The sequence below is a fragment of the Diceros bicornis genome, chromosome 4 (assembly GCF_020826845.1).
Source record: "Diceros bicornis minor isolate mBicDic1 chromosome 4, mDicBic1.mat.cur, whole genome shotgun sequence".
Classification (NCBI taxonomy): domain Eukaryota; kingdom Metazoa; phylum Chordata; class Mammalia; order Perissodactyla; family Rhinocerotidae; genus Diceros; species Diceros bicornis.
The window spans coordinates 26,059,137-26,131,225 of record NC_080743.1 but is presented as its reverse complement, the minus strand read 5'-3'; the positions used below and the strand labels follow the sequence as shown (position 1 = coordinate 26,131,225).

Here is a 72,089-nt window from a genome sequence, read left to right as displayed (position 1 = left end):
TTAGTCTTTTAACATCTAAAAGAGGTCTCCTACTAGACTCTTTTTTTTGTCCCCCAACATCCTCTACTGACAAAACTTAACCTTCTGTCATTTTGCAAAGGAAAAATATTTAAAGGGTTCAGCTCTACTTTTTCAGAACAGGGAATGAAGGATAGATTTGGAGTTGGGAGGCGACAAATTGATAAATAGCACAGTCACACTGAGAATCACATGAGGTATTGTGGTGAACATGCTTAATATGTTAACATTGGACATTTTTAGCATAGTACCAAGAATACGGTAAGTGGTTAGTATATATTATAATATCATTATATTTTCTGTATGGTGCATTTTTGTTTTTTATTAAATGAGGCTGTTGTTCTAATTAATGACTCCAAGGGATGCAAGACAATGGATAATGTTCAGAAAGACAAGACAGTATTTATTCTCCGTAAAGCTAAAAAAACTAGGGCAATTACTAATTTGTCTCATATCATTTAGGGAGCATCTTGACCTATAATTGTTTTTTGAAATAGAAGTGTAAACCCCCAAAATAGCAGCAGACTACTTTGCTAAGGTTCTAGTATGGAGAATTCCAAGCTTAGAATTTTTAATGTTCAAACTAAACATATTTCCTCATTAATAAAGACACTTTTCCATTGAAGCTTCATTGCCTTTCTTTTGCATCAAATGGAACGGTGTTTTAATCTCATTAATCCTCAATGCTTTTGGGAGGCAAGAGTGTAGAATTATCCATCCCCTTTTTTATTGACTTTACTTCTCAGAATTGGTTTAATATCATGTTATTAAAACCAAGTTCCCTACCTTTTATTTTTCTTATCGCTAGCAATAGATTAGCAATTTTTGATCCTGAATAATAACATTTTGTTAATTTAGTGTATGGCTTTTTATGCTATTTTTAAATTGAGATATAAATGACATATTACATTACATTTTCTCCAGTGTACAACATAACGTTTGATATGTGTATATATTGTGAACTGATCACCATGATAAGTCTATTTAACATCTATCACCACACATAGTAATAAATTTTTGTTTTTTGTGATGATAACTTTTAAGATCTACTTTCTTAGCAACTTTCAAATATACGATACATTATTATTAACTATAGTTACTACACTGTACTTACAACCCATACTTCAGGCAAGCTCTAGCTTTTGAACTCTGGCATCTTATCTCATAATGCTTTCAAAACTGATGGTACAGGGACTTATGATCAAGATGACAGAGTAGGAACATCCTGGGCTTGCCCACATCCACAGACACACCAAAACTCCAATTACATATAGAGCAACTATCTCTGAGAATGACCTGAATAGCAGAAAAGATTTTCCACAACTAGGAATATAAAGAAAAAGCCACGTTGAGATGTGTAGGAGGAGGTGAAATGCAGTCTGGTCAGGACCCACACCACTGGTGCAGCAACCCACAGGCAGGAGGGATATCACAGCCATGGAGGTCCTACCTGAGTAGCGAGGGGTCCAAACCCCACTTTGGGCTCCCCACCCTGAGAGACCTGCACTAAGATGATCCTCCATAATGTCTAGTGTTAAAAAACAGCAGGGCTTATGTCCAGTAGATCTGGAAGGCTATAGGAAACCAAGAATCTGCTTTTAAAGGGCACACACAAAAACTCACTCACTGTGAGTCCCAGTACAGAGGGAGCAGTTTGAAAAGCACCTCAGTCATATGTGAAGGAGATTCATTGACTAATTTTAGAGCACATACCAGAGGGGCAAGGATCTGTTGTAACTTTCTCCAGAAATGGAGGTGCTGGTAGGTGTCATTTTTTTGTTCACTTTCTACCTAGCTAGTCTGGCATTGGCTGGCACCATTTCTGACTCTCCCCACGCACCTTACTAATACCACTCACCTTACCCTGGTGTTCCCCTGTGGACCTGCCCCAGTGGTCCTCTTTCAAAGTGGCCTCTCACTATGTCACACTGCCAGGTGGCCTTGGCCAGCACTGGAGCCCCTCCAAAATCCCCCCACCTCACCACACCTGGTGGGAGATCTTGCTGGCACTGGAGTCCCTCCAAAGTGGTCCCCTGTCCTACCACACCCAGCAAGTGGCCTTGGCCAGGAACAGCATTCTCCCAAAGTAGCTCCCACCCCAGAGGTCTGGCACCACACACCAGAGCCCTTGGAACAGTTGTGGCTGGGCTTCACAGCCAGCTGCAGTGGAGGCCTGTCCCACTCACCAGCATGCTTGCAGCTGTCATGGCCAGGCCTTGCAGCCAGCAGAGCTGGGTGCTAGTCCCTACACCAGCACACCTGCAGCAATCACAGCCCGGCCACAACAAGTGGGCACACACAGCCTGCATAGAGGATACCTCTGGGGCATCTGGCTCTGGTGAATGGGGAGACCATACTACTGGGCCCCAGAGGACACCTTCTACATAAGGTCACTCCTTCAAGACTGGGAGACATAGCTGATCTATCTAATACATAGAAACAAACACAGAAAATTAGACAAAATGAGGAGACAAAGGAATATGTTCAAAATGAAAGAGCAAGACAAAACCTCAGAAAAGGAACTAAACAAAATGGAGATAAGCAATCTACCAGATAAAGAATTCAAAGTAATGGTCATAAAGATACTCATTGATCTCAGGAGGAGAATGGATGAACACAGTGAGAACTTCAACAAAGAGATAGAAAATATGAAAATAATTAATCAGAGCTTAAGAATACAATAATTGAAATGAAAAAAACACTGAGGGAATCAATAGCAGATTAGATGATGCAGAAGCACAGACCAGTGATCTTGAAGACAGGGTAATGGAAATCACCTATTTGGAACAGCAAAAAGAAAAAAAGAATAAAGAAAATGAGGATATTTTAAGTAATCTCTGGGACAACATCAAGCATACTCACATTCGCCTTATAGGGGTCCAAGAGGGAGAAGAGAGAAAGGGACAGAAAACCTATTTGCAGAAATAATGGCTGAGAACTTCCCTAACCTGACAAAGAAAACAGAATCCAAGTTCAGGAAACAGAAATCCAAGTTCGGAAATCAAAACAAGATGAGCCCAAAGAGACCCACACTGAGACACATTATAATTAAAATGTCAAAAGTTAAAGAGAGAATCTTAAAAGTAGTAAAAGAGAAACAACTAGTTATGGCAGCCCCCATAAGACTGTCAACTGACTTTTCAGCAGAAACTTTACATGCCAGAAGGGAGTGGCATGACATATTCAAAGTGCTGAAAGGCAAAAAAAAAAAACTTACAACCAATACTCTATCTGGCAAGTTTATCACTCAGCATTGAAGGAGAGATAAACAGTTTCCCGTACAAGCAAAAGCTAAAGGAGTTCATCAACACTAACTGACCTTACAAGAAATGTTAAAGGGGGCGGGCCCTGTGGCATAGCGGTTAAGTGTGCATGGTCCACTGCTGGCAGCCTGGGTTCAGATCCCGTGTGTGCACTGATGCACCGCTTGTCAGGCCATGCTGTGGCTGCATCCCGTATAATGTAGAGGAAGATGAGCACGGATGTTAGCCCAGGGCCAGTCTTCCTCATGGAAAAAAAGAGGAGGATTGGCGTGGATGTTAGCTCAGAGCTGATCTTCCTGACAAAAAAAAAAAAAAAAAGAAATGTTAAAGGGACTTCTTTAAACTGAAAAGGCCATAAATAGAAATTATTACAAAAACAACCAGAAAACAATTAACGAAATGGCAATAAGTACATGCTTATTGATAATTATATATAAATGGAATAAATGTTCCAATCAAAAGACATAGGGTGGCTGAATGGATAAAAACAAGAACCATACATCTGCTGCCTATAAGAGATTCAGTTCATATCTAAAGACACACACAGACTGAAAGTAAAGGGATGGAAAAAGATATTATTCCATGCAAATGGAAACAAAGAGAAAGCTGGGGAGGCAATACTTATATCAGACAAAATAAACTTTAAAACAAAGACTGTAACAAGAGGTAAAGAAGGGCATTACATATTGATAAAGGTATTGATCCAACTAGAGGATACAACACTTGTAAATATATATGCACCCAACATAGGAGCACCTAAATACATAAAGCAAATATTAACAGACATAGAGGGAGAAATTGACAGTAATAAAATTGTAGTAGGGAACTTGAACACTCCATTTACATCAATGGATAGAATACCCAGACAGAATATCAATAAGGAAACATTGGCCTTAAAAGATACTTTAGACCAGATGGACTTAATAGGTATATACAGGGCATCCCATACAAATACAGCAGAATGCACACTTTTTTTCAAGTGCATATGGAACATTCTCCAGGATAGATCACGTTAGGCCACAAAACATGTCTCAACAATTTAAGAAGATCGAAATCATATCAAGCATCTTTTCTGACCACAGTGGTATGAGACTAGAAATCAACTACAAGATAAAACGGGAAAACACAAACATGTAGAGTCTAAACAACATGCTACTAAACAACCAGTGGATCATTGAAAATATCAAAAAGGAAATTAAAAAAATGCCTTGAGACAAATGAAAATGAAAACACAACAAAAGTCTACGGGACATGGCAAAAGCAATTCTTAGAGGGAAGTTTATAGTGATACAGGCCTACCTCAGGAAACAAGAAAAATCTCAAACAATCTAAACTTATGCCAAAAGGAACTAGAAAAAGAAGAACAAAGAAAATGCAGACTTAGCAGAAGGAAGGAAATAAAAAGTCCAGAGAGGAAATAGATGAAACGGAGACTGAAAAAAAAAAAAAACACAATAGAAAAGATCAATGAAACTAGGTGTTGATTCTTTGAAAAGATAGACAAAATTGATAAACCTTTAGCCAGACTCATCAAGAAAAAAAGAGAGAAGGCACAAATAGATAAAATTGGAAACAAAAGAGAAGAAGTTACAATTGACACCACAGAAATGCGAAAGATCGTAAGAGATTACTATAAACAATTGTATGCTAACAAGTTGGACAATCCAGAAGAAATGGATAAATTCCTAGAAACATACAACTTCCAAGACTGGATCAGCAAGAAAGAAAATCTGAATAGATCAATTACTAGTATTGAAATTGAATCAGTAATCAAAAAACTCCCCAAAAATAAAAGTCCAGGACCAGACAGTTTCACAGGTAAATTCTACCAAATATTTAAAGAAAAGTTATTGCTTATCCTTCTCAAACTACTCCAAAAAATTGAAGAGGAAGGAACATTTCCAAACTCATTCTATGCAGCCAGTATTATCAAAACCAAACAACAAAAGAAAATTACAGGCCAATACCCCTGATGAACATGGATGCAAAAATCCTTAACAAAATATTAGCAAACTGAATTTAACAATACAATTCAAAGGATCATACACCATGATCAAGTGGGATTTATCCCAGAGATGCAAGGATGTTTCAATATCTGCAAATCAATCAACATGATACATCACATGAACAAAATAAAGGATAAAAATCATATGATCATCTCAATAGATGCAGAAAAAGCTTTTGACAAAATTCAACATCTATTTTTTGATAAGAACTCTCAACAAAGTGGGTAGAGAGGAAATATACCTCAACATAATAAAGGCCATATATGACAAACCCACAGCTAACATATTCAATGGTGAAAAGCTGAAAACATTTCCTCTAAGATCAGGGACAAGGCAAGGATGCCCTGTCCCCTCACTTTTAATGGGCATAGTATTGGAAGTCCTAGCCACAGCAATTAGACAAGAAAAAGAAATAAAAGGCATAGAAATTGGAAAGGAGGTAGTCAAACTGTCATTGTTTGCAGATGACATGATACTCTATATAGAAAACTCTCAAGACTCCACTAAAAAACCATTAGGCCTAATAAACAAATACAGTAAGGATTGCAGGATACAAAATTAATATACAAAAATCTGTTGCATTTCTCTGCACTAATAACAATCTATCAGAAAGACAAATTAAGAAAACAATCCCATTTACAATTACATCAGAAAGAATAAAATATCTAGGAATAAATTTAACCAAGGAGGTGAAAGACCTATACTTTGGAAACTGTAAGACGTTGATGAAAGAAATTGAAGATGACGCAAATAAATAGAAAGATAAACTGTGCTCATGGACGGGAAGAATTAATATTGTTAAAATGTCCATAGTACCCAAAGCAATCTACAGATTCAATGCCATCCCTATCAAAATATGAATGGCATTTTTCACAGAACTAGAACAAATAATCCTAAAATTTGTATGGAACCACAAAAAACCCTGAATAGAAAAAGCAATCTTGAGAAAAAAGAACAAAGCTGGAGGTATCATGCTCCCTGATTTCAAGCTATACTACAAAGCTATAGCAATCAAAATAGTGTAGTACTAGCACAAAAACAGACACACAGATCAATGCAATAGAATAGAGAGTCCAGAAATAAATTCAGGCTTATATGGTCAATTATTTTACAACAATGAAGACAAGAGTATACAATGGGTAAAAACAATGTCTTCAATAAATGGTGTTGGGAAAACTAGACAGTTACATGCAAAAGAATGAAACTGGACTACTTTCTTACACTATATACAAAAATAAACTCAAAATGGATTAAAGACTTAAATGTAAGGCCTGAAACTATAAACCTAGAAGAAAACACAGGCAGTAAACTCTTTGACATTGGTCTTAGCAATATGTTTTTTGGATCTGTTTCCTCAGGCAAGGGCAACAAAAGCAAAAATAAACAAGTGGGACTACATCAAATTAAAAAGCTTTTGCACAGGGAAGCAAACCATCAACAAAATGAAAAGGCAACTTACTGAAGGGGAGAAGATATTTGCAAATGATATATCTGATAAAGAGTTAATATCCAAAATATATAAAAAACTTATACAACTCAATAGCAAAAAACCAAACAACCCATTTAAAAAATGGGCAGAAGATCTGAATAGACATTTTCCCAAAGAAAAGAAACAGAGGGCCAACAGATACATGAAAAAATGCTCAGCATTACTAATCATCAGGAAATGCAAATGAGACCCACAATGAGATATCACCTCACATCCGTCAGAATGGCTAACATCAAAAAGACAACAAATAACAGGTGTTGGTGAGGATGTGGAGAAAAGGGAACCCTTATGCACTGTTTGTGGGAAAGGAAATTGGTGTAGCCACTATGGAGAATGATATGGAGGTTCCTCAGAAAATTAAAAATAGAACTACCATAAAAGCCAGCAATTCCACTTTTGAGTATTTACCTGAAGAAAAGAAAAATATTAATTTGAAAAGATACATGCACCCCATGTTCGTTGCAGTATTATTTGCAATAGCTAAAATATGAAAGCATTGTGTCCATTGATAGATGAATGGATAAAGAAGATGTGGTATGTATATATAATAGAATATTACTCAGCCATAAAAAAGAATCAAATCTTACTATTTGTGACAACATGGATAGACCTAGAGGGTATTAAGCTAAGTGAAATTAGACAGAGAAAGACAAATACCATATTATTTCACTTATACGTAGAATCTCAAAAACAAAACAAACAAAATAAAACAAAAACAGACTCATAGTTATAGAGAATAAGCTGCTGGTTGCCAGAGGGGATGAGGGTGAGAGGTTGGGTGAAATAGGTGAGAGGATTCAGAGCTACAAACTTCCAGTTAGAAGACAAATAAATTCTGGGGATTCACCATAGGGAATATACTCAATAATATTGTAATAACTTTGTATACTGACAGAGGATCACTAGACTTATCATGGTGGTCATTTCATAATGTATATAACATAATGTATATAACAAGGTAATGTATATAACCTGAAAATAACATAATATTGTATGTCAACTATACTTGAATTAAAAAAACTGATGTTATATTCCATCATTTGGCAAATGCTAACAGGAAAGAGAAGCTTCAATGCTCCAACTAACTCTTTAGCTTCCCCCTTTCCCTTGGAATTTGGCCTAGTAATATCACTCATTACTACTTTGCCAAATTTTTTTTATTTTTTTTATTGATGTTTTAATAGTTTTTAACATTGTGAAATTTTGGGTTGTACATATTTGTTTGTCTATCACCATATATATGTATCTCTTCACCCCTCGTGCCCACCCCCCACCCCCATTGCCCCTGGTAACCACAATACAGTTTTCTCTGTCCATGTGTTGGTTTATATTTCACATATGAGTGAGATCACACAGTGTTTGTCTTTCTCTTTCTGGCTTACTTCACCTAACATGATACCCTCCAGGCCCATCCATGTTGTTGCAAATGGGACGATTTTGTCTTTTTTTATGGCTGAGTAGTATTCCATTGTATATATATACACCACATTTTCTTGATCCAATCGTCAGTCGAGGGACACTTAGGTTGCTTCCACTTCTTGGCTATAGTGAATAATGCTGCAATGAACACAGGGGTGCATAAGCCTCTTTGGATTGTTGATTTCAGGTGCATTGGATAGATTCCCAGTAGTGGGATAGCTGGATCATAGGGCATCTCTATTTTTTTTTTTTTGTGAGGAAATCAGCCCTGAGCTAACATCCGCCAATCCTCCTCTTTTTTTGCTGAGGAAGACTGCCCTGGGCTAACATCTGTGCCCATCTTCCTCCACTTTATATGGGACGCCGCCACAGCATGGCTTACCAAGCAGTGCGTCGGTGCGCGCCCGGGATCCGAACCAGCGAACCCCGGGCCGCCGCAGCGGAGCGCATGCACTTAACCGCTTGCGCCACTGGGCCGGCCCCAGGGCATCTCTATTTTTAATTCTTTAGGGAATCTCCATACCGTTTCCTGTAGAGGCTGCACCAGTTTGCATTCCCACCAGCTGTGTATGAGGGTTCCTGTTTCTCCACATCCTCTCCAACATTTGTTGTTTTTTGTCTTGGTGATTATAGCCATTCTAACGGGCGTGAGGTGATATCCTAGTGTTGTTTTGATTTGCATTTCCCTGATGATTAGTGATGTTGAACATCTTTTCATGTGCCTATTGGCCATCTGTATATCTTCTTTGGAGAAGTGTCTGTTCATTTCCTCTGCCCATTTTTTGATCAGATTGTTTGTTTTTCTGTTGTTCAGTTGTGTGAGTTCTTTATATATTATGGAGATCAACCCCTTGTCAGATGTATGTTTTGCAAATATTCTCTCCCAGCTGGTGGGTTGTCTGTTCATATTGATTCTGGTTTCATTTATATTGTAGAAGCTCTTTAATCTGATAAAGTCCCACTTGTTTATTTTTTCTTTAGTTTCCCTAGTCTGGGTAGGCATGTCATCCGAAAAGATTCCTTTATGACCAATGTCAAATAGTATGTTGCCTATATTTTCTTCTATGAGTTTTATAGTTTCAGGTCTCACCTTCAGGTCTTTGATACATTTTGAGTTAATTTTTGTGAATGGTGATAGCAGCTAGTCCACTTTCATTCTCTTGCATGTGGCTGTCCAGTTTTCCCAGCACCATTTATTGAAGAGACTTTCCTTTCTCCATTGTATGTTCTTAGCTCCTTTGTCGAAAATTAGCTGTCCATATATGTGTGATTTTATTTCTGGGCTTTCAATTCTGTTCCATTGATCTGTGTGTCTGTTTTTGTACCAGTACCATGCTGTTTTGATTACTTTTGCTTTGTAGTATGTTTCTTTTTTTTGATTTTATTTGTTTATTTATTTTCCCCCCAAAGCCCCAGTAGATAGTTGTATATCATAGCTGCACATCCTTCTAGTTGCTGTATGTGGGACGCGGCCTCAGCATGGTCGGAGAAGTGGTGTGTCAGTGCGCACCCGGGATCCGAACCCGGGCCGCCAGCAGCGGAGCGCACGCACTTAACCGCTAAGCCACTGGGCCGGCCCTGTAGTATGTTTTGAAGTCAGGGATTGTGATGCCTCCTGCTTTGTTCTTTTTTCTTAGGATTGCTTTAGCTATTCGGGGTCTTTTGTTGCCCCATATGAGTTTTAGTATTCTTTTTTCTATTTCCGTGAAGAATGTCATTGGGATTCTGATTGGGATTGCATTGACTCTGTAGATTGCTTTAGGTAATATAGACGTTTTGACTATGTTTATTCTTCCAATCCATGTTCATGGGATATCTTTCCATTTCTTTATGTTGTCATAGATTTCTTTCAATAATGTCTCGTAGTTTTCATTATATAGGTCTTACACCTCCTTGCTAAGATTTATTCCTAGATATTTTATTCTTTTTGATTCAAGTGTAAATGGTATTATCTTTTTGAGCTCTCTTTCTGTTAGTTTGTTATTAGCATACAGAAATGCAACTGATTTTTGTAGATTGATTTTGTACCCTGAGACTTTGCTGTAGTTGTTGATTATTTCTAATAGTTTTCCAATGGATTCTTTAGGGTTTTCTATATATAAAATCATGTCATCTGCAAATAGTGAGAGTTTCACATCTTTGTTACCTATTTGGATTCCTTTTATTCCTTTTTCTTGCCTAATTGCTCTGGCCAAAACCTCCAGTACTGTGTTGAATAGGAGTGGTGAGAGTGGGCAGCCCTGCATCGTTCCTGTTCTCAAAGGAATGGCTTTCAGTCTTTCCCCGTTGAGTATGATGTTGGCTGTGGGTTTGTCGTAAATAGCCTTTATTATGTTGATGTACTTTCCTTCTAGTCCCATTTTGTTGAGAGTTTTTATCATAAATGGATGTTGTATCTTGTCAAATGCCTTCTCTGTGTCTATTGAGAAGACCATGTGGTTTTTAGTCTTTGTTTTGTTGATGTGGTGTATCACGTTGATTGATTTGCGGATGTTGAACCATCCCTGTGTCCCTGGTATAAATCCCACTTGATCATGGTGTATGATCTTTTTAATAATGTATTGCGTATTGTTGAGGATTTTTGCATCTACGTTCATCAGCGATATTGGCCTGTAATTTTCCTTCTTTGTATTGTCTTTGTCTGGCTTTGGTATCAGGGTGATGTTGGCCTTGTGGAATGATTTAGGGAGTGTTCCATCTTCCTCTATTTTTTGGAATAGTTTGAGAAGGATGGGTATTAAATCTTCTTTGAATGTTTGGTAGAATTCACTGGAGAAGCCATCTGGTCCTGGACTTTTATTTTTGGGGAGGTTTTTGATTACTATTTCAATCTCTTTACTTGTGATTGGTCTATTCAGATTCTCTATTTCTTCTTGGTTCAATTTTGGGAGGTTGTATGAGTCTAAGAATTTATCCGTTTCTTCTAGATTGTCCAATTTGTTGGCATATAATTTCTCATAGTATTCTCTTATAATCCTCTGTATTTCCATGGTATCAGTTGTAATTTCTCCTCTTTCATTTCTAATTTTATTTACTTGAGGCTTTTCTCTTTTTTTTCTTAGTAAGCCTGGCTAAGGGTTTGTCAATTTTGTTTATCTTCTCAAAGAACAAACTCTTTGTTTCATTAATCCTTTCTACTGTTTTTTTGGTCTCAATTTCATCTATTTCTGCTCTGATTTTTATTATTTCTCTCCTTCTGCTGACTTTGGGCTTTGTTTGTTCTTTTTTTTTCTAGTTCTGTTAGGTGTAATTTGAGGTTGCTTATTTGGGCTTTTTCTTGTTTCTTAAGGTGAGCTTGTGTCGCTATGAGTTTCTCTCTCAGGACTGCTTTTGCTGCATCCCATATGGTTTGGTATGGCATATTTTCATTTTCGTTTGTTTCCATATAGTTTTTGATTTCTCCTTTAATTTCATCAATGATCCATTGGTTGTTCAGTAGCATGTTGTTTAATCTCCACATTTTTGTCACTTTCCCAGTTTTTTCTTCATGGTTGATTTCCAGTTTCATAGCATTATGGTCTGAAAAGATGCTTGTTATGATTTCAATCTTCTTAAATTTATTGAGGCTTGCTTTGTTTCCCAACATATGGTCTATCCTTGAGAATGTTCCATGCGTGCTTGAGAAGAATGTGTAGTCAGCTGTTTTTGGAAGGAGTGCTCTGTATATGTCTACTAGGTCCATCTCGTCCAGTTTTTCATTTAAGTCTACTATTTCTTTATTGACCTTTTGTCTGGATGATCTATCCATTGATGTAAGTGGGGTAATAAGATTCCCTACTATTATTGTGTTGTTGTTAATGTCTCCTTTTAGGTTTGTTCATAGTTGCTTTATGTACATTGGTGCTCCTATGTTGGGTGCATATATATTTATAAGTGATGTCTTCTTGGTGGAGTGTCCCTTTTATCATTATATATTTCCCTTCTTTGTCTCTCTGGACCTGTTTTATCTTGAAGTCTACTTTGTCTGATATGAGTATGGCAACACCTGCTTTCTTTTGTTTGCCATTAGCTTGGAGTACTGTCTTCTATCCTTTCACTCTGAGCCTGTGCTTGTCTTTAGAGTTGAGATGTGTTTCCTGGAGGCAGCATATTGTTGGGTCTTGCTTTTTAATCCATCCTGCCACTCTGTATCTTTTGATTGGAGAGTTCAATCCATTTACATTTCGGGTAATTATTGATATATGAGGGCTTAATGTTGCTGTTTTATCACTTATTTTCTGGTTCTTTTGCATTTCCTTTGTTTCTTGTCCCATTTGTTTCGGACTGCCAGTTCAGTTTGGTTGTTCTATCTTATGACTCTTCTAGTTTTCTCTTTGTTTACCATATGTGATTTTGTTTTGATTATTTGTTTAGTGTTTATCTTGAGGTTTGTGTAAAAAATCCTGTGTATGAGATAGTCCAATATCTGATGGCCTCCTATTTCCTTATACTAAGTCAATTCAATCACTTTCCTCTTCCCCTTCTAAGTTGTTCTCGTTATATCTTATTCTATCTTGTGTTGTTGGTGTGTATTTACAGTGATGAAGTTAAATTTATTTTTGGTGAATTCCTTCCTTTGATCTTCGATTTTGGTATTTAAGTGGTTGCTAACCTATTCTGGTAAAGATCTACTATTTTTCTGAGTTTGTCTACCTATTTTTCTCCTTGCTCCAAGCTTTGTATTCCCTTTCTCTTCTTTTTGTCAGGCCTGAGGGCCTTCTTGAGTATTTCTTGTAGTGGAGTCTCATGGCCATGAACTTCCTTAGCTTTTGTTTATCTGGGAAAGTTACTATTTCTCCATCATATTTGAAGGATAATTTTGCTGGATAGAGTATTCTTGGATGAAAGTTTTTGTCTTTCAGTATTTTGAATATATCATTCCAGTCTCGCCTAGTTTGTAAAGTTTCTGTTGAGAAATCTGCTGAGAGCCTGATGGGAGTTCCTTTGTATGTTATTTTTTGTTTTTGTCTAGCTGCCCTTAATATTGTTTCTTTGTCATTGACCTTGGCCAGCCTTACCACTAGATGTCATGGAGTGGGCCTTTGCCTGTTGATGTATTTAGGTGATCTATTGGCTTCGCTTGCTGGTATTTCCTGCTCCTTCCCCAGATTTGGGAAGTTCTCAGCTATTATTTCCTTGAATAGGCTCTCTGTTCCTCTTTTCCTCTCTTCTCCCTCAGGAATACCTATAATTCTTATGTTACATTTCCTAATAGAGTCAGATATTTCTCGGAGACTTTCTTTACTTCTGTTTAGTTTTAATTCTCTCTCCTCTTCCATCTGGAGCATATCCGTATTCCTATCCTCTATAGTGCTAATTCTTTCCTCCATATTGTCAGCTCTGTTCTTTAAAGATTTCAGATTCTCCTTTATCTCCTCCATTGTGTTCTTCATCTCCATAAGCACTGCTTGGTTTTTCTTTATGATTTCAATCTCTTTTGTGAAGAAACTGCTAATCTCATTGAATTGTTTGTCTGTGTTGTCTCGTATTTCATTGAGTTTTTTTATGATAGCTATTTTGAAATCTCTGTCATTTAGGTTATGGATTTCTGTGTCTTGAGGGTTGGTTTCTGGGTGCTTGTCATTTTCCTGCTGGTCTGGTGATTTCATGTACCTTTGTATTGTGGTTCCTGTATCGGCTTTGTTTTTCCTCATCCTGGAAATATCTGGTTGCAATTTCCAGCCGCCGCCACTGTGTGGGGGTAAAGGGCTGTTTAATTTGAGCCCCCTGCACTCTGCCCCGGCTGTTGGCTGCGATCTGCCGGTCACTTGGTCTGGTCTGGTCGGCTGCGCTGCAGGGTCTGGCTTGCGGGAGGGGGGTCTCTCTTTTGCCCACTGGGTCCCTGATGTGGGGGCCTTCTCGTTCGCCCCTCGTTATCCACTCTCCTGGGGTGCTCAGATGTTGATGGTACCCAGTAGCAGTTCTGAGTCCTCTGTGTGGGAGTTTCCCACTGGCTGAGAGAGCCCAAAGAGCTACAGTTTCCCTGCAGAGGGCCGCCCCCCCCCAGGAGCCGCGCGGCTGGGGATTGCTGATCTGATGGGGAGGGAGAGGAGTTCTCCTTATCTCTCCTCACTTCCTCCGGGGGCCCAGCAGGTTCCCCTCTCAGATGTGCGGCAGTGTGGATCTTTCCGATCTTGCTTTTCGCTGTCTAGGATTCTGTTGTTGGTCTGTGATTGTTCTTTTTGTTGTATCTTATCAGGGAAAGAGTTTACAGGAAAGCTCACTCCGCCACGACGCTGACGTCTGCCAAAATTTTTATTGCTTTTAAAAAGACTAATATTTTTCTTTTTTTAAAAAATTAGTTTATTGAGGTCATATTGGCTTATAACATTGTGTAATTTCCAGTGTCCCTTATTATTTTTCAGTTTCTGTGTAGACTACATCGTGCTCACTACCAATAGTTTGGTTCTTATCCATTACCATACATATATGCCTCTTTACCCCTTTCATCCTCCCCCACCACTTCCCCTCTGGTAACCACTAATCTGTTCTTATCCATATGTTTTATTTGTTTATTTATTTTTAAAATTTTTATTTATTTCTTTATTTGTGAGGAAGATCAGCCCTGAGCTAACATCCATGCCAATCCTCCTCTTTTTGCTGAGGAAGACCAGCCCTGGGCTAACATCTATTGCCAATCCTCCTCCTTTTTCTCCCCAAAGCCCCAGTAGATAGTTGTATGTCTTAGTTGCACATCTTTCTAGTTGCTGTATGTGGGATGCCACCTCAGCATGACCGGAGAATTGGTGCATTAGTGCGCGCCCGGGATCTGAACCCAGGCCACCAGTAGCAGAGCGCATGCACCTAACCTCTAAGCCATGGGGCTGGCCCCCATATGTTTGTTTATCTTCCACATATGAGTAAAATCATGCAGTATTTGTTTCTCTCTCTCTGGCTTATTTCATTTAACATCATACCCTCAAGGTCCAGCCATGTTGTTGCAAATGGTACAATTTTGTCTTTATTTACGGCTGAGTAGTATTCCATTGTATATATATATCCCTTCTTTATCCATCTCTCAGTTGATGGGCACTTGGGTTGCTTTTGACTATTGTGAATAATGCTGCAATGAAATAGGGGTGCATAAATGTCTCTGAATTGTTGATTTCAAGTTCTTTGGATAAACACCCAGCAGCAGGATAGCTGGATCGTATGGTATTTCTATTTTTAATTTTTTGAGAAATATCCATACTGTTTTTCATAGTGACTTTACCAGTTTGCATTCCCACCAACAGTGTATGAGGGTTCCCTTTTCTCCACATCCTTTCCATCATTTGTTATTTGTTGTCTTGGTAATTATAGCCATTCTGACTTGTGTAAGGTGATATCTCATTGTAGTTTTGATTTGCATTTCCCTAATAATTATTGATGTTGAACATCTTTTCATGGTATCTTCTTGGAAAAACGTCTGTTCATATCCTCTGCCCATTTTTTGATTGGGTTGTCTTTTTTGTTGTTGTTGAGTTGTGTGTGTTCTTTATATTAACCCCTTGTCAGATATACAATGTGCAAATATTTTCTCCCAGTTGGTGGGTTGTCTTTTCATTTTGTTCCTTGTTTCCTTTGCCTTGCAGAAGCTCTTTAATCTGATGTAGTTGCATTTGTTTATTTTTTCTTTTGTTTCCCTTGCCTTAGTAGACATGGTATTTGAAAAGCTGCTGCAAAGACCAATATCAAAGAGTGTACTGCCTGTATTTTCTTCTAGGACTTTTATGGTTTCAGGTCTTACAGTCAAGTCTTTAATCCATTTTGAGTTAATTTTTGTGTATGGTGAATGATAATGGTCTACTTTCATTCTTTTGCATTTGGCTGTCCAGTTTTCCCAACACCACTTATTAAAGAGACTTTCCTTTCTCCATTGTATGTTCTTGGCTCCTTTGTCGAAGATTAGCTGACCATAGATGTGTGGTTTTATTTCTGGGCTTTCAATTCTGTATCCTTGAGCTGTGTGTGTGTTTTTGTGCCACTACATGCTGTTTTGATTACTATAGCTTTGTAGTATATTTTGAAGTCAGGGATTTTGATTCCTCCAGCTTTGTTCTTTTTTCTCAGGATTGCTTTGGCTATTTGGGGTCTTTTCTTGTTTCATATACATTTTAGGATTCTTTGTTCTATTTCCATGAAGAATGTCTTTGGGATTCTGATTGGGATTGCATTGAATCTGTAGATTGCTTTAGGTAACATGGACATTTTAACTATGTTTTTTCTTCCAATCCACGAGCATGGAATATCTTTCCATTTATTTATGTCTTCTTCAATTTCTTTCTTTCCTTCTTTGTGTCATCCTTGTCTGGTTTTGGTATCAGGATAATGTTGGCCTCATAGAATGAGTTAGGAAGCAATCCATCTTCTTCAATTTTTTTGAATAATTTGAGAAGGATAGGTATTAAATCTTCTTTGAAAGTTTGGTAGAATTCTCCAGACAAGCCATCTGGTCCTGAACTTTTTTTGGGGGGGAGGTTGCTGATTACTTTTTCAATCTTTTTACTTGTGATTGGTCTACTCAGATTCTTTATTTCTTCTTAATTCAGTTTTGAGAGGTTGTATGAGTCTAAGAATTTATCCATTTCTTCTAGGTTATCCAATTCATGGGTATACAGTTTTTCATAGTGTTCTCATATAATTCTTTGTATTTCTGTGGTATCTGTTGTAAGTTCTCCTCTTTCATTTCTTTTATTTTTTATTGCAGTAATATTGGTTTACAACATTATACAAATTTCAGGTGTACATCATTATATTTTGACTTCTATGTAGATTACATCATGTTCACCACCCAAAGACTAATTACAATCCGTCACCACCCACATGTGCCTAACCTTCTCTTTACCCCCACTCCCTCCCCCCTTCCCCTCTGGTAACCACCAGTCCAATCTCTGTCTCTATGTGATTGTTTGTTGTTTTTATCTTCTACTTCTAAGTGAGATCATATGGTGTTTGACTTTCTTCATCTGACTTATTTTGCTTAGCATAATACCCTCAAATGTCTGGATTTCATTGTTTCTTATGGCTGAATATTATTCTATTGTGTATATATACTACATGTTCTTTATCCATTCGTCCCATGATGGGCACCTAGGTTGCCTCCAAGTCTTGGTTATTGTGAATAACCTGCTGGTGGGAGTGCAAACTGGTGCAGCCACTATGGAAAGCAGTATGGAGATTCCTCAAAAAATTAAGGATAGAACTACCATATGATCCAGCTATTCCACTGCTGGGTATTTATCCAAAGAACTTGAAAACATCAATGCGTAAAGATACATGCACCCCTGTGTTCATTGCAGCATTATTCACAATAGCCAAGACTTGGAAGCAACCTAAGTGCCCATCAAGGGACGAATGGATAAAGAAGATGTGGTATATATACACAATGGAATACTACTCAGCCGTAAGAAACGATGAAATCCAGCCATTTGTGACAACATGGGTGGACATTGAGGGTAATACGCAAAGTGAAATGTCAGAGGGAGAAGGTCAAATACTGTATGATTTCCCTCATTAAGTAGTAGATAATAACAACAACAAACAAACACATAGAGATAGAGATCGGATTGCTGGTTACCAGGGGGGAAGGGGGAGGGGGGAGGGCGAAGGGGATAGTTCGGCACAGGTGTGTGGTGATGGGTTGTGATTAGAATTTGGGTGGTGAACATGATGTAATCTATGCAGAAATAGAAGTATAATGATATACAACTGAAATTTATACAATGTTATAAACCAATGTTACTGCAATAAACAAATTAACAATTAAAAAAAAGAAAATACGTTGCTAAGACTGATGTCAAAAGGTGTACTTATGTTTTCTTTTAGAATTTTCATGGTTTCACGTCTTAGAGTCAAGTCTTTAAAACATTTTGAGTTACTTTTGTTTATGGTGTAAGATAATGGTCTACTTTGATTCTTTTGCATGTGGCTGTCCAGTTTTCCCAGCACCATTTATTGAAGACACTTTCCTTTATCCATTGTATGCTCTTGTCTCCCTTGTCAAAAATTAGCTGTCCATAGATGTGTGGGTTTATTTCTGGGCAGTGATTCTGTTCCATTGGTCTGTGTGTCTGTTTTTGTGCCAGTACTATGCTGTTTTCCTTACTATAGCTTAGTAATATATTTTGAAATCAGGGAGTGTGATACCTCCAGCTTTGTTCTTTTTTCTCAGGATTCCTTTGGCTATTTGGGTCTTTCCTGGTTCCATACAAATTTTAGGGTTTTTTGTTCTATTTCTGTGAAAAATGTTGTTGGAACTTTGATAGGGATTGCATTAAATCTATAGATTGCTTTAGGAAGTATGGACATTTTCACTGTCTTAATTACTCCAATCTAAGAGCACAGAATATCTTTCCATTTCTTTGTGTCTTCTTCAATTTCTTTCAACTCTGTCTCACAGTTTTCAGTGTACAGATTTTTCACCTCTTTTGTTAAGTTTATTCCTAGGTATTTTATTCTGCTTGTTGCAATAGTAGATAGGATTGTATTCTTAATTTCTCTTTCTGCTACTTCTTTGTTATTGTATAGAAACACAACTGATTTTTGTATGTAGGTCTTGTATCTCACTTTGCCATGTGCATTTATTATTTCTAAAAGTTTTTTTGTGGATTCTTTAGGGTTTTCTACATACAAAATCATGTCATCTGCAATAGTGACAGTTTCACTTCTTCCTTTCCAATTTGGATCACTTTTCTTTCTTTTTCTTGCCTGATTGCTCTAGCTAGGACTTCCAATACTGTGTTAAACAAGAGTGGTGAAAGTGGCCATCATTGTCTGCTTCCTGTTCTTAGAGGGATAGCTTTCAGTTTTTCACCATTGAGAATGATATTAGCTGTGGGCTTGTCATATATGGCTTTTATTGTGTTGAGGTACTTTCCTTCTATGCCCATTTTATACAGAGCTTTTATCATAAATGGATGCTGTATCTTGTCAAATGCCTTCTCTGCATCTTCTGAGATAATAATGTGATTTTTGTTCTTCATCTTATTAATGTGGTGTATCACCTTGATTGATTTGCAGATGTTAGACCATTCCTGCATCCCTGGAATAAATCTGACTTGATCATATTGTATGATCCTTTTAATGTATTGTTGTGTTAGATTTGCTAGTATGTGGTTGAGGATTTTTGCATCAATGTTCATCAGTGATATTGGCCTGTAATTTTTCTTTTAGTGTTGTCCTTGTCTGGTTTTGGTATCAGGATAATGTTAGCTTTGTAGAATGAGTTAGAAAGCTTCCCCTTGTCTTCAAATTTTTGGAAGAGTTTGAGAAGGATAGGTATTAAGTCTTCTTTGAATGTTTGGTAGAATTCACGAGGGAAGCCATCTGGTCCTGGACTTTTATTTTTTGGGAGGTTTTTGATTACTATTTTGATCTCCTTACTGGTGATTGGTCTATTCAGATTCTCTATTTCTTCTTGATTCAGTTTTGGAAGATTGCATGATTCTAAGAATCTATCCATTTCTTCTAGATTATCCAATTTGTTGGTGCATAGCTTTTCATAGTGTTCTCTTATAATCTTTTGTATTTCTGAGGTGTCCGTTGTAATTTCTCCTCTTTCATTTCTGATTTGATTTATTTGAGCCTTCTCTCTTTTTTCCTGGTGAGTCTAGCTAAAGCTTCATCAATTTTGTTTTTCTTTTCAAAGAACTAGCTCTTGGTTTCATTGATTTTTTTCTACTGTTTTTTTTAGTCTCTATCATTTATTTCTGCTCTGATATTTATTATTTCCCTCCTTCTACTGATTTTGGGCTTTATTGTTTTTTCCTTTTCCTGTTCTTTTAGGTACACTGTTAGATTGTTTATTTGAGATTTTTCTTGTTTGTTGAGGTAGACCTTTATTGTTATAAACTTCTCTCTTAGAACTACCTTAGCTGTATCCCATAAATTCTGGCATGTCATATTTTCATTTTCCTTTGTCTCTAGGTATGTTTTTTATTTCTCCTTTGATTTCTTCATTGATTCAGTCATTGTTCAGTAGCATTTTGATTAATCTCCACATGTGTGTGGCTTTTCTGATTTTCTTCCTATAGTTGATTTCTAGTTTCATATCATTGTGGTCAGAAAAGATGCTTGGTATTATTTCAATCTTCTTATATTTTTGGAGACATGTTTTGTGGCCTAATATGTGAACAATCCTGGAGAATGTTGCATATGCATTTGAAAAGATTGTGTATTCTTCATTTTTTAGAGGGAACTTCTGTACATATCGACTAAGTTCATCTGGTCTAGTGTGTCATTTAAGGCCAATGTTTCCTTATTGATCTTCTGTTTGGATGATCTATCGATTGGTGTAAGTGGAGGGTTAACGTCCCCTACTATTATTGTGTTACTGTCTTTTTCTCCTTTTATGTCTGTTAAATATTGCTTTCTATATTGAGGTGCTCCTCTGTTGGGTGCATAGATATTTACGAGTGTTATATCCTCTTGTTGGATTATTCCCTTCATCATTACGTAGTGCCTCTCTTTGTCTCTTGTTACAGTTTTTGTTTTGAAGTCTATTTTGTCTGACATAAGTATTGCTACCCTAGCTTCTTTTCATTGCCATTTGCATGGAGTATCGTTTTCCATTCTTCACTTTCAGTTTGTGAGAGTCTTTAGGTCTGAAATATCTCTTGTATACAGCATATATATGGGTCTTGTTTCGTTATCCAATCAGCCACTCTATGCCTTTTGATTGGAGCATTTGGTCCATTGACATTTAAAATAGCTATTGATAAGTGTGTACTCATTGCCGTCTGTTACTTTTTTTTCTCAGTGTTTTAGTAGTTCTTCTCTGTTCCTTTCTTCTTCTCTTGCTCTCTTCCCTTGTAGTTTGATGACTTTCTTTAATATTATGTTTGGGTTTCTTTCTCTTAGTTTTTTGTGTATTTATTATAGGTTTCTGGTTTGTGATTACCATGAGGTTCATATATAATAACTTACATATATAGCAATCTAAATTATTATATGGGACGCCGCCATGCTGTGACGGCGTCCCATATAAAGTGGAGGAAGATTGGCACGGATGTTAGCTCAGGGTCAGTCTTCCTCAGCAAAAGGAGGAGGATTGGCATGGACGTTAGCTCAGGGCTGATCTTCCTCACACACACACAAAATAAATAAAAAAGCAAAATCTCTACTCTTTTACTCCCCTCGTCCCACATTTTATGTTTTTGATATCCTATCTAACCTCATTTTTTTGTTTGTGTATCCATTACCCTCTCATCTGGAAATAGATAATTTTTTCCTATTTGTGGTCTTCTCTTCCCCCTTCAATAAGTTCCTTTAGCATTTCTTGTAGGATTAGTTTCTTGGTGATAAACTCCTTTAATTTTTGTTTATCTGGGAATCCATTCTGAATGGTAACCTTGCTGGGTAGAATATTCCTGGCTGCTGTAGGTTTTTTTCCTTTAGCACTTTAAATATATTGTGCTGCTCTCTTCTAGCCCATAACGTTTCTGCTGAAAAGTCAGCTAATAGCCTTATAGGGTTACCTTTGTATGTATCCTCTTTCATTTCTAATTTTATTTATTTGAGCCTTCTCTCTTTTTTTCTTAGTGAGTTGGCTAAGGGTTTGTCAATTTTGTTTATCTTCTCAAAGAACCATTTCTTAGTTTCATTGATTCTATTTTTTTTAGTCCCTATTTCATATTTCTGCTGTAATTGTTTTTATTGATGTCATAATAGTTTTACTACTGTGAAATTTTAGTTGTACATTATTGTTTATCAGTCACCATATAAATGCGCCCCTTCACTCCTTGTGCCCTCTCCCCAACTCCCTTCCCCCTGGTAACCACCAAACTGTTCTCTCTGTCCATGTGTTAGTTTATCTTCCACATATGAGTGAAATCATATGGTGTTTTTCTTTCTCTGTCTGGCTTATTTTGGTTAACATAATACCCTCCAGGTCCATCCATGTCGTTTCAAATGGGACGATTTTGTCCTTTGTATGGCTGAGTAGTATTCCATTATACATATAGAATACATATAGAATACCATGTCTTCTTTATCCAATCATCCATCAATGGACACTTGGGTTGCTTCCAATTCTTGGCTATGGTGAATAATGCTGCAATGAACATAGGGGTGCATAAGCCTCCTTGGATTGTTGATTTCAGGTTCTTTGGGTAAATACCCCGTAGTGGGAGAGCTAGATCATAAGGCATTTCTATTTCTAATTTTTTGAGGAATCCCCATACTGTTTTCCATAGGGGCTCCACCAGTTTGCATTCCCACTTGCAGTGAATGAGTGTTCCCTTTTCTCCACAACCTCTCCAACATTTGTTATTTTTTGTCTTGGTGATTATAGCCATTCTAATGAGTATAAGGTGATATCTTAGTGTAGTTTTGATTTCCATTTCCCTGATGATTAGTGATGTTGAACATCTTTTCATGTGCCTATTGGCCATCTGTATTTCTTTCTTGTAAAAATGCCTGTTCATACCCTCTGCCCATTTTTTTGATCAGGTTGTTTGTTTTTTTGTTGTTCAGTTGTGTGTATTCTTTATATACTATGGAGATTATATATTATGGAGATCCAATCCTTTGTCAGATATATGATTTGCAAATATTTTCTTCCAGCTGGTGGGTTGTCTATTCATTTTGATCCTCGTTTCATTTACTTTGCAGGAGCTCTTTAGTCTGATGAAGTCCTACGTGTTTATTTTTTCTTTTGTTTCCCTTGTCCAAGTAGACATGGAATTCAAAAAGATCCCTCTTTGACCAATGTCAAAGAGTGTTCTGCCTATATTTTTTTCTAGGGGTTTTATAGTTTCAGGTCTTACCTTCAAGTCTTTGATCCATTTTGAGTTAATTTTTGTGTATGGCCAAAAACATGGTCTCCTTTCATTCTTTTATGTGTGGTTGTCCAGTTTTTCCAACACCATTTATTGAACAGACTTTCCTTTCTCCCTTGTATGTTCTTAGCTGCTTTATTGAAGGTTAGCTGACCATAGATGTGTGGTTTTATTTCTGGGCTTTCAATTCTGTTCCATTGATCTGTGTGTCTTTTTTTTTTTTGTACCAGTACCATGTTGTTATAATTATTATAGTTTTGTAGTATATTTTGAAGTCAGGGATTGTGATGCCTCCAGTTTTGTTCTTTTTTCTCAGGATTGCTTTTGCTATTCAGGGTCTTTCGTTGCCCCATATGAATTTTAGTATTCTTTGTTCTATTTATTTTTATTATTATTTTTTTTTTTGTGGGGAAGCTTAGCCCTGAGCTAGCATCCAATGCCAATCCCCCTCTTTTTGCTGAGGAAGATTCACCCTGGTCTAACATCCATGCCCATCTTCCTCTACTTTATAGGAGATGCCACCACAGCATGGCTTGACAAACTGTATGTCAATCCGCACCTGGGATCTGAACTTGCAAACCCTGGACCACTGAAATGGAGCACGTGAACTTAATCAATACATCACTGGGCCAGCCCTTCTTTGTTCTATTTCTGTAAGAATGTCATTAGGATTCTGATTGGGATTGCATTGAATCTGTAGATTGCTTTACGTAGTTTGGACATTTAACGATGTTTATTCTTCCAATCCATGTGCATGGGACATCTTTCCATTTCTTTATGTCACCTTCCATTTCTTTTAATAATGTTTTATAGTTGTCATTGTATAGGTCTTTCACCTCCTTGGGTAAATTTATTCATAGATATTTTACTCTCTTTGTTGCAATTCTACATGGGATTGTATTCTTGAGTTCTCTCTCTGTTAGTTCGTTGTGAGAGTAAAGAAACGCAACTGATTTTTGTAAGTTGATTTTGTACCCTGTAAATTTGCTGTAGTTGTTGATTATTTCTAATAGTTTTCTGATGGATTCTTTAGGGTTTTTTGTATATAAAATCATGTCGTCTTCAAACAGCAAGAGTTTCACTTATTTGTTGCCTATTTGGATTCCTTTTATTCCTTTTTCTTGCCTAATTGCTCTGGCCAAAACCTCCCGTACTATGTTGAATAAAAGTGGCAAGAGTGGGCACCCATGTCTTGTTCCTGTTCTCAGAAGACGGCTTTCAGTTTTTCACTGTTGAGTATGATGTTGGCTGTGGGTTTATCATATAATGGCCTTTATTGTGTTGAGGTACTTTCCTTCTATACTCATTTTGTTGAGAGTTTTTATCATAAATGGATGTTGGATCTTGTCAAATGCTTTCTCTGCATCTACTGAGATGATTGTGTGGTTTTTATTCTTTGTTTTGTTAATGTGGTGTATCACATTGATTGATTTGTGGATGTCGAACCATCCCTGCGTCCCTGGGATAAATCCCACGTGATCATGGTGCATGATCTTTTTAATGTATTGCTGTATTCAGTGTGCGATATTTTGTTGAGGATTTTTGCGTCTATGTTCATCAGCAATATTGTCTTGTAATTTTCCTTCTTTGTATTGTCTTTGTCTTGCTTTGGTATCAGGGTAATGTTGGCCTCATAGAACGTGTTAGGAAGTGTTCCATCATCAGGAGGTTGTATGAGTCTAAGAAGTTTTCCACTTCTAGAGTGTCCAATTTATTGGCATATAATTTTTCATAGTATTCTCTTATAATTCTTCATATTTCTATGGTATCCATTGCAATTTCTCCTCTTTCATTTCTAATTTTATTTATTAGGGTTCTCTTTTTTTCCTCTTGAGTCTGGCTAAGGGTTTGTCAATTTTGTTTATCTTCTCAGAGAATCAGCCCTTAGTTTCATTGTTCCTTTCTACTGTTTTTTTTTTTTTAATTTCAATTTCATTTATTTCTGCTCTTATTTTTGTTATTTCCCTCCATTTGCTGACTCTGGGCTTTGTTCTTCTTTTTCTAATTCTGTTAGGTGTAGTTTAAGATTGTCTATTTGAGATTTTTCTTGTTTGTTAAGATGGGCCTGTATTGCTATAAGTTTCCCTCTCACGACTGCTTTTGCTCCATCCCATATGAGTTGGTATGGTGTATTCTCATTTTCATTTGTCTCCAGATATTTTTTGATGTCTCCTTTAATTTCTTCAATGATCCGTTGGTTGTTCAGGAGCATGTTGTTTAATATTCACATCTTTGTCACTTTCCCAGTTTTTTCTTGTAGTTGATTTCTAGTTTTATAGCATTATGGTCAGAAAAGATGCTTGATATGATTTCATTCTTCTTAAATTTATTGAGGCTTGCCTTGTTTCCCAACTGATGGTCTATCCTTGAGAATGTTCCATGTGTGGTTGAGAAGAATGTGTATTCTGCTGTGCTTGGATGGAGTGCTCTCTATATATCTATTAAGTCCATCTTGTCTCATTTTTCATTTAAGTCCGCTATTTTCTTATTCACTTTCTGTGGATAGGATGATCTATCCATTGATGTAAGTGGGATGTTAAGATCGCCTACTGTTATTGTCTTGTTGTTAATATCTCCTTTTTGGTTTGTTAATAGTTGCTTTATGTACTTTGGTGCTCCTACTTTGGGTGCATATTTATTTATAAGTGATATGTCTTCTTGGTGGAGCATCCCTTTTCTCATTATATATTGTCCCGCTTTGTCTCTCATTACTTATTTTATCTTGAAGTCTACTTTGTGTGATATAAATATGACAACACCTGCTTTCTTTTGTTTGCCATCAGCTTGGAGTATTGTCTTCCATCCTTTCACTCTGAACCTGTGTTTGTCTTTAGAGCTGAGCTGTGTTTCCTGGAGGCAGCATGTTGTTTGGTCTTGTTTTTTATTCCATCCTGCCACTCTATGTGTGTGGAGAATTCAATCCACTTACATTTAGAGTGATTATTAATATATGAGGGCTTAATGTTGCTATTTTATCACTTATTTTCCAGTTCTGTATTTCCTTTGTTTCTTGTCTGGTGTGTTTTGGACTACCAATTCAGTTTGGTAGATCTGTATGATGGTTTCCTTAATTTTCTCTTTATATATCATATGTGTCTCTGTTCTGATTATTTGTTTAGTGGTTACCATGAAGTTTGTTTAAAAAAACTTGTAGATGAGATAGTCCATTTTCTGATGGCCTCTTATTTCCTTAGACTAAGTCGATTCCATCCCCTTCCTCTTCCCCTTCAAATTATTATTGTCACAACTTATTCCATGTTGTGTTGTGAGTTTGTGGTTAAAGTGATGAGGTTATATATATTTTTGGTGTTTTCCTTCCCTTTGTCTTGGATGTTATAATTAAGTGTTTGCTAACCTGTTCTGATAGAGAACTGCAATTTTTCTGATTTTGTCAACCTATTTTTCTCCTTGCTCAAGGCTATATCCCCTTTATATATTTTTTCAGGCATGAAGGCCTTCTTGAGCATTTCTTGTAGTCTGGGTCTTGTGGCAATGAACTCTTTAGCTTTTATTTATCTGGGAAACCTGTTATTTCTCCACCAGATCTGAAGGATATTTTTGCTGGATAAAGTATTCTTGGCTGAAAGTTTTTGTCTTTCAGAATTTTGAATATGTCATTCCATTCTCTCCTAGCCTGTAATGTTTCTTCCAAGAAATCCACTGAAAACCTAATAGGGGTTCATTTGTTCGTTATTTTCTTCTGCCTTGTTGCCCTTTTTTTTCTTTGTCATTGACTTTTGCCAGTTTTACTATTATATGCCTTGGAGAAGGTTTTTTAGTATTGACATAATTAGACACTCTATTAGCCTCATGTATTTGTAAATCTGGTTCCTTCCCTAGGTTGTAGAAGTTCTCAGCTATTATTTCTTTGAGCAAACTCTCTACCCCTTCTCCCTCTGAAATACCTATAATCCATATGTTGCTTTTCCTAATTGAGTCAGATATTTCTCTAAGAATTCCTTCATTTTTTTAAAGCTTAATTCTCTTTCCTTCTCCACCTGTAGCTTTTCTGTTTTTATCCTCCAAGTCACTAATTCTTTCCTCCATTACATTGGTGTTACTTTTTAAGTATTCTAGATTATTTTTTGTCTCATTAATTGTGTTCTTCATATCCAGAATTTCTGCTTGTTTTTTTTTATAGTTTCAACCTCTGGTGAGATATTTCTTCTTCTCATTAATTTGATTCCTAAGCTCACTGAACTGTCTTTCTGAGTTTTCTTCTAACTTGTTGAGTTTCTTTATGACAGATATTTTGAATTCTCTGTCATTTAGATTGTAAATTTCTGTGCCTTCAGGATTGGTTTCTGGAGAATTGTCATTTTCCTTCTGGTCTGAATTGTTGCTGTAGTTTCTCATGATGTTTGATAAACTAATCTTTTGTCAGTGCATTTGTGGTAGTCTTAGGTCACAGATTCCAACTGCTACCACTAGGGGGAAGCAGAAGCTGTGTTTCTGATCCCACCACATCTGCTGAAAGTTGTGTGGGTACTATGGGCACTTGGGCTGGCCAGGAGAGTATCCAGATGTGTGTATAGATCTGCCACAGCCTCTTAGGGTCACGCTGGGCACTGTGCTTTGTGGGTGGGCTTCCTTGTGGGATCTGAGCCTGGGCCACTCCCTGAGGACACAGTAGCACGATGGCCTCTCTCACTGCTGGGAAAGTGATCACGATCAGGCTAAGGGGTGCTGCTGCCTCTTCCTACAGTTTCCCTGAGCACGTTCACGCTTTCTGGATGCAGTGGCACTATGGGCACTAGCACCAGCCAGGAAATCATTCATGTGCATGCACAGGGCTGCTGGGGAAGGACAGGGGAATGCTCACCTATCTCCACCACTTCCTGGAGGGGCAGTCCATCCATCTTCAGATGTATAGCTGCCTAGGTCTCTCAGGTATCCTCTTGTGCTGTGTGGGTTTCCTCCATTTGTCAATGATTGTCCATTTAGTTGTAGTTCAAAGGGGGAGAGATAAAGGGAACAGCTCACTGTGCTGTGTTGCTGATGTCACTCCATAAACTTTTTCTTAATCCAGAATTTTAAGTTGTCTTCAGGACAAGGCTTTGTCTGAAAAGATTATTCATGTTAAGTCATATTTCCCAATTCCTAGGCTTCGGTTATTTCCAATACTTATTGTCTGCTCATTTTGACTCTTGCCCCTATTCTCAAACCTATTGTAGCAGTGCAGTCATGGTAGACAGTCAGCATACTGCTCTGTCCTACCTCAAGTGTCTTTCTCCTATTCTCTCTCAGGCTTTCTTCAAGCTGTGAATAGAAGCCCACTTTGCACAAGCACAGCATGTAAGTTTAGGGATGTTTAAGAGCCATCTCGTAACTCTCAATCAATGGGAAACATGAGTTGTTGGATCAATCCCCATATTGCCATTCAGAGGACAATTATGACATGCATTCTAAATAGTTCTTCAGTTCTTCTATTGAGATTGATCTCCAGTTCCCCACAATGGTCACCAGCTCAGTAATTCACTTTTTTGATTTTTCCATTTCCCCTGTTTTACTCTTGCTTTCACCCTTCTCCCTTTGTCTGGCTTCCTGTTACCATTTCTGAAATAAACCACAAGCATCCAAGTCTCTTTTCCTGGGAGGAAGAACCCAGGTAGAAACACATTCTCTCCATAGGAGCTTAAGACCTTACTACTTCTCTCATCATTTATTAACCTTTAAAGAAACTACATTATATCAGCGTTTATGTTAAGAAATATATAGGGGCAAAATTATCATTTCATGCATATGATATATTTGTGTATGTGGATTCATGTGTTATTATAATCAAATTTCTATAAATTCTTTATTGATATAAAGCACTTTTCAGAGGGAAATTCACTCATTCATGTACTACTGGATATATTATGAATTTGACCAGATGGTGGCAGTGTCTACAAGCCTTTACATCTTAGGTATAGCCTTGTGCTGCATTCACAGGAACTGTGTTCTTTTTTTTTTTTCTTAATATTTTTTCCCTTTATTTATTTATTTATTTATTTTAATTTTTTGTTTATTGCAGTAACATTGGTTTATAACATTGTATAAATTTCAGGTGTACATCATTATACTTCTATTTCTGCATAGATTACATCATGCTCACCACCCAAATACTACTTACAACCCATCACCACACACGTGCCGAATTATCCCTTTGGCCCTCCTCCCTCCCCCCTTCCCCTCTGGTAACCACCAATCCAATCTCTGTCTTTATGTGTTTGTTTATTGTTGTTATTATCTACTACTTAATGAAGGAAATCATACGGTATTTGACCTTCTCCCTCTGACTTATTTCACTTTGCATAATACACTCAATGTCCATCCATGTTGTCACAAATGGCTGGATTTCATTGTTTCTTATGGCTGAGTAGTATCTCCATACTGTTTTCCATAGTGGCTGCACCAGTTTGCACTCCCACCAGCAGTGTATGAGAGTTCCCTTCTCTCCACATCCTCTCCAACACTTGTTGTTTCCTGTGTTGTTAATTATAGCCATTCTGATGGGCGTGAGGTGATATCTCATTGTAGTTTTGATTTGCATTTCCCTGATAGTTAATGATTTTGAACATCTTTTCATGTGTCTGTTGGCCATCTGTATATCTTCTTTGGAGAAATATCTGTTCAGGTCTTTTTCCCATTTTTTAACTGGGTTTTTAGTTTTTTTGTTGTTGAGATGCATGAGTTCTTTATATATTTTAGAGATTAACCCCTTATCAGATGTATGGTTTGCAAATATCTTCTCCCAATTGTTAGGTTGTCTTTTCGTTTTGTTGATGGTTTCCTTTGTTGTGCAGAAGCTTTTTAGTTTGATGTAGTCCCATTTGTTTATTTTTTCTATTGTTTCTCTTGCCCGGTCAGACATGGTGCTTGAAAATATGTTGCTAAGACCAATGTGGAAGAGCGTACTGCCTATGTTTTCTTCTAGAAGTTTCATAGTTTCAGGTCTCACATTCAAGTCTTTAATCCATTTGGAGTTAATTTTTGTGTATGGTGCAAGGTAAGGGTCTACTTTCATTTTTTTGCATATGGCTATCCAGTTTTCCCAACACCATTTGTTGAAGAGACTTTCTTTTCTCCATTGTGTGTTCTTGGCTCCTTTATCAAAGATTAGCTGTCCGTAGATGTGTGGGTTTATTTCTGGGCTTTTGATTCTATTCCATTGATCTGTGTGTCTGTTTTTGTGCCAGTACCATGCTGTTTTGGTTACCATAGCTTTGTAGTATATTTTGAAATCAGGGAGTGTGATACCTCCAGCTTTGTTCTTTTTTCTCAGGATTCCTTTACCTATTCAGGGTCTTTTGTTGTTCCAAATAAATTTTAGGATTCTTTGTTCTATTTCTGTGAAAAATGTTGTTGGAACTTTGATAGGGATTGCATTGAATCTATAGATTGCTTTAGGAAGTATGGACATCTTAACTATGTTAATTGTTCCAATCCAAGAGCACAGAATATCTTTCCATTTCTTTGTGTCTTCTTCAATTTCTTTCAGCAATATTTTATAGTTTTCCATGTACAGCTCTTTCACCTCTTTGGTTAAGTTTATTCCTAGGTATTTTATTCTTTTTGTTGCAATTGTAAATCGGATGGTATTCTTAATTTCTCTTTCTGCTATTTCGTTGTTAGTGTATAGAAATGCAACTGATTTTTGTATGTTGATTTTGTATCCTGCAACTTTACCATATTCGTTTATTACTTCTAAAAGTTTTCTGGTGGATTCTTTAGGGTTTTCTATATATAAAATCATATTGTTTCTTAATCTGTGCTTGGGATGGAAAGGCCATGTCTAGCAAATGCAGGAAGAAATACCTGTGAAAGGTCTGTATAAACTTCACCAATGCCCAGCCCACTCAGTCTAGCTGACATCACCTTGACATGTACCAAAATGTTAGGCTTCCTCACTCACTCATAGAGGCCTGCACACCTGGGTGAATGTCCCCTTCCCCTCAAGCAAACCAGCCTCTTCCTCATTACCACTGACTATATTCCCTCACCACTTATTTCTCTTTGGCCTATCTAGGAGCTACTGGCAGTGCTATGTTGTTGGGAGTTAGACAACTAGTTATGCAGACATGTGGATGCGTGGCCCAGGCACCCCGGCAGGAACTCACTTGGATGATCCTGAGACAGATGGAGTAAACATACTCCTTTTACATATCTCTGCACCACCAAAACAAGGTTTTTTATATACTGTTTGACCCAAATGGCCCTAGAAGCAGACACTGAGATTGGTATTCTGGAATTGGACCATTGACCTGTAAGACAATGATACATGGGGTGGTGATAACACCTAGTATGTAGTAGCATCACATTTACCTAAACCAGAGATGAGCAAACGATGGCCCATAGGCTACGTCTGTCCCATTGCCCACTTTTGTAAATAAAGTCTTATTGGAATGCAGCTACAGACGTTGGTTTACCTATTGTTTATGAATGTTCTTGCTGAATAGTTGTCACAGAGACCCTATGGCCTGCAAATCTTGAAATATTTACTATCTGCCCCTTTATGAAAAAGTTTCCACAGACAAGGAGGTTGGTGAGGTTCGTGGAGAAGTGGAGGAGAAGAGGGGAGAACTCCCTTCATCCTCACATAGTCCAGCTGCCTCAGGCATCTCCCCACTGCACCTCTCATTTTCCTATTATACACTTGCTCCATTTCTTTCCTCACAAACATGCACACCGGGTCACTTTCTTATCCAACTGAATAAATTCCTTTGAAACTGGGCCAATTGGCTAAATTTCTGAAGAAGGGGAATACCTATGTTAGGAGTTGGTCTGTGTGTTGGAGAAGTAGAAAAATGCTGAGCAAAGTGTCTACCTCTGCATAATGCAATTAATGGTTATTCATTTTTATCTTCACTTATCTTTATTTTCTAATTATTTTATTGTAAAAGATAATTGTTTAATTAAATGTATATATATATTAGGGAACATATTTAAAATGTTAAAAGCTCTTCACTATCAAAAGTACTGAGGAATCCTACCAAGAGAAAAATGCTTGAAATAGTCTTGGTTTATACACCTTCTCTTACATTTGTGCCATGAGTTTTCCGGTTTATTGTGTGCCGAGGACGCTTCAGCCAACTGGGAGAGATGTATCAAGAAGAGAGGCCACGAAAGCCTTCCAAGATGGGGAGGACAAAGGAAAGTTGGTGGAATGTGCTTCCTACATCGTGACCGTTGAGTCCTCGTGGACTTTTCTCACTTCCTCTCACCCTGCACCAAACACCGATATTCGTGCTGTAAATGGCTGGTTCAGAATGTCCCTGCTAACTAAAAATACCAGTTACTTTTACTTTCAATTTCAGTTCTATCACACCATTTGTGGTAGAAATGACTGGTATCCTCAGTCTGTTTTAGCTTTTATAAAGGAGGGACAGAGGTGGAAGGAGCAAGTGAGCAAGGGGTGAGAGGCAACTCAGAACTGTCTTGGACCCGTGGTGCCGTGGAACAGGTATGTCCATCTTAATTACATGTAACTTAATCTTCGACTAAACTCTTGATTTTTGATTCAAAGTGACAACTGAGGAATGGGCAGGAAAGGCAGGTTGCCTATTGTCTGGACTGCAGGGGTCCGTGGCTGGCTTTACTTCTGGGGAAGCTAAGCTTCTCCATTTGGACCAGTAGCAGCTGCAAAGTGACAGCCAGACACACCGTGTTTCCCTGGAAGTGCTGCCTCCTGAACCTCAGCTCAGGGCAGCAGCAAGTGGAGTGGAAAAGCCCCCGTGGGAGTCTGCCTGTGGCTAACATTAGAATGCACAGAACAAGACCATCTCCATCAAGGAGCTTACAGGCTATTATAATCTAAAGAGAGAATTTCTTTTTAATCTTTCTATTAGTCATGCTTAAGAAATTCAGAGTGAGAGCTCTGTAAATGTCTACGTAGAAATGAACTTCTTCCCCACATCGCTCATCTTTATTAGTTAAAAATAACTATCTAGTGAAAATTCTCTCTCTGGCCACCCCTCCTGTCTCTTTCATTCCCTCTCTCTCTGTCTTTCTCTCTTCCTGGTGTTTATTGGTTTGTTTTTCATAGAAACATTGGAATCACTTCTACCATTTGTTAAACATATAGAATCTGGGTTTACCAATCCCTTCAGATAATTCTTATGTAGATCAAATTTTGAAAACCAGTCCTGAACGGGATCAAATAGCTACACTTTGTTATTTGAAGCGAAAAGTTCTGTGGCTCATTCATAGCTAAGAAATCACAGATCTGGTACTTATAAAGTTGTTACTGTCACATCTTCCTACAGCTGCCTTTCATCTTCACTCTGAAGAGGGGACTTACAATTCCAGCAGTGATTATAAAGTAGCTGTTAGAGGCTCATGTTTTACTTCCATGTTCTTTTCTTCCCAGACTAAAGAATCAGACGAAAGAAGATGTTGCAGGATCTGTGTGTTTGACTTGCTTATTGTTTTTTTCTGACAAAAATTTTATTTGTAGACCTTGTTTCTTAGTAATCTAAAGTTTACAGATACTGTTGAAATGCATAAACTAATGGACCAATTTGCTCAATGAAATTATTGTAGATTAATCTCCACCTAATTCAACAAACATGTACTGAAATTGTATTTTGTGTTGCATGCTATGCTAAGATGTAAGCTTATAGTACCTAATTTTATTATCAAAACGTCCTCCAGGCTGCACCTATATTTTTACTCACATTACCCCTATAATCATTTTAAAAACTTAGGTGGCACTGCCTGTTTAAGGCCACACAAGTACTAATTGATAGAGCTGGTTTTGTTTTTTTTTTAATGGGAAGTCTATTTTATTTTATTATTATTATTTTTAAATTTAATTACTTTTTGAGGTTAGGGCCTGTATTTTTGACCATATTAGATTCATCTTTTCTTTTTCAATTATTACATTGAGGTCATAATGTTTTATAACATTGTGTAATTTCAGGTGTACATTATTATTTATCAATTTCTGAAAAGATGGCATCATGCTTACCCCCAGTAGTCCAATTTTTACCTGGAAGCATACGTATGTGACCCTTTACCCCTTTTGCCTACTCCCACGACCCCCTTCTTCTCTGGTAATCACTAATCTGTTCTCTTTATCCACATGTTTATCTTCTACAAATGAGTGAAATCATCCAGTGTTTGTCATTCTCTGTCTGGCTTATTTCACTTAACATCATACCCTCAAGGTCCATCCATGTTGTTGCAAATAGCACAGATTTGTCCTTTTTTATGGCCAAGTAGTATTCCATTGTGTATGTATACCACACACTTCTTTATCCATTCATCCATAGAAGGACACTTTGGTTGCTTCCACACCTTGGCTGTTGTGAATAGTGCTGCAATGAACATAGGGGTGCATAAATGTCTTTGAATTGTTGATTTCAAGTTCTTTGGATAAATACCCAGTAGTGGGATAGCTGGGTCATATGGTATTTCTATTTTTAATTTTTGAGATGTATCTGTACTGTTTTCCACAGTGGCTGTACCAGTTTGCATCCCCACCAGCAGTGTATGAGGGTTCCCTTTTCTCCACATCTTTTCCAACCTTTGGTATTTTTTTGTTCTGGTAATTACAGCCATTCTGACAGGTATAAGGTGATGTCTCACTGTAGTTTTTTATTTATTTATTTATTTATTTATTTTTTTATTGATGTTTTAATGGTTTCTAACATTGTGAAATTTTGGGTTGTACATTTTTGTTTGTCCATCACCCCATATATGACTCCCTTCACCCCTTGTGCCCACCCCCCACCCCCACTGCCCGGGTAACCACAGTCCAGTTTTCTCTGTCCATGTGTTGGTTTATATTCCACATATGAGTGAGATCATACAGGTCTCACTGTAGTTTTGATTTGCATTTCCCTAATAATTAGTGATATTTTCTGCCACTTTATTTTCTTCCTTTGAATGAGCCATAATTTATTTTCTTTTTCTTTCCCTGTCCTCTGATTTTTTTATTGTGGTTGAAAATAGGGCATTTATAAAAACAGCCACATTTTCCATTCTTTGCATATTGGTTTTGTGCCAAGGAAGACTTTTACTAATTAGATGGTCCTTGGTTTTGAGAATCGGGGTTAACCTAAGGAGAAACCTCAAAGTCTTTTTAGGTGTTTTCTGAGCATACATCTTCCATGGGACTGTGTGTGGCTTTTTCACTTTTCACATAGACACGCTCTCAGCCTTTGTTTATCTGGGAATGTCTTAATCTATACCTCTTTTTTTTTGTGAGGAAGATTAGCCCTGAGCTAACATCTGTTGCCAATCCTCCTCTTTGTGCTGAGGAAGATTGGCCCTGGGCTAACACCCATGCCCATCTTCCTCTACTTTATATGTAGGATGCCTGTCATTGCATGGCTTGATACGTGGTGGGTGGGCCATGCCTGGAGTCTGAATCTGTGAACCTTGAAGCGGAGCATGCAAACTTAACCACTACACCACCGGGCTGGCCCCAATCTCTACCTCATTTTTGAAGTACAGTTTTGGTGGAAATAGTATTCTATGACATGTTTTTTCCCCACCTTTCAACACGTTAAATATACCATTCCACTGCCTTCTGGCCTCCAAGGTTTTTGCTGGGAAATTGGCGATAATCTTACTGCATATGATGAGTCACTTCTCTCTTGTTGCTTTCAAGATTCTCTCTTTGTCTTTTGACAGTTTGATACAATATGTCTCAGCATGGGTCTCTATAAATGTATCCTATTAAGAGTTTGTTGAGCTTCTTGCATTTGTTAATTTGTGTCTTTTTTTGTGTGTGTGAGGAAGATCAGCCCTGTGCTAACATCAGCCAATCCTCCTCTTTTTTTTTTTTTTTTTTTGCTGAGGAAGACTGGCCCTGGGCTAACATCCGTGCCTATCTTCCTCCACTTTGTATGGGACGCTGCCACAGCATGGCTTGCCAAGCGGTGTATTGGTGCACACCCGGGATTCGAACTGGCGAACCCCAGGCCACTGAAGCGGAGCGCGTGCACTTAACCGGTTGTGCCACCAGGCTGGCCCCTGATTCACGTCTTTTATGACATTATCATTACTTTGGAAATTACAAGGGTTTTAGGAGCTATATGCCAGCAACAGGGACAAAGACTATATATATATATATATATTTAACATCACAATATCAAACATCCATAATGTCTTGTTGCAGATGTCTACAAGTCAGTCTCCCTGCAGCTTTACCAAGCAATGCCCACTGCTTTTCCCTGCCCGAAATCCAAATTAGGTAAAACAGAGATCTTTAGGCAGGTTATGACAGGTTAGAACATTGTAAATAATGTCTTCTCTGCTCCATCCAGTTTGAAGGAGGAAATTGGGAACTGGGCTCCTGTATTAGATGGTATATTTTGTGTCTTCACTGGTATTCTGTTGCCCTAGGCATCTGTGGATCCATCTCTCTGTAGTTTTCCTGAGCAATGCCCACTGCTTCTTTCCACCTGATATTCAAGTTATGCCACTACCTCCCCCTTCCCAACTCCTGCCTGAGATCCACGTGAGGTGTGAAGAGGTAGACCCTAGACAGGATAGAACATTGTAAATAAGGTCTGTTCTATTCCATCTGGGTCAAGGGAGGGAACTGAGAACTGGGTTGCCACCTCATCCAGACAAAGACCACACCACACTGGGGAGCGTGTGGGCCAGGAATAAGCAAAAACACCGCAGAATTTCCTACCATTGTGAATGTGGCTTTTTCTTGAATGGGTGTTTGCTTGGTTGCTTTAGACCTCTGAATGTTTTACAGAACTACTATAAGGTTATTCTAGCCAATATTTTGGTTGCTTTTGATGTCTCTTTGGGGAAACAAGAGCTTAGAGCTTTCTAGTCTGCCATTTTGCTAAAATGTCTAGGCTTTTAATCCTGGATCTATGACTTATTCACTCAGCCTCACTTATCTCATTTATCTCATTCGCAAAGTGGGTATAATAATTTCTAACTTGCAGGTTCTTGTAAGTATCAGTGTAGCTGGGAATGTGAGTTATGTATCATGGGGCTTCGTACATTGTAGGCCCTCAGTATATAATAACAATTATTTGAGGTTTTTGTTCAAGTAATTGGACAATTACTTGAAGTAAATAATTCAACAATTATTGAATTAAAACTTTTGAGAATGATAATACCCTATGTTTCATCACTAACATCATCAGAGATTTGGGCGAATGATGGAGGAAGCCCTTTGCATTATGCTAATTCTAGGTTACATTTGGTCTCATAGAAAGTACAGAAGTCTCACCCAGTACTGTGTTGATAGCTGCTTTGGGTAACTGCGTCAGAGAATGATTTTGTAATCTTACTTCTACTTGGAGGCTCTTCTAGGTTGGCAGATTGCCATGGCATCTGGACCCAACATGATGGCCCCCATTTGTCTGGTGGAAAACAACAATGAGAAGCTGTCAGTGAACCAGAAAGCTATAGAGATTCTTGAAAAGATTTCTCAACCATTGGTGGTGGTGGCCATTGTAGGACTGTATCGTACGGGTAAATCCTACTTGATGAACCGTCTTGCAGGCCAGAATGATGGTGAGTGTTGTACTGGGTCAGGAGCCAATTGCTTGACTCTAGGTATATCTGCCTTTCTTAATGTTCTTCTCTGGTCCCATGAAGGGAGAATCAAACTCCTCTCAATAAACCAACCTTCTAATTCCAATTCTCACCTCTACATTACCACCTTACTGTAATCTATTACTATATCCTTTGTATTACTCCTGTTAAGGAAAATCTCTCCTACTAATGCTCAGGATCCTACCTTCTTTTACCTGCGGAAGCACTGGGCTCTTGCAATTGCATCTCCTCTTCTCAAAACACATTTTGCTTTTCTATTCTCATGAATGTATAAAATGTTTGAAACTCTATCATAATGTTTTCTATTCTCATCAACATATAAAATATTTGAATATCTATCGTCATAAAAATCTTTCCCTGGCTACCCTGCCTCTTTTTTTTTCATTACTGTCTAGAAAAAATATAACTTCAATTTCCTTTTTGCACTTTTCCCTTTCCATGTCTCTCTTCAATCCACTTCTTTCTTTGAACCTCACCATTATTTTGATATGTTCTTGTTATGGTTATTAGTGTCCTATGTTTCCTCTTATTCATGGATGCCTCTTAGTCTCCATCTTGAGCCCTTGCTTGGCATTATTCTCACAGTTAACATTCCCTCCTTCCTGAAATAGCTGACACATAAAGTAGGACATTCTTGACAAAATAGAGAAAGCACCAGCTTGTATGCTAGGATACTTAGATTCCATCAAGTCTGACTTTGTAGCCCTTTGGCTGCTTAGATTATCTGCTGTCACTGTATGTTGCTTTCTCCGGTTCTCTTGCAGGTTTCCCTCTGGGCTCTACTGTGCAGTCTGAAACCAAGGGTATCTGGATGTGGTGTGTGCCTCACCCCTCCAAGCTGAACCACACCCTGGTTCTTCTGGACACTGAGGGCCTGGGGGATGTGGAAAAGGTAAGGCAGAGAGTCACAGACGGATCCTTTTTATTCTAGATTGTCTCCTTATCTCTTCATGATCCTTTGTAATTTAACTCCTGTGATCTGTTTGTAAAAGCTAAAAATTCAACTGTAGGAAATGAGGCAAACTTTGAGGTTTTTGACTCTTACTTCTGGGTAAGATAAGATATCATGACATATAGATAAAATCTTTTGTTTCTTGGCACTGGGTGAATAATTTGATTATTTTAATAAATAATTATTGAATAGCTGAGTTCCAAGCCTCTGGGCTTAGTACTGTAGATATTAGTGACCAAAGTAAAGGTCCTGCCCTCAAAGAGTCTTCAGTCCAGTTGAGAAGACCATACATATGTAGTCAGGTTTAATGAATTGGGAAAAAAGCAGGTTGCAGAGAGGAAGAAATTGCACTGCACTGCAATCCTTGACTTCTGTCAATTACATGGATGCTCTGTGGCTGGAGCGGCCCATTTGAATTATCCTGAGTTGGGACAAATGTGCTGTTACATCATTGAAAGACTGCTCTGGAAGCCTTTCTAATTAAGGGGACCGACACCTGAGGGCTGTTTTCCATCCACACTTCCGACAGCTGGGGAAACAAGCCCTTCAGTCTTGAAAGGTGCTCCAGGCAGTACATCACAGTTTCTACCACATACAGTTAAGCATAAGGGTGCCTTGGGAGGAGAGAGGAGAAACATCAACTCCAGCCCGGGGTGAGGAAAGATTTCTAATTCACCTTCTGAGCTACCAGATGATGTGTGTATTTGAGGGTTGGAGTAAACAGTCAGTTTTACATTTCTTTTTTTTTTTTTTATTTGTGTGGAAGATCAGCCTTGCGCTAACATCTGCCAATCCTTCTCTTTTTTATTTATTTATTTATTTTTTTTGCTGAGGAAGGCTGGCCCTGGGCTAACATCCGTGCCCATCTTCCTCCACTTTATATGGGTTGCCACCACAGCATGGCTTGCCAAGCAGTGCGTCGGTGCGCACCTGGGATCCGAACCTGCGTACCCCGGGCCGCCACAGCTGAGCGCGCGCACTTAACCGCTTGCGCCACCGGCCGGCCCCCAGTTTTACATTTCTTATGCTAAAGTTCATCAACTATCCACAGAGCGTTCTGGAAAGCTTTGAGACACCTCTGAATACACTGGTTCTAGAAAAGTGTGTTTGTCCTGAAACAAACATTTTAAAATGGATTTTTGGTATTTTAGCTTTCTACTAATGGTTGAAATAAGTGTACTCTCTTTTTTTGCCTTACTTTGAGACTTATTTGGAAATATTATCCAAATTTCTGTAGCTCTCCATTTCTGCCCAAATGGTAGTTAGAAATTGTGTTTATTTTTAAAGCCGTATATCGAACAATGATATAGTCTTGTCTAAATAATTTATTGTTTGTCATAAATGCCACTTCTTCTTCTGCTAATTGATTACTTAAAAAAATTGAGGTTTGGAAAAATAATGAATAGATTATTTTCCCCCCAAACTCCCATTTGGAGTCTTCTAAGCAGAAGTCTCAGGTTTTACATTTACTCTAATGAACAACTTTTCACACTGTTTATAGTAGAAATAATTTCTGGATTATGCTATTGTTTAGACAATGATGCAATTTGTACAAACAAACTAGTCTGGCCTTTAGGGCCGTTCGTTCATCAGGCTACCCTAGAGCTTACCATTCTGCCTTAACTTCAGCACCTACCCTCTGCTACAGTCAAATCAAATAACTCTATTTTTATTTCAAAGAGTCTGCTGTATGCTACCATCTCTATTTTTGCTTCTGTGGGTCTTTCTACCTGCTAGATCACCTTCATTTCTTCAGGTCCACATTCCACCAATTCTTTAACACTTGACTCAAGACTTCAAGGTGGCTTGCGTATCATACGCTTGCTCTCCAACTTTCATAGCTCTGTTCTTCCTTGATAGGCTTCTAAATTTTAATTTAATACTATAACTAAATGTTTCACTGCTTATATACCTTACTAAGATGTAAACTCTTTATAGATAATGTCATCTTTGTTGCAATCATTGTTATAGATGTTTGTCATTGCTTTGAAATAGTCATCTTGAAAGTAACAATTGTAATTTTTAACTTTGCTTTTTTAAATCTAAGAACAGTAGGAAACATTTAGTAGTTTTATATAAACATTTATTGACTGGATATAGTTTGAATACTCAGTTATGCCAACTGTGGTATATTTTATATGGCCTATGATTAATAAATTTGTGTAGAATAAGTGCCAACACTCATCATTAAATAGCTAATTATACACCAGGTACAGTACTAGTTTCTCTATGTTATTTTATTTCATCCAATTGAGGAAAAAGAAAGGCTTATGAAGATTAGAATCCTTTTATATACAAAAAAAATCACAATCACAAAAATGTCCTTGTAGTTGTCAAAGCTGATGTCTGTATTTATGTCAGTCTTCAACTTATTTCTTTGCATGGTGAGTATGTTAGGTAAAATAATAAATGAAAAACTGATAGAGTAAGTGTCCGAATGAATCTCTAAAGAATAAACTCCTAAATCTCTTGCTCAAATGTGCTTTCTAGGGCGACCCTAAGAATGACTCGTGGATCTTTGCCCTGGCCGTGCTTCTGTGTAGCAGCTTTGTCTACAACAGCATGAGCACCATCAACCACCAGGCCCTGGAGCAGCTGCAGTATCCTTCCAGGAACTAAACCACCCAGTTTCATTGAGTTTTGGGGAATGAAGATGGAGGTGGTTTCTTTTTCCCTGTTACTTAGTTGCGTTTGGTGGAGCAGAAGGGACCCAGGGCAAAAGATACTACTCATAATACATTTTTCTTAGAGAAATGTGGGAATTGTAGGTAGGGAGTTTCTTTTCCTTAACTACATCCTAGTTATGTGACAGAGCTCACAGAACTCATCAGGGCAAAGTCCTGCCCAAGACCTGATGAAGTAGAAGATTCCACAGAGTTTGTGAGTTTCTTTCCAGACTTTATCTGGGCTGTTCGGGATTTCACCTTAGAGCTGAAGTTAAATGGTCACCCTATCACAGAAGATGAGTATCTGGAGAATGCCTTGAAGCTGATTCCAGGTATCAGAGCATGGCCTGGGCAGTGGATAGTCCAATAGAGGGTGGGATCTCCTAAACACTGTCTATCATCTTTGGAGTTGCGTTTGTAATTGAGACTAGATCAAAATCTGTAGAAATGGTGACTGGAAGGTGGGTTGGAAAGCTCTAGAGACAGAAATTTAAGTTCATTTAAGAAAAGTAGAGCCTAAAGTAGAGTAAGATGATTCAAAATCAATTTATCCTGTATACAATTTGTAACTTAGCATACAGATTACAATGGGTCCTAAAACTTACTAAAGGCCAGACACTTGTGTTCCCTAATTTGGCTTCTGCTTTTCTGTGTTGAGGAAAACAATGGACCAGATACTTGTTAGATTTGAAATTACAAGGAAAAGCTTATCTAAAGAAAAAAATATCTTTCATGCACTTAGATATTATCCTTCTGACATACAGATATAACTTTCTAATGTCTGCATGGATATATCATCTACAAAAATGTCTTTGTGTGCTAAATAAACCTGAAGAAGTAAGTCTTTTCAGTCTATGCCTTTGCAATATTTCTGATAATTATTAGAACATCCAGTTTACTTTCAATATCATAGCTTTATCTTAATTCCCACATATTTACCCATGCTCTAATTTCAAAGCGATAAATTATTTTTAAGGGTTACAATTATATGGATGTGTATCTGATGAACCTTGAGAGAAATATCAATTCTGATTTATTAATTCTTGCTTTCATGTTTATATTTATGCTTTCTCAAGACATTTATTGAGAATTTGGCTAGGCAGAAGAGCAGTGCTGTCAAATCAAATATAGTCCTTTACCTCAAAGAGTTTATAGATTAGTGGTGACATCCTTTTCTTTTTTTTATTGCAGTAACATTGGTTTATAACATTATATAAATTTCAGGTGTACATCATTATACTTCTATTTTTGCATAGGTTACATCATATTCACCACCCAAATACTAATTATAATCCATCACCACACACATGTGCCTAAGCATCCCTTTCACCCTCCTCCCTACCCCCTTCCCCTCTGGTAACCACCAATCCAATCTCTGTCTTTATGTGTTTGTTTATTGGTGTTTTTATCTTCTACTTATAAGTGAGATCATATGGTATTTGATCTTTTTCCTCTGACTTATTTTGTTTAGCATAATACCCTCAATGTCCATTCATGTAGTCACAAACGGCTGGATTTCATCGTTTCTTATGACTGAGTAGTATTGCATTGTGTATATATACCACGTCTTCTTTATCCATTCATCCCTTGATAGGCACTTAGATTGCTTTCAAGTCTTGGTTATTGTGAATAATGCTGCAATGAACACAGGGGTGCATATATCTTTATGCATTCGTGTTTTCATGCTCTTTGGATAAATACCCAGCAGTGGAATAGCTGGATCATATGATGGTTCTATCCTTAACTTTTTGAGGAGTCTCCATACTGCTTTCCATAGTGGCTGCACCAGTTTACACTCCCACCAGCAGTGTATAAGAGTTCCCTTCTCTCCACATCCTCTCCAACACTTGTTGTTTCCTGTCTTGTTAATTATAGCCATTCTGAGGGGGCATGAGGTGATATCTCATTGTAGGATTGATTTGCATTTTCCTGATAGTTAATGTGCCTGTTGGCCATCTCTATATCTTCTTTGGAGAAATGTCTGTTCATGTCTTTTTCCAATGTTTTAATTGGGTTGTTAGTTTTTTTTTTGTTGAGATGTATGAGTTCTTTATATATTTTGGAGATTAACCCCCATCAGATATATGGTTTGCAAATGTCTTGTCCCAATTCTTAGGTGGTCTTTTCATTTTGTTGATGGTTTCCTTTGCTGTGCAGAAGCTTTTTAGTTGGACATTGTACCATTTGTTTACTTTTCCTGTTGTTTCTCTTGCCCGGTCAGACATGGTACTTGAAAATATGTTGCTAAGACCAATGTGGAAGAGAATACTTCCTATATTTTCTTCTCGAAGTTTCATGGTTTCCAGTCTTACATTCAAGTCTTTAATCCATTTTGAGTTAATTTTTGTGTATGGTGTAAGATAATGGTCTACTTTCATTTTTTTGCATGTGGCTGTCCAGTTTTCCCAACATCATTTGTTGAAGAAACTTTCCTTTCTCCATTGTATTCTCTTGGCTCCTTTGTCCAAAATTAGCTGTCCATAGATGTGTGGGTTTATTTCTGGGCTCTTGATTCTATTACATTGATCTCTGTGTCTGTTCATGAGCCAGTACCATGCATTTTGCTTACTATAGCTTTGTAGTATATTTTGAAATCAGGGAATGTGATACCTCCAGCTTAGTTCTTTTTTTTCAGGATTGCTTTCGCTATTTGGAGTCTTTTCTTATTCCATATAAATTTTAGGATTCTTTGTTCTATTTCTGTGAAAATTGTTGTTGGAATTTTGATAAAGATTGCATTGAATCTATAGATTGCTTTAGGAAGTATGGGCATCTTAAGTATGTTAATTCTTCCAATCCAAGACCATGGAATACCTTTCCATTTCTTTGTGTCTTCTTCAATTTCTTTCAGCAATATTTCATAGTGTTTCATGTACAGATCTTTCACCTCTTTGGTTAAGTTTATTCCTAGGTATTTTATTCTTTTTTTGCACTTGTAAATGGGATTGTATTCTTAATTTCTCTTTCTGCTGCTTTGTTGTTGGTGTATAGAAACACAACTGGTTTTTGTATGTTGATTTTGTATCCTGCAACTTTACCGTATTCATTTATTATTTCTAAAAGTTTTTTGGTGGATTCTTTAGGGTTTTCTATATATAAATCATGTCATCTGCAAATTTGACAGTTTCACTTCTTCCTTTCCAATTTGGATCCCTTTTATTTCTTTTTCTTGCCTGATTGCTCTGGCTAGGACTTCCAATACTATGTTAAATAGGAGTAATGTCATTGGGCATCCTTCTCTGGTACCTGTTCTTAGAGGGATAGCTTTCAGTTTTTCACCATTGAGGATGAAGTTAGCTGTGGGTGTGTCATATATGGCCTTTATTATGTTGAGATACTTTCCTTCTATATAGTGGTGACATCCTAAAATTACATTTTAGTTACATTTACTATTCAGAGATTTTTACTAAAAATAACTAACATTGTACACATTATTGTCAGCATCAAAATAGTTTTCCTTAAATAATCAAGGTGTCATTCCTAATATTCCTAATATCATCCATTATCCCTTTTGTGGCTCTTCTTTGTGGACCCACGGGCTAATTTCAACTTGGGATAAAGTAGACTAAAACACTGCACTTAACCTTTCACTCTTTTAGCCATTCTTTCAGTAAACATCTAATAGACAACTATTCTACCGTGTTCAGGTCTGGAGATACCAGCCATTGGTTTCTTTCACTTGGGTCAGATGTCTTCCCAAATTCCTCTCTGGAGCTGTATAAGTTTGATGTGCAAAGAAGTATTGGATGTCTATGTTAAAGGAGTTATAAGCATAGAAGATGGCAAAGATTAAAAAATTCCTGTCATAAAAACATTTAGCTCCCTTTCCCCCAAACCATTCTTACTGTAATCTCTGTTTTCTTTTTCCTACAGGCTGGAACCCCAAAGCCCGAGAATCCAATCTATCCAGAGAGTGCATCAGGAAATTCTTTCCAAAACGGAAATGTTTTGTGTTTGACCGGCCAACAAATGACAAAGCACTCCTAGCCAATATTGAGAAAGTGTCAGAAAACCAACTGGATCCTAAATTCCTGGAACAAACAAGCAATTTCTGTTCTTATATCTTCACCTGTGCAAGAACTAAGACCCTCAGAGAGGGAATCATGGTCACTGGGAATCGTGAGTCTCCTTTTCACATTTCTGTGGGGACTAATATATATTGACTTATTATATGATGTATTTTCCAGAATTTTTGTTTGATTCTATGGAATTCTGGGTATAGAGATATTCACACTGCAAGAAAAAAGTGTATATTTTATAGTTATATCACTTTTGGGGGTTTGCAAATCCCTCTTCAAGTTGCAAACTTTGTCATTATCTGTGGCTTCCACTTATCTGAAGAATTTCTCCACTGATAATAAAATCACTAACTAGGTATAAAAACAGAATATACTCTTTTCTCAGGGGACATCCTGTACTATAAGTGTTCTTTGCAAGGAGAACGTGAAAGATATTTTTGGAGTTTAGGGCAGTCCCAAAATAAATATTAGCCCATAAATCCATGAAAATCCATTCAAAGCTTAAGAATTAGGGATAAGTATAAATCTGATTTACTCTGCCTCATCTGTATACCTGTGTAATCTCTTTTGCCTTTAGTTTTTCTTATTGGGAAACTATGTTTTCCAAATACCCCTTTGTATATTAGATGAAGGTAGATTTTTAATTTTTTTAGCGCTGTGATATGATAACCATAAAAATGAAGAGTCAGTAGGAAATTGAAGGTGATAATAGTAGAAAGAGATAGGTGTGTGTGTGTGACTTTAGAAATGTCGTCTTAGAATGTTGGATCCTATTGTGTGATAACTTGATACTTATCCCTTCAATTTTGTGGCTTATTCAGGGCTGAGGACTCTGGTGGTGACCTACGTGGATAGCATCAATAGTGGAGCAGTGCCTTGTCTGGAGAACGCAGTGAGAACTCTGGCCCAGCTTGAGAACTCAGCGGCCGTGCAGAAAGCAGCTGACCACTACAGTGAACAGATGGCCCAGCAAGTGAACTTGCCCACAGACACACTCCAGGAGTTGCTGGACCTGCACGCAGCCTGTGAGAGAGATGCCATTGCAATTTTCATGGAGCACTCCTTCAAGGATGAAAACCAGGAGTTCCACAAGAACCTTGTGGTAATTTGTCTCAGTATCTACCCTTTGTGACCATCCCCCTTGAAAAATGAAGCCTAGAAGTGTCTTTATTGACCCCATGGCTCATCTCTCACTCAAGGATAAAGTAGTCTGGATTCTTGTAAGGGATAGTATCTCAAATGACAACATTTTTTTTCCCTCCCAAACCTTAGGCATTTTGTCTAGAAATCTGTCTAATGCGAGGAAGCAAAATCAGTACAGATCGCTTCCTGATATGAATACTTCTAAGGATTCCAAGCCTACCCAGAATACCCAAAAGTCATTCCTGAGGTGGTCGCTTTTTCTGAGAACAGACTCCTGGTCCTGGGAATTAAAATTTCTCTTATTAGACCCTCAATCCAGGCCGTTTTCAACTTATATTGCTCCTTGTTGTATCATTGTATCACTGAAGTTAGAATCACTGAGGGCTACAGCTGCAGGGACCACAGAGATTAGGTAATGCAACGCCAGCATTTCCTATGCAGGACTTGAGACCCAGGGAAGTTAAGAAGCTTTCCCATAGTGTTACAGAGAGTTTTCAGGGTTGTAAGTAAAGCAAGTCTTGTGATTCTTGTTTTGTTTCATGTCCTTCTCCAACAGAGTGCTTTTCTCATGAGGACCACAGTTAGAACAATCCTTCTTCCAGATTCTTTGGAATTTTATCTCCACTGTTCCTTTCTTCTGGTGACATCCCTCTACATTTCCCTTGCAGGAAATCCTACAGAATAAGAAGGAGGGTTTCTTGAGGTGGAATGAAGAGGCATCTGTTAAATACTGCCAGGCTAAACTTGATGAGCTTTCAAAGGCCCTAATGGAAAGCATTTCATCAGGAACTTTCTCTGTTCCTGGAGGACACAAGCTCTATGTAGAAACAAAGGAAAGGATTGAACAGGACTATCAGCAAGTGCCCAGGAAAGGAGTGAAGGTGAGGAAGAAGGGGAGCATGGGGAGCCTGCAGAACAGAGTCAAAGGGGTCTCCTGACAATCAGAGCACAGCACCAGTTGTGGGGAACAAGAGAGCATGGGGATATTGTGACAGCTTTAGCTTTTAAGGTCCGCTATTTGATATTTGTTCCTGAGGAGAGTAGAAATGTCCATTCCCCCACAATGAGTCCATTCCCCCAAAATCCACAAGAAACAAAACGGAAATTTTTAATTTCTTCATCCAATGACATGACATTCAATGTGCTAAGTGCTGACGATTTACGTGTTAATGTCAGAGTCTTTGCACTCAAGGCTAATCAAAAGTGAGAAAGTCAAATACATAGACAATTGCATACAGAGTGATAACACTTATGAACCTGAAAAAATAGGCTACATAGGTGGTAGTAACATGTAATAATAATAAAAAATGATAATAATGCAACTAATATGTATTGAACTGTTATTGCATGTAGGCACAGTATAAGCTCTTTCCATAGACTTCTTAATTTAATCTTTCAAATAGCATTAAGAAGAATCTACACTTATTGTCAGCATTCTACAGATCTGAACTGAGAGGCACAGAAAGGTTAAAATAACTTGCCTAAATTTATAGCCAGCAAGAGGCAGAGGAGAGCAGCAGCACAGATTAAAGTTACCATTTCGCATTGGGAAGGCAAAAGTCACCCATTCATTCAAAAGTCACCCTTTTCATTGGGAAGGCAAATATATAAAAGCACCAGAGACTGTGGGTTTGTAGAACTGAACGTAGTTCTGACTGGCCGGAACCAGAGTGGGTAGAAGGAAGCAGCACTGGGAGGGAGACTGGAGGGAGACAGGAAGCAGGAGACGTGGAGTTAGTTCACTCTATGGAGCTTGGACTCTGTGGGGGGATCCACTGTAGAATTTAAAGCATGAAGCAAAAATTACATGGACATACTTGTTTTTGCAGCACTGATCTCCTCAGTGGAAATCTAAGTTCTTTGCCTTTTCTTGGTTCCTCAGGCGAACGAGGTCCTCCAGAGCTTCCTGCAGTCGCAGGTGGCAATAGAGAACTCCATCTTGCAGGCAGATAAAGCCCTCACTGAAGGAGAGAAGGCTGCAGCAGGTACGGGGCAGGGCTCGGCTCACAATGGGGCCAGTGCATTCCTGCGGTGTCCTTTGACAGGTGTGAGAGCAAAACCTTCCTGAAACAGGGAGCTTCCTCTCCTTCTGTGGAACAAACTGCTAAATCTGAAGACAATAAGGAGAGTTGTGGTTGTACAGGGTGCTTCCCATCTCAGCCTGAAATGTGGTTTTGATGGTGTGGACATGGGGAAATTCAGAGATTTCCCACCTCCCTTTTCAAATTTTGTTTTGTCTCTGAGCTAAGGAGTGTAGATGTCAGTCCTCACTTAATTTTCTTCCTTCTCTAAAACTTTCCTGGGGCAGTGGAGCGGGCCAAGAAGGAGGCAGCTGAGAAGGAACAGGAGCTGCTAAGACAGAAACTACAGGAGCAGGAGCAGCAGATGGAGGCGCAAAAGAGGAGTCTCCAGGAAAACATAGCTCAATTGGAAAAGAAGCTGGTGTGGGAAAGAGAAATCCTAACGAGACAGTATAATATGATGCTGGAGCATACACTGAAGGTAAGTCTGGCTGTGGCCTCAGTAGTGCTCGAAGGTCATCGCCCTGGTACCTCAGGAAGAGATGGGTGCAGGTCACAGCAAGATGCGGAAGGAAGCATCGTTGCCATTTACTGCTTGTGCTTTATTAAAATCCTGAATCCCTTGAATCCTTCTTTTTTTTATTTTTTAAAGCAGCCTTTGAATTCTATATTTTACATAGACTCTAGAGAGTTCTGGATGAGTATGGCCCCTCCAAGCCCTTGGAGAATATAAATGGGGTTTGAGCTGCTGTTTGGGGGGTTGTAAAGTAACCTCATGAGGCCAGATTAAACAGATATTCCAACCACGTGTATTTAATAGGAGCAGCGACTGATGTGCTTTACCAAGACCACTGCCAATTATCAGGAACCTTACTACCCACAGACCCTGAGGTAGATCTTTGCTGACATAAAACTATCAGAAATGTTCATACTTAAAACACAGGGAAGTGACAGCTTCTAAACTTGTTGCATTGTCTCCAGGTGTAGATAGTCTACCCACTTTATCATATGGCATAGGAGGAATTCTGTCAGTATCCATCTGAACATGTTTATAAGATTTGTAGAACAGCTTATAAGTTCCCATTATGTCTACAATTTGGATGACTGTACCATCCCAAGTGGATCTGAGAATTAGTGCAATCTGACCAACGCTACCTGTTAATTGGCAGTTTTTCACTAGACTGTATTACATTTGTCCTCATGTCAGGCTCAGCATCCCAGCAAAACCCTAACGGTGTGTGAATATTAGTAAGGCTTTAAACTATGCTTCCTCTCAATGTTGAGGTCTAAGCCAGGAGATAATTCCTTGTTTCACAGTTCTTCTTTCGTGATTGAGTAACAGAGGGCAATTTTAGGATAAAACAAAGACAGTTTGACAAATTTCTTAAATACCAATGTAATTCTTGAAAAATGTGGACTTTAAAAGTTTTACTTTCCTCCTCACTTTTTTTTTTTTTTTTTAGGTCCAAAGAGATCTCCTTAATGAAGGATTTAGGAAGAAAGCTGAAGAGATGAGCGCAGAGATAGATCGCTTGAAAAATGTGATTGATACTGCTAAAAGTGATAATACTCCCTGGATTGCAGCAATCTTGGACAAATTTGGCAATAAGATCATTTCACTATCTTCTGCTCGTGCCAGACTTCTTGGTAATCTTTTGAAAGGCATAAGCTTACTATTTACAAAGAATTAGCTCAGGGGGCCGGCCCAGTGGCGCAAGCGGTTAAGTGCGCGCGCTCTGCTGTGGCGGCCCAGGGTTCCCCAGTTCGGATCCCCGGGCGCACATCGACGCACTGCTTGGCAAGCCATGCTGTGGCGGCATCCCATGTAAAGTGGAAGAAGATGGGCATGGATGTTAGCCCAGGGCCAATCTTCCTCAGCAAAAAGAGGAGGATTGGCGGATGTTAGCTCAGGGCCGATCTTCCTCACACACACACACACACACACACACACACACACACACATAAAAAGAATTAGCTTTCCTTTTAAAGAAATTATAGAATGTGGATATATGCTCTGCCCTATTTTCATTGTATGCTTTTCACTTTCTTTCAGCAAAGTTTTAAACATAAAAAGTGGGGCTGGCCTGGTGGCATAGTGGTTAAGTTCACACGCTCCACTTTGGTGGCCCAGGGTTTGAGGGTTCAAATCACAGGCACAGACCTATGCACCGCTTGTCAAGCCATGTGTGGTGGCATCTCATATACAAAATAGAGGAAGATGGGCACAGATACAAGCTCAGGGCTAATCTTCTTCAGCAAAAAGAGGAGGACTGGCAACACATGTTATCTCAGAGCCAATCTTCCTCACCAAAAAAAAAAAAAGAAAGAAAGAAGGAAAAATATTAAAAAAAAAGTGGCTATTAGAGGATATCAATGCCTGTCCTGCATTAGATAGAGGCAATGCATGTATGCTTTGATATAGCAGGTTCACTTTTGGAAATATACATGTGCAAAATCATATGTATATAAGAAGTTCATTGAGGCATCACTTTAAATGACAAAAGATTGGAAAGTACTTAAATATCCATTCGTATAAATTGGTGATATGAATTTAACTTATCCATATACTGGAAAACTATGTAGCCAGCAAATAAATTACCAGTGGGGCTCCATTTTACGAACTTAGAACAATCTTGAAATTATATTTTAAAGTGGAAACAATGAGGTACAAAAGAGTGTGTATAAGGTGTTCACCATAAAAAAATGTAATTATTATGTGCAATCTTACATGTACACACATAGAATATGTCTGGAATGATCCATTAGATGCTAGTAACATTGCTTTTTCAGGGGAGAACTGAGTAGCATCAGGGGTGGTAGGGACACATGCTTTCCATTATATACTCTATCTTTTGAATTTTATAAAAAAAGCTTGTATTACCATTTCATAAATAACAAAGACAATGTAAAGTATAATACTAATAATGATAATAATAAAAGGAATGTGATATTGGCTATTAGATGATGACATTGCCCATTGCTTCTAGAAATGACATCAGCTTGGTTAATGAGGGGTCTAAGGCTAATTTCAGAGTACTAGAAAGCATAAAATTTGCATCCCAATCTTGTTTTCATTTTGGCCTTGATTTGTAATCACTTACATTTGCTTCAAAACTAAGATATAAACTTTCCCATTGCCCTTTGAAATCACAGCTGGAGGAGCCTCTACTTCCTGTCTTTGAATTACACTTTTAAGGTGTTAGAACCAAATTACCACACATTAAGAATATGCACTAGTGAGAGAGATCCCATCATCCTGAAAAGTGCAGTGGTGGCCTCTCTGCTGTAGGCAAGAGTGGAAGGGACAATGTGCCATTGCAGAACTAGACAACCTGATAGTGTTGTGGATGATAAGTCCTGACACATGGAGGCCGGGTGTTGGCACTTAAATATCAGAAGCCCAGTACATACAATGATAGTAAAGAGCATCATGTTTTGTCTTAGTCAGCTCAGGCTGCTGTATCAAATTACCATAGACTGGGTGGCTTAGACAACAAATGTTTATTTCTCCCAGTTCTGGAGGCTATAAGTTCGAGATCAGCGTGCCATCATTGTTGGATTCTTGATAACGGCCCTGTTCTTGATTTACAGATGGCTGCTTTCTTACTGCGTCCTCACATGGTGAAGAGAGAGAAAGAGAGAAAGCATGCTTGAGAGAGCTCTCCTGACTCTTTGTTATAAGGGCATTAATCCAATTCATGAGGGCCCCATCCTCGTTACCTAATTACCTCCCAAAAACCCCACTTCCAAATACTACCACATTGGGACATTGAAGGTTAGGGTTCCATCAAATGAATTTTGAGGTATACAAACATTTAGTTAATAACACGGTTGGAGTGGCAGCCAGCTGGGCCTGATCAGAAAGAATTCTGAAGATAACGAATAGAACAGGGCATCTCTAGGTTCAAAAATGATGGGGAGAAAACAAATGGAATCAAGGATGTTTATCAGGAGGCTGAGAGGTAGCCCTGATAAAATGTCACAATCCCTAGCCCCAATCTGAGCCAATTTCAGACCATGAACCTATCAGCTGGAGGGGAGGCAGGATCCCAAGGCAAAGGACCCTGCAACTCTGGGACAAGGATAAATGATAATGACTCTCTCAGTCCTCCTCCTAAAGGACCTCTGGCCATACTTGATACCTGTGTACTGAGGAATGGGAATGCCCCAACAGTTCAAGGACTCGTGGAATCAGAATCCAAGTTGGCAGTGATACCAGATACAGGAAGGACTTCTTAGTCTCCCTGTAAAATAGGGGCACACGGCATCTAGGTAATAAATGCAGTCCTGGCCGAAGTGCAACTAATTGGAGTCTAGTATTTGTTTTCAACTAGAAGCAAAGTTCACTGAGGATAGGACCAGTACATATTCTTCTGTACATCTCCTCAGAGTACGTTTAGGCAGAGAACGTACTAAATTAGCATCTGCTGGAAAAACAAAAGGTTGACACATGTGTGATTGTTTTTAATTGCCATAATTCTACAAATACTCCAATGGTCTCAGGTAATAGATAGTTTGGATTTTTGACACCAGATTAAGGACTTTAAGGTGATTTAAAGGCTAGCAGCCTGAAGGAAGCTTTCTGGTGAAGTCTCCTCTCTGTGACCTCATTTATCAGTCTCCGTGCCTCCATGAGGATGTTAACACATCTGCACCGGAGATTTTAAATTGCTCCATCCAGCTGTGGCTTCAAGTGTTCAGAAGGAAGAATGGCTTTGCCCTTTTTTTTTTTTTTTTTGCCTGAGGAAGATTGGCCCTGAGCTAACGTCTTTGCCTGTCTCCCTCTATTTTGTATGTGGGATTCCACCACAGCATGGCTTGATGAGTGGTGCTTAGGTCCATGCCGGGAATCCAAACCTGCACACCCTGGGCCGTCAAAGCAGAGCCTGTGAACTTAACCACTATGCCACTGGGATGGCCACCCCGCCGCCCCCCCCCAATTTTTTTTTAAGGAGTGAAGATTTTTTTTTTTCTTGCAATATCACGCCCAGGATATTGACATTGATACAGCCAAGATACAGAACAATTACATCACCACAGGGATTTCTCTTTTTGCCTTTTATGGGCACACCCACGTCCTCCACTCCCTCCTACACCCCTTCCCATAACTCCTAGAAACCAATGACCTCTTCTCCATTTCTATGCTTTCATCATCTCAAGAATGTTATATAAATTGAATCATACAGTATACATACATATATACAGTATATGATATGTATATAATACGTATATACATATCTTACAGTATACATACATACATATAACCATTTGGGATTGTTTTTTTTTTGTTCACTCAGCATAATTTCCTCAAGGTCCATCCAAGTTGTTGTGTGTATCAGTAGTTCTTCCCTTGTTATTGCTGAGTGATATTTCATGGTATGGATGTATCACAGTTTGTTGAACCATTCATCTGTTGAAGGACATCTAGAGTGTTTCCAGTTTTTGGTTATCACTAAAAATGTTTCTATGAACAATTGTGTATGAGTGTTTGTGGGAACATGTTTTCATTTCCCTGGGATAACTGCCCAAGAGTACAATTGCTGGGTCACCTGGTAGTTGCATGTTTAGTTTTATAAGAAACTGCCAAACTGTTTTCTAGAGAGCAATATATGAGTGATTCAGTTTCTCACAATCCTGTCAGCATTTGGTGTCATTATTTTTTATGTTTAGCTGTTCTAAGAGGTGGGTATTGATATCTCACCATGGTCTTAACTTGTATCTTTCATGGCTAGTGATGTTGGGCATCTTTCAGGCGCTCTTTTGTTGAACATGTGGTTGCAAATATTTTCTCCCAGTCTGTAGCTTGTCTGTTCATCCTTTTCGCAGGATCTTTTGCAGATCAAGTTTTAAATTTTTAAAAAATTTTTTTATTGAGGTCGTATTAGCTTATAACATTGTGTAAATTTCAGGTGTACATTATTATATATAGGTTTCTGTATAGACTGCATCACGTTCACCACCAATAGTCTGGTTTTTATCTGTCACCATACGTATATGCCCCTTTACCCGTTTGCCTTCCTCCAGCCCCTTCCCCTCTGGTAACCACTAATCTGTTCTCCTTATCCATGTGTTTGTTTATCTTCCACATGAGTGAAATCACACGGTATTTTGTCTTTCTGTGTCTGGCTTACTTCACTTAGCATAATAACCACAAAAATCCATCCATTTTGTTACAAATGGCATGATTTTGTCTTTTTTTATGGATGAGTATATTCCATTGTATATATATACCACATCTTTTTCCATTCATTCATTGATGGGCACTTGGGTTGCTTCCACCTCTTGGCTATCGTGAAGAATGCTGCAATGAACATAGGGGTGCATAGCTCTCCTCGAATTGTAGATTTCAAGTTCTTTGGATAAATACCCAGTAGTGGGATGGCTGGATTATATGGTATTTCTATTTTTAATATTTTGAGAAATCTGCCTACTGTTTTGCGTAGTGGCTGCAACAGTTTGCATTCCCACTAGCAGTGTATGAAGGTTCCTTTTCGCCACATCCTCTCCAACATCTGTTATTTCTTGTCTTGTTAATTATAGCCAAGGTGAGGCAAGGTGACATCTCATTGTAGTTTTGACTTGCTTTTCCCTAATACTTAGTGATGTTGAACATATTTTCATGTGCCTGTTGGCCATCTGTATATCTTCTTGGAAAAATGTGTGTTCATGTCCTCTGCCCATTTTTGGATTGGGTTGTTTGTTTTTTTGTTATTGAGTTGTATGAGTTCTTTATATATTCTGGAAATTAACCACTTATAGGATATATGATTTGCAAATATTTTCTCCCAGTTGGTGGGTTATCTTTTCATTTGTTCATGGTTTCCTTTGCCTTGCAGAAGCTTTTTTTGTCTGATGTAGTCCCATTTGTTTATTGTTTCTTTTGTTTTCCTTGCCTGAGTAGATATGGTATTTGAAAAGATACTGCTAAGACTGATGTCAAAGAGTGTACTGCCTATATTTTCTTCTAGGATTTTTATGGTTTCAGGTCTTACATTCAAGTCATTAATCCATTTTGAGTTAATTTTTGTGTATGGTGCAAGATAATGGTCTACTTTCATTCTCTTGCATGTGGCTGTCCAGTTTTCCCAACACCATTTGTTGAAGAGACTTTCTCCATTGTATGTTTCTCCATTGTATATTTTCTCCATTGACTTGGATCCTTCGTCAAAGATTAGCTGTTTACAAATGTGTGGTTTTATTTCTGGTTTTTCAATTCTGTTCCATTGATCTATATGTCTTTTTTCCTGCCAATGCCATGTTGTTTTGATGACTATAGCTTTGTAGTATATTTTTAAGTCAGGGATTGTGATGCCTCCAGCAGTGTTCTTTTTTCTCAGGATTGCTTTGGCCATTCGGTGTCTTTTGTTCCATATAAATTTTAGGATTCTTTGTTCTATTTCCATCAACGATGTCATGGGATTCTGATTGGGATTGTATTGAATCTGTAGATTGCTTTAGGTAATATGGACATTTTTAACTATGTTTATTCTCTCTATTCATGAGTATAGAATATCATTATGTATCTTTATGTCTTCTTTGATTTCTTTCAATAATGTCTTATAGTTTTCAATGTACAGGTCTTCACTGCCTTGGTTAAATTTATTCCTAGATATTTTATTCTTTTTGTTGCCATTGCAAATGGGATTGTATTCTTGACTTCTCTTTCTGCTAGCTCATTATTAGTGTATAGAAATGCAACCAAGTTTTCTAAGTTTGTTATGTACCCTGCAACTTTGCTGTAGTTGGTGATTATTTCTAATAGTTTTCTGGTGGATTTTTTTAGGGTTTTCTCTATATAGACTCATGTCATCTGCAAACAGTGAGAGTTTTACTTCTTCCTTTCCAATTTGGATCTCTTTTATTTCTTTTTCTTGACTAATTGCTCTGGCTAAAACTTTCAGTATTATATTGAATAAGAGTGGCAGGAGTGAGCATCCTTGTGTTGTTCCTGTTCTCAGAGGAATGGCTTTCAGTTTTTCACCACTGAGTGTGATGTTGGCTGTGGGTTTGTCATATATGGTCTTTACTATGTTGAGGTACTTTCCTTCTATACCCATTTTATTGGGAGTTTTAATCATAAATGGATGTTGGATCTTGTCAAATGTTTTCTCTGCCTCTACTGAAATGATCATGTTTTATTTTTATTTATTTTTCGTTTTGTTAATGTGGTGTATCACACTGATTGATTTGCAGATGTTGAACTATCCCTGTGCCCCTCATATAAATCCCACTTGATCATTGTGTATGATCATTTTAATGTATTGTTGTATTCAATTTGCTAATATTTTGTTGAGGATTTTTGTGTCTATGTTCATCAGTGATATTGGCCTGTAATTTTCCTTCTTTGTGTTGTCCTGGTATCAGGGTAATGTTGGCCTCATCATTAGAAGTTAGGCAGCATCCTATCTGCTTCAATATTTTGGAATAATCTGAAAAGGATAGGTACTAAATCTTCTTTGAATATTTGGTAGAATTCTCCAGAGAAGCCACCTGGTCCTGAACTTTTGTTTTGGGGAGGTTTTTGATTACTTTTTCAATCTCTTTACTTTTGACTGATCTATTCAGATTCTCTATTTCTTCTTGATTGAGTTTTGGGAGGTTGTATGATTCTAAGAATTTATCCATTTTTTCTAGGTTATCCAGTTTGTTGGCATATAGCTTCTCATAGTATTCTCTTATGTCTTTTGTTTTCTTCTGGTATCCATTCTAATTTCCCCTCTTTCATCTAATTTTATTTATTTGAGTCTTCTCTCTTTTTTTCTTAGTGAGTCTGGCTAAGGATTTGTCAGTTTTCTTTATTTTCTCAGAGAACCAGCTCTTAGTTTCATTGATCCTTTCTATTGCTTTTTTAGTCTCTATTTCATTTATTTCTGCTCTGATTTTTATTATTTCCCTCCTTCTACTGACTTTGGGCTTTGTTTCTTCTTCTTTTTCTAGTTCTTTTAGGTGTAGTTGAAGATTACTTATTTGAGATTTTTATTGTTTGTTGAGGTAGGCCTGTATTACTATAAATTTCCCTCTTAGAACTGCTTTTGCTACATCCCAGAAGAGTTGGTATGTTGTATTTTCATTTTCATTTGTCTCCAGGTATTTTTTGATTTCTCCTTTGATTTCTTCATTGATCCAATAGTTGTCAGTAGCATGTTGTTTAATCTCCACATACCTGTGACTTTCCCAGCTTTTTTCTTGTAGTTGATTTGTAGTTTCATAGCATTGTGGTCAGAAAAGATGCTTGATATGATTCCAATCTTCTTAAATTTATTGAGGCTTGCCTTGTTTCCCAACATATGGTTTATCTTTGAGAAAGTCCCATGTGGACTTGAGAAGAATGTGTATTCTACTGTTTTTGGATGTAATGTTCTACATCTATCTATTAAGTCCATCTGGTCAACTGTTTCCTTGCTGACTTTTTGTCTGGGTGATCTATCCATTGACGTAAGTGAGGTGTTGTGGTACCCTACTATTGTATGCTGTCAATTTCTCCCTTTAGTTCTGTTAATAGTTGCTTTCTATACTTTAGTCCTCCTGTGCTAGGTGCATAAATGTTATGTTTTCTTGTAGTGTACCTTTTGTCATTATATACTGCCCATCTTTGTCTCTCATTATCTTTTTTATCTCGAAGTCTGCTTTGTCTAATGTAAGTACGGCTACACCCACTTTCCTTTGCTTGCCACTTGCTTGGAGTATCATCTTCCATCCTTTCACTCTGAGTCTATGTTTGTCTTTAGAGCTGAGATGTGTCTCCTGGATGCAGCATATTGTTGGATCTTTTTTTGTGTGAGGAAGATCAGCCCAGAGCTAACATCTGTCACCAATCCTCTTCTTTTTGCTGAGGAAGATTGGCCCCTGGGCTAACATCCGTGCCCATCTTCTTCTACTTTATATGGGACGCTGCCACAGCATGACTTGACAAGCAGTGCATCAGTGTGCACCCGGGATCCGAACCTGCGAACCCCGGGCCGCCAAAGCAGAGTGAGTGCACTTAACTGCTACGCCACTGGGCCATTGGGTCTTTTTTTAAAAATTCATCCACCCACTCTGTTTCTTTTGATTGGTAAATTCAATCCATTTACATTTAGAGTGATTATTGATATTTGAGGGCTTAATATTGCCATTTTATCTTTTATTTTCTGCTTGTTCTATGTTTCCATTGTTTCTTTTCCCTTATATTACTGACCGCCATTTCACTTTGGTGGTTTTCTCGTTATTTATTATTTGTGACTCTGCTCCGCTTTTTTGCATTGTAGTTACCGTGAGGTCTGTGTAAAAAATCTTGTGGATGCGATAGTCCATTTTCTGATAGCCTCTTATCTCCATTAGCCTAAGCAGGTTCCATCCCTATCCCATTCCTCTTCTAAGTTTTTGTTGTCACAAATTATTCTTTTTTGTGTTGTGAGTTTGTGACTAAATTGAAGTGTTTATAGTTATTTTTTGTGCTTTCTTTCTTTTTCTCTTTTATTTTATAATTAAGTGTTAGCTAACCTATGCTGATATGGAGCTGCAATATTCTGATTTTGTCTGTCTGTTTATGTCTTTGCTAAAAGCTTTGTAGACCTTTGCCTTTTTGTTTCATGTAGGAGGGCTCCCTTCATCATTCCTTGTAAGGCAGGTCTAGTGGCAATGAACTCTCTCAGCTTTTGTTTATCTGGGAAATGTTTTATTTCTCTGTTATATCTGAAGTAGAATTTCATTAGATAGAATATTCTTGGCCGGTTGTTTTTGTCTTTCAGTATTTTGAATATTTCATTCCATTCTCTCCTAGCCTGTAAGATTTTTGCTGAGAAATCCTCTGAAAGCCTGATGGGGGTTCCTTTGTAGGTTATTCTCTTCTCTTTTGCTGACCTTAATATTTTTTCGTCATTGACTTTTTTTTTTTTGTGAGGAAGATCAGCTCTGAGCTAACATCCAATATCAATCCTCCTCTTTTTTTGCCAAGGAAGATTGGACCTGGGCTAACATCCGAGCCCATATTCCTCTACTTTATATGGGACACTGCCACAGCATGGCTTGACAAGCGGTGTGTCGGTGTGCACCCCAGATCCTAACCTGCGAACGCTGGGCCACTGCAGCAGAGTGCAGGCACTTAACTGCTGTGCCACCAGGCTGGCCCCCTGTCATTCACTTTTGATAATATTATCTGCCTTTGAGAAGGTATTTTTACATTGGTGTAATTAGGAGTTCTATTGGCTTCATGAACTTTTATGTCCAGTTCCTTCGCCTGGTTTGGGAAGTTCTCAGCTATTATTTATTTGTATAAGCTCTCTGCTCCTTTCCCCTTCTCTTCTCTCTCTGAGATACTTATAATTTTGAGGTTATTTTTCCTAATTGAGTCAGATATTTCTTGAAGAATTTCTTCATTTTAAAAAAATCTTAGTTCTTTCTCCTCCTCCACCTGCAGCATTTCTTGGTTTCTATCTTTGAGCTCACTAATTCTCTCCTCCATTAGGTCTACTCTGTTTTTTATGCTTTTTACATTATTTTTTATCTCATTAATTGTGTTCTTCATGTCCAGAATTTCTATTTGGTTTTTTTTTTTAGAGCTTCAATCTCTTTGGTGAAGTATTCTTTCTGTTCATTAATTTTTTTCATTAGCTCATTGAACTGTCTTTCTGTGTTTTCTTGTAACTCATTGAGTTTCTTTATATAGCTGTTTTGAATTCTCTGTCAGTTAGGTTGTAGTCTTCTTTGACTTCAGATTTGATTTCTTGAGAGGTGTCATTTTCCTTCTGTTCTGCTGTTTTACTGTAGTTCTTCATAGTGTTTGGTGAATTGATACTCTCCTGGCACATTTGTGGTAGTAATCACCTTCTATTATTTGGGTACAGCTTTGGTTACTTTGGTTCTGGTCACCTGGGTCTTGTATTCTTCCACTGACTCTCCATGGTCTCAGATGCTGCTGTCCCATGCACCACCTGTACTGTTGTTCCCGAGTTGTCTTGGGGTATTGATTGTACCACTGCCAGGGGTGCTGGGTTAATACATGTCACTGTCAGTGGTGGGACCTGGGGACCTGGGGACTTGTATCTAGCCTAGCTGCTGGTGGAGCTGGTGTCAGAGTTGTCACCACTGGGGGCTGTGTCACTGGTTCTGCTGTGGTTCCTGTTGCTTCTGATTGCAGATTCCCCCTGACACCATTGGGTGGGGGCGGGGGCTGTTTTTTCTGTTCCTGACCCCTTGGCTCATGATTGTGCCAGTCAGCCACTCTGTGTTCACGTGGGTCAGGCTGCAGCTACTCAGCAAGGTGACTTTGCATGGTCTGGACCACTGCATTTGTCAGGTAGTTCATGCTTGTGTGGGCAGGGCTGTTGCTCAAGCAGGACGCCTTTCTGTGGGCTGATCTGCCACCACTTCATGGGGAGCATTGTTGTGGGTGGAGTCACCATGGCATGGTGGGTGCTCTCAAGGGCTGGGCTACTGCTGCTCCACAAGTATTGACTCACAGGTTGGGCTAACCTTGCCTCCACTCACAGTCACATTGGCTGCTGTGTGAGGATCTGTGACCTGGATTGCCAAAGCCAGGGAAGGGTAGAGGGATGCTCCTCTATTTCCACTGCTTCCTGGGGGTCCAGTGCACCCACCTTCAGATGTATAGCTGCATGGATCTCTCAGGTATCCTGCTGTGAAGGGAATCCTCTGTTGGTTAAGGGATGTCCATTTAGTTGTAACTTAGAGGGGAGAGACAAAGGGAAAAACTCACTCTGTCATGATGCCGATATCACTCCTTGAAGATGTTTAATAGAGGATTTTTTTCTCCTGTAACCATGAGGAGTGTCATGAAGTAAATGGAAATGGAGTTTCATTTTTTCATGTACTTTAGGTAGAACTCATAAAATTAATCGACATTCTGAGAATTCAAAATTTCTTGAAGCATGCAAAGGATTATCTCTTTCTTCTCTTTATAAAAGTTATTTTATTGAGGTCATATTGGCTTATAACATTGTATAAATTTCAGGTGTACATTATTATATTTCAGTTTCTGTATACACTACATTGTATTCCCACCAATAGTCTCGTTTTTATCTGTCACCCCCTTACCCCTTTTGCCCTACCCCACCCCCTTCCCCTCTGGTAAGCACTAATCTGTTCTCCTTATCCATGTGTTTGTTTATCTTCCAAATCATACAGTGTTTGTCTTTTTCTGTCTGACTTATTTCGTCTAACATAATACCCTCAAGGTCCATCCATGTTGTCACAAGTGGCACAATTTTGTGTTTCTTTAGTGGCTGAATAGTATTCCATTGTATATATAAAGCACATCTTCTTTATCCATTCATTCATTGATGGGCACTTGAGTTGCTTCCACATATTGACTGTTGTGGATAATACTGTGAGGAACATAGGGATGCATATGTCTCCTTGAATTCTTGATTTCATTCTCTTTGGATAAATACTCAGTAGTGGGATAACTGGACGATATGGTAGTTCTAGTCTTAATTTTTTGAGGACTCTCCATGCTGTTTTCCATAGTGGCTGCACCAATTTACATTCTCATAAGAAGTGTATGAGGGTTTCCTTTTCTCCACATGCTTTCCAACACTTGTTATTTCTTGTCTTGTTAATTATTGCCATTCTGACAGATGTGAGGTGATATCTCATTTGAGCTTTGATTTGCATTTCCCTGATAATTAGTGATGTTGAACATTTTTTCACGTGCCTGTTGGCCATCTGTATATCTTCTTTGGAAAAATGTCTGTTTATATACTCTGCCCATTTTTTGATCAGGTTGTTTGTTTTTTTGTTGTTGGGTTGTATGTGTTCTTTATATGTTTTTGAAATTAACCCTACGTCAGATATAGGATTTGCAAATATTTTCTCCCTGTTGGTGAGTTGTCTTTTCATTTTGTTGATTGTTTGGCTTTATCTTTATATGAAAGAAACAATACAGTAATAAATATGTGGCCAATAAATGGTAAAGTTTAATGGAAAAGCAAGCTATTGTGTAGAGATATCTGTTCCCATTGAGAGCTTATATCCAACAGATATTCTAATCCCTTAGATTAGAGATACTCTGAATTGAGAACAAAAAGAAAAAGGCTTGACTTTTTTAGCTTCCACATTTAATTGATTACTAGTCTTTCTCTGTCTGACTTATCTCACTTAGCGTAATATGCTCAAGGTCCATCAATGTTGAGAATGGCAGAATATTTTCCTTTCTTATGGTTCAATAATAATCCATTGTGTATATATACCATATCTTTTCTACCCATTCATCTATTGATGGGCATTTAGATTGTTTTCATATCTTGGCTGTTATTAATAATGCTTCAGTAAACGTGCAAGTACATATATCTCTTCAAAATACTGTTTCATTTCCTTTTGATAAAAAAATAAATAAAACCAACATGTGTTCATAATTTAAAAGAAAGAAAAAGACTTTCAAAAGTAGTTATTTTATTCATGCATCTTTTCTAATACTCATTAAGGAAAACTTTAGTTTCAATTATTTGCGCTGTTTGCTAACTTCTTATAGTCTAACAGTCATTCTGGATTCTGTGAAGACAGGAAAGCGAAGATCTTGTCTTCATGCAGCTCACACTCTGTAGTGACCTTAAGCAACATTATTTAGATTGTAATAAATGCTGTGAATATATATTTTTTTCTTTTCTAGATAGTGATTAAGACTCAGAGTAGAAATCAACAGTCTTTCTTTAAGTCTAGCTTCAATCTAATTCTAACTGCCTGGAAATATAATTGCTTATTTCTTGAGGCAATATTCATTATTGATTCCTAAGGACCAAATATGATAACATTAAAGCATAATAAAACTCAGGGTGCATGGTGATTTAAAGAATGAATAAATAAACAAATGTTTGGATGAATGAATAAGTGGAACATTTGTTTATCATTTCAAGGGATAATAAATATTTCTCCTCTTACTCATAATCAAAAAAGTAAAGACATTTGCTGAGAATGTTCTATTCTTAGATCTGATGAAACCAAAACACAAACAAGATCCCAAGTAGAAGGATTACGTGAATAGATTGATGTAAGGCTTTCGGTAGCTGGATTAGGGGAAGCAAGTACAATGTGCAGGCTCTCTCACAGAACAGGGCTTGGGCTTTGTAGCCCTGAACCCCAAAGTCCCAGAGCAAAAAAGCTTTCTGACCTTAAGTAAATAGTCAAAGAGATTTTCCATGTTAGGTCTGAGTGATTGTCAGATCTAAACGAGACCTACATAAACTTGTTAAAAATGAGCTCATGAGTTATTCTTAGCCCTTTTTCTCATAGAAACTTTTCTCCGTCTGTCTAATACCAGTATCTGGAGTTGACACCATTGCTGGCCTTTGCCTGTTTGCTCTGAGAACTCTTCTGCTCCTGTCTTGCTGCTCTCTATTGCAGTGGAAATGGCATCCACAGCATCATATCCCATTTCTCCTTTCTGTTGGCTTTCTGCTGGGTTCAGCCAATGTATGAGGCACTGGATGAAGATTGTGTGCGGGGAGGAAAGGACAATTTTGGGTTTCCCCAACTTTTTCTGGGGAGTAAAGGACCATTTGGGGTTACCCTACTCAGGTGGTATCTGGGTGCAAGTTCATCTCCTCCTTTGCTTTAACTCCCACAATAGACCCTGTGTGGTATCATCTTCTGCAATGAGGTCCAGGCCTCTGGACCTTGTCACTTGTTTCTTCAGCCTTAGATTGCTGCTTCTTCAAGTAGTTACTTAGCCCTGGTTTGCTTTATGAGCTCCTGCTTTTCGGCTCAGTTCCTCTGTACAAATAGATTATTTTTTGAAACAAGTAAAAGTGGTTTCTGCTTCCATGACTGATATATCACCTCTGGAATGTTCTTCCTAGTAACTCTTTTCTTGGAAGTGTGACTTACCTACTCAACATTGTTATTTGATGGAATCCTTCTAAGTTTGGACAATATGATCCTATTCCTTGACCACTTTTTTGTGCCACTGCTCCCATGCTGGACTATATATGGTGCTCACTCTTGGCCCAGTTGATCAGTCCAAAAAAAGTCCCTGATCATGAATTAATGGATCCCTCCCCTGATATATTTTGACTAAGAGAGGCCCCAATCTCTCTTTGTCCCTATTGACTATATATTAACATATAAAATGCAGAATCTATCAAGTTCTATTTTCCTTCCACTTAAAATACTTAAAAACTGTTTTCTCTGTAGTGAAATATACACAACATAAAATTTACCTTTCAACTATTTTAAGCATACAATTCAGTGGAATTAAGTGTGTTCACATTGTTGTGCAATCATCATCACTATCCATCTCCAGCACTTTTTCATCATCCCAAAATGAAACTCTGAATCCATTAAACAATAAATCCCCATCTCCCTCTCCCCAGACTGCTGGTAATCGTGAGTCAACTTTCTGTTTATATGAATTTAACTACTCTGGAAAGCTCATATAAATGGCAGTATACAGTATTTGTCATTTTGTGACTTGCTTATTTCACTTAGCATAATGTCCTCAGCTTTATTTACATTGTAACATGTGTCAGAATTTCCTTCCTTTTTAAGGCTGATGATTAATTCCATTGCATATACATACTGCATTTTATTTATCCATTCATCTATTGATGGATAATAGGGTTGTTTCCACTTTTTGGCTATTGTGCATAATGCTAAGAACATTGGTGTAAAATTATATGCTCGAGTTCCTGCTTTCAATTCTTTTGGATATATAACTATATAACTTGCTGGATTGAATCATAATTTTATGTTTAATTTTCTGAGGAATTGCCCATACTGTTTTCCACAGCAGCTGTAGAATTTTACATTCCCATGTAGCAACGTACAAGAGTTCCAATTTATCCACATCCTTACCAAAACTTGTTTTCTGTTTTTTTTTAACAGTAGCTATCTCCGGGGTTGTGAAAGGTATCTTATAATGATTTTGATTTGCATTTCTCTAATGATTAATGATGTTGAGCTTCTTTTCATGTGCTTATTGGTCATTTGTATATCATATTTGGAGAAAGTCTAATTAAGTCCTTGCCCGTTTTTAAACTTTTTTTTTTTTTTGTGAGGAAGATTAGCCCTGAGCTAACATCTGTCGCCAATCCTCCTCTTTTTGCTGAGGAAGATTGGCCCTGGGTTAACATCCATGCCCATCTTCCTCTCCTTTGTATGTAGGATGCCTGCCATGGTTGGCTTGACAAGTGGTGTGTAGGTCTGTGCCTAGGATCTGAACCTGGGAATCCCAGGCCACCAAAGCAGAGAGCATGAACTTAACCACTACACCAATGGGCTGGCCCCTAAACTGGGTTGTTTTATTTGTTATCGTTGAGTTGTAGGAATTCTTCATATATTCTGAATATTAATCTCTTATTAAGTACATGATTTGCAAATATATATTCTGCCATTCTGTGAGTTGCCTTTTATCCTCTTGATAGTGTCCTTTGATGCACAAAAGTTTTTAATTTTGATGAAGCCTAATTTATCTATTTTTCCATTTGTCACCCATACCTTTGGTGTCATATCCAAGAAATCATTGCCAAATCCAATATAATGAATCTTTCCTCCTATATTTTTTCCTAACAGTTTTTGGTCTCAAGTTTAGATCTTTGGGGCATTTTGAGTTAATTTTTGAATATGGTTAAAGTTAAAGGTACAACTTGATTCTTTTGCATGTGAATATCCAGTTTTCCCTGTACCATTTGTTGAAAAGACTGTGCTTTCCCCATTGAATGGTGTTGGCATCCTTGTCAAAAATCATTTGACCATATATTGGAAGGTTTATTTCTGGACTCTCTATTCTATCCTAGTGGTCTATATGTCTGTCTTTATGAGAGTACCACACTGTTTTGACTACTGTAGCTTTGTAGTAAGTTTTGAAATCAGGAAATGTGGTATCTACAACTGTTCTTTTTCAAGATTTTTGTGTATTTGGGATCCCTTGAAATTCCATATGAATTTTATGACGAGTTTTTCTATTTCTGCAAAAAACATTATTGGGATTTTGTTAGGGACTATATCAAATCTGTAGATTGTTTTGGGTAGTATTGATTTCTTAACAATATTAAACATTCCAATTTATGAACACAGATGTCTTTTCCTTTATATATGTCTTCTTTAATTCTTTCCAGCAATGTTTGTAGTTTTCAGTGTATGCAAGTTTCACCTCGTGGTTAAGTTTATTTCTAAGTATTTTATTATTTTTGATGCTATTGTAAATGAGATTGATTTCTTAATTTCCTTTTCAGATTGTCATGTTAGTGTATAGAAATGCAGCATAATTTTGAGTGTTGATGTTGTATTCTGCAACTTTGCTGATTTTTTTTGTTCGAATAGTATTTTTTTTGTGTGTGAAATCTTAGGGGTTTCTGCATATAAGATCATGTCATCTGTGAACACAGAGAATTTTACTTCTTCCTTTTTAATTTTGAATCTTTGAATTTCTTTTTCTTGCCTTATTGCACTGGCTAGAACTTCCACTACTATATTAAATAGAGGCGGCAAAAGTGGGAATTCTTGTCTTGTTCTTGATCTTAGGGGAAAAACTTACAGTCTTTCACTGTTGAACTTGATGTAGCTGTGGATTTTTCATATGGCCTTTATGATCTTGAGAGAGTTTTCTTCTCTTCCACCTTTGTTGAGTGTTTTTTATAGAAAGAGTGTTAAATTTTGGCAAAGGTTTTTTGTGCATCAATTGAGTAATCATGTTTTTTTTCTTTTATTCTGTTAATGTGGTATATTACTTTGATTGATGTTTGTATTTTTAACCGATAGGATATAATCGACATTTATAAATACTTCACCAAAAACAGCAGAATATACATTCTTCTTAAGCTCACATGCAACATTCACCAAGAGAGACCACATTGTGGGCCACAGACCACACCTTAACAAATTGAAAAAATTATCAATTTTATGGTGTATGTCTCAGACCACAATGAAATTAAACTGGAAACTAATAACAGAAAGATAGCTGGAAAATCCTAAAATACCTAGGTGTTAAATAACACACTTCTACATTACACATAGGTCAAACAAGTATCTAGAGAAATTAAAAATATATTTTAAATAAAGTGGTATTGAAAATACAATTTACCGAAATTTGTGAAATGCAGTGAAAATTGTTGAAGGAGACTTGTAAGATTTTCTTTTGCTTTGATATGTAATCTTACAGAGACTGTGAACTAAATTTTGGGAGAGGGACTAAGGAGACACCAAGTGGCTGTCTGGGTGTTTGTATAGCTCATCTGAGTGGATAAAATATCTACTCTGTTTCCAATTAGTCTTTTCAGCCTCAGGCAGTTGCTTTTGGGGGTCCTTGAGTTCCTCAAGGGCCCACAATGAGGGGAGGGAGGCCCAAGCTTGAGTGCCTGTAGAGATTTGAGGGGCTGGAGTGGGAAAGGAAAAGTCTGACAAGGGTAGATTGAGGGATGGAGTATGTAGGAGTCTTGAAGGAGGACATTTAATAGATCTCAGTCTTGGGATAGCCAGTACCCCTTTCCATTTGGCTTTTTAACAGCCAGAATGGAAGTGTTGCATGGGCTTAAGTAGGAACCAGGCTTCCTTTGTCTAGTAATCTTTGAATTATTGGCCAGAGTCCCTCAGGTCCCTCTGCTTTTAAAATTACATTGGAGAATCTTGGGGACAGTCATGGATAGATCTACCTCTACCTAATACGGTGTTCTATTATGGGATTCTGCACACCATAAATGTCTGATCTCAGTGGAATTCCTTGCCCACAAAGAAGAATTCTGTCTACTAATTGGCTTAAGTCCTCAGTGAGATGGGTACTAGGTTGAAGAGAACAGAGGAATTTAAGGAATCCAGACAAAACCATGAGGGGACACAGTTGTGAGGGAGATAAATAGGGGACTTGTGAAAGGACTCCTTCAGGGCCACATGAATTTTAATACCCCAATTCATGAAGTTATTGGGGTAGTTGGGCTATGAAAGATATTGTGTTGAGCCTTAAGGAATCCTGTAGAGATATTGAGGGACTGGGAGGTAAATTATGAGACAAATTGTCATAGCCCACCACTGGCAATGTTTGGTGACTCTGAAGAAGGAGGTGAAAAATGAAGGTTAAGGGTGGAATTTGTCACCCCAATATCAACGAGCACTGTGATAATGTGCCCTTCAACTCACAAGGATAGTATCACCTTGTGAATTTAGTCAGAACAAAGAACATGGAATGTCTGCTTCCTCAGAGCTAGTATTCTAGCTCTAATACTAATAGAAGTTAGTAATACTAACTTCCTAGGGTTAGTATTCCTACTGTGAAGATGGTATTTGGGTCTTTTCCCGTTTTTTGAGGGCTGGACACTCCCAAACCAAATGGCCTTTTTCTTTACAATACTGGCAAGTATCCTTGTCAATGGAAGCATATATTTTTGGGTCCTGTCCTTTTTAAGTTTTTATAATAGTTTTAATTGTAAAGCCATGAGCTTGGGTTGTGTATTTTCTATTTCCTTAGAAATGCTACCCTCATAATGTGGGGCTAATGGTTGAAATGCAGGCATCTCAGATTTTTACCAATATATATATTTTTTGTAGTATTATGAAGCTCAAGTCTTAGACCATTCAAAAAGCTTGTGCCTGGATCAAAGACTGTTCGGTAAAATCCAAACATTAAGTGTTCCTTCCAAGTAGATTCTAATTGGTGGTGATAATTTGTCTCAATTTCATCCTTCAGTTGTTTACAATTTTGTATATGTATATGACCAATCAATTTTAATAGGATAAACCTCAGAATGGCTTCAAATAATTTTTGCTTAATTCGTTTACTCTCTGACTGGACTCAGCAGAGGTTTGAGATCCCTTAAGGGCTTCCAAGATAGTAATCCATTTAGCTTTCTTACACCAAGGAGAGGCATCTCTGGATCCCACAAAAGTGGATAGGCTGGTATAAGTTGAGGAATCTCAGGAAGTAAGTACCCTAGACTTCCTGAATTTTTCAATAAATTTCTGTCTTTCCTTTTGGGAATTGGGGAAATCTTTAGTCTTGGAGTTTGAACCAAGAACAAGGTTTAAACGTTACTTCCTCAATTTGGTCTTGGTTGGAAGCACATGGTGGGAGTGGCTTGAACATCATCTACAGAAGGCGGAGATCTGACAAATTTAGTCATCAAGAAAAGCTGAAGAGTAGGAGAGCATTCTGAGAGGGGAAGGAAAGGGAGAGTGGCGAAGGGAGTATGGAGGCACAGTAGGATGGGTTGTAGGAGATTGTGTTTTGGGAGGCCCAACAGGGGACTCAGGGTCTGAATCAGCGATCTTGGAACCCTTTTTCCATGGCCCCTCTCAGATGAGACTAGTCAGCAGAGATTCAAGAAGGGGAGTTTTCAGTCAACTGAGAAGCTCCCATGTCCTAAATCATTGGTAACAAACAAAGAAGTCTGAGATTCTAACCCGGTTTTAATGGTATAGTGGGACTCTTAGAATCAAAATCTGTCCATATTGTGCTTTAACAAACTATCATCTGGAGCACTGGATCAGGAGTCAAACTCACCAATGGATCCCCTGTCAATCAGTCAGGAATGGAGGCAAAAGCTTCACATGAGTGCATTTGGAGTCCTGGGTGAAAGTTCTGGGGGTACAATGATGATTCTGATCTTATCAGTGTTGCAACAGCAGACTGTAAAAGAAACATTATTCTGACATTTTTTAAAATGGTGAGGAAGACTTTATTCAATACTACTGCAATAGGGGTCAAGACTATAGCAGTAGAGGAGAAAGATTGAGCTCAATTCTAAATATAGCAAAGCCAGCCGGAAACACATAGCTGACAAGCAGAGTGAGAGGGTCAGTGGATGGAAAATTACTATGAGATGAGGGTAGGGAGATTCTTGTTAAACTGGTTTAATAGGATTCTTGCTAAAGAAAGGCCAAGGACTTAGATATTAAGAGTCTTAGCCAGTTTGGGCTGCTATAACAAAAATGCCACAGACTGGGTGGCTTAAACAATACAAATTTATTTGTCACGGTTCTTGAGGCTGGGAAGTCCAAGGTGGAAGTAGAATCTGTGTCTGTGAGACACTGCCTCCTGGTTTCCAGGTTAATGTTTCCTCCCTGTATGCTCACATGGCAGAGAGCAGAGAGAGATCCTATGTCTCATCCTTGTTTTATAAGGGCATGAATTTCATTCATGAAGATTACATGCTCATGACCTAATTACCTCCCAAAGGCCCCATGTCCAAATACCATCGCATTGGGGATTTAGATTTCAACATATAAATTTAGGAAGGACACAAACATTCAGCCCATAGCATTCCACCCCTAGCCCCCCAAAATTCAAGTCCTTCTCATATGCAAAATACATTTATTCCAACCACCTCAGAAGTCTTAACTCATTCTAGCATTAACTCTAAAGTCTAAAGTCCAATGTCTCATTGAAATATCATCTAACTCAGATATGGGTGAGACTTGAGGTAAGATTCATCCTGAGGCAAAATTCTTCTCCAGCTGTGAACCTGTGAAACCAGACAAATTAATATGCTTCCAAAATACAATGGTGGGGCAGGGATAGACAGGACAAGGAGAGACATTCCATTCCAAAAGGGAGAAATAGGAAAGAAGAAAGTTGTGATGTGTCCCAACTGAGTCTAAAACCTAGCAAGCCAAACTCTATGTGATTCTAAAACTCAAGAATAATCCTCTTTGGCTCAATGATCTGCATTCTAGACCCATTGAGGCAGTGATCCTGCCCCAGGACACTGAGGCATCAGTCTTGCCTCTGCAACTCTGTCTGGTGGAGCTGTATGGCTGAGGCTCTGTCTGGCAAGGGTCATGTTCCTGTGGCTCTATGGGATGCGTGTCATTCCCCAGCAGATTTTCTACTGAGCATTGTTTCTACCCTTTGAAACCAAGGCGGAGGCAGCTCTGCCTTCCAGGTCTGTGCACTCGGGGCTTGTGGTGAAAGTGGCAGCCCTGATGATCTCTGAATTGCATTTGGGCTCCTTCTTCCCTCTTCTTAAAGAATAGCACACATTGGTAGTAGTAGTAGAATAGCTCTATGGTCTAGTTCTGTTGGGTCTAAGAAGTCCAACAGTCTTCTTTCATATCATCCTACTTTCTCTGTTTTCTTTAGTTCCAGCTGGCAGTGTTTCTGCTAGTATAATCTCATCTGTATTCTTGCTTTTTGTTGAGATGCCTGATTAAATTCATGGTTCACACTCACACTGACCTCCTTAGCAATTGGTCTGTCTGCCCCACACCCTTACTGTTGTCTTCTGAACACATTCTCTTATTATTTGTAATATGGACAGCCTGAGAATATTTGAAGTCTGGTTTTCCAAAAGTTCTGGTTCCTTTTTGCTTAACAATTAGATCTTCAGTTACTTTCCTCTCACATATTACTTTAAGCAGTCAGAAGGAACCAAGCTGCTCCTTCAATACTTCTCTTAGAAATCTCCTCAGCTTAATATTCAATTTCATCTACCTTCTACAAAATACTAGGACATGAACACAATTCAGCTGGATTCTTTGTCACTTTATAAAAAGGATCATCTTTCCTGCAATTTCCAATAGCACGTTCCTCATTTCTGTCTGAGTTCTCACCATAATCACCTTTCTAGTACTTTCATGGCAATATTGGCATTTTCTAGCATGCACTTCAAAACTTTTCTAGCCTCTATCCATTACCCAGTTCCAAAGCTGCTTCCACATTTTTAGGTATTTGTTAAGGTGGCAACTTACCTCGTGATGCCAAATTCGGTCTTGGGAGGACACAAACATTCAGTCCATAGCATTAAGAGTGGGTGATAAAAAGTTTGACCAGATATCAAGGAAGGGGGAATCTCAATAAAGTAACTTAGCAGAATTCTTATTAAAATTGGGCTAGGCAAGCCAAGGACAGGGTCTGAGGTCAAAGCCCAATTGAAAAGATAAGAGAACTCAGAGGAGCCTCACTAAAGTTTGATGAAG

At 38.1% G+C, this 72,089-nt stretch overlaps 1 protein-coding gene across 2 annotated transcripts; it reads left to right on the top strand.

The window, feature by feature from the left end:
• The first annotated feature begins 23,449 nt into the window (after positions 1-23,449).
• On the top strand, positions 23,450-50,203 carry LOC131404143 (guanylate-binding protein 6-like). 2 transcript variants are annotated; one of them, XM_058538471.1, is made up of 11 exons: positions 23,450-23,586; positions 37,195-37,408; positions 38,215-38,342; positions 40,893-41,002; positions 41,204-41,400; positions 44,942-45,187; positions 45,909-46,189; positions 46,899-47,111; positions 48,113-48,215; positions 48,539-48,732; positions 49,715-50,203. In XM_058538471.1, exons 2-11 carry the CDS (start codon positions 37,219-37,221, stop codon positions 49,940-49,942), a joined length of 1,890 nt encoding a protein of 629 aa, XP_058394454.1. In that variant the 5' UTR covers positions 23,450-23,586; positions 37,195-37,218; the 3' UTR covers positions 49,943-50,203. The 2 variants fall into 2 exon arrangements, with proteins under 2 accessions (XP_058394454.1, XP_058394453.1); XM_058538470.1 differs by lacking the exon at positions 23,450-23,586 and adding an exon at positions 32,085-32,378.
• Positions 50,204-72,089: the final 21,886 nt, after the last annotated feature.

What these genes read in the sequence shown, in the direction of transcription:
- LOC131404143 (XM_058538471.1), top strand. Translation starts at nt 37,219, where the DNA reads ATGGCATCTGGACCCAACATGATGGCCCCCATTTGTCTGGTGGAAAAC. An exon ending in CAGGCCCTGGAGCAGCTGCA is followed by an intron (nt 41,003 to 41,203) that starts GTATCCTTCCAG and finishes ACTACATCCTAG; the next exon opens with TTATGTGACAGAGCTCACAG. An exon ending in AGTTCCACAAGAACCTTGTG is followed by an intron (nt 46,190 to 46,898) that starts GTAATTTGTCTC and finishes TTTCCCTTGCAG; the next exon opens with GAAATCCTACAGAATAAGAA.